Genomic DNA, 72089 nt, shown 5'->3' with positions numbered 1-72089 from the left:
ACCACATAAGCAAAAAGAAAAAAAGCTGGAAGTGGTGCTGTGGCTCAAGTGGTAAGAGCGCTAGTCTTGAAAGAAAAAGAAATGCATGAGGTCTGAGAAAATACAACATCTCATGATTGGGTAGGGGAACATGAGCCAGCAAAGACAGAGAGGGAAATGTAGGAGGAAAACCAGGAGAGTATATTTTCCGGGAAACCAAAGGGTAGTGGCATTTCCAGAAGGAGAGAGTAATATTCAAGCATGCCAAATGCTACAGATGTCAAAACGGAGGACTGAATAAATTCCAGTGGGTTTAGCAACATGGAGATTCTCCATCACAACAGGAAAGTTGACTTCAGAAATTAAAATCCAATTGCAGAGACACTTTTTTTTATCCAATATAGGATACAGCGCTTCTTTTAGAACATTAACTGTAAATCACAGATAAATACTGACCTGTTGCCTGGTTGATTCCACAGAGATACATGACAGGAATATTTTTTTTGGAAAGATTTGTAGCTTTCTGGAAAAATAGTGAAATGTAGGAGCAAGCCAGAGTGTGGTTTAAAAAAAAGGAACCAGAAAGCTGGGAGTTGAAACTTTGGACCTCCTTTAGCTCATTATAACTAACCTTCATTGTCTATCCAAGGTGCAGCACTTACATCTCCTTTGGCTTGCAGATTAGGACATAATTTCTGGAGGTCATAAAGCACTGGTACCATAAATTCTGCCTTTGGAGGCAGAAGGGCCTGGAAGGGCCTTCATTCACTGTACTATCTGGTCTTTCTAATTGAAAATGAGGATGTTTTCGATTTTTTTCTCCCTATTAAAATCATTTGTACTTTTACAATTTCAATAATTATAGTTATTAAGCTAACATCTAATTTTGTCTGATGAATTAAGATAATTAAACATATAATGTTTTTTGTGTTTGAGATCATTTTTGTATGCTTCTCTAAGATGATAATATTTTGTGTTCTGACTAGGCTTTTAACTGTGAATGTGTGAGAGTGTTCCCACTGCTCAGAATGGATGAGGCCATGTTCCCTTGAGGCCATCTCTGTGTGATCATGCACTCTCCATGACACCAACAGCTAGATTTTCAGGAATAAACACAGATGGGGAGATATGATTCCCTCCTGTCATTAGACAATGCTCATTGGTAAAATTATCATTTCTATTTTCTTGTTTCATAAGACATTCCACTATACGGGCCACTGGGTAATGCATGGATTTTCTTCTTTTTTTTTGTGATTGTGCATGGATGTTTGAAGATAATACATTGACATTGGTGAAATTGTCTTTAATGGATAGTCACTTGATTGTTTGTGAATGACTTAGAGGGTTTCAACCTAGGTGTGCTGCATTTTGAGCTCAGTTTGGAACAGTATCAGAGGGGTCTAACTTTATAGTAAAGGAGAATATACTCTAAGGTACAGAAAATGAACTGACGTCTGAAAGAATAGGGACTGTGAGAATTATAATATGGTTACTACTGCTGAATGCATCTCAATGGAAGTAATAAGTGGAAAAGCAATTGTAGTCACCTGTTTTCTATAGTAACTGTGGGATAAAGCATGGTGTTTTAAGCTGACTCTAGATATGATGAAAAGTACCAACTTTACTTTGAAGGGAGTATTGAACTTTTTTAAAAGAAATCTGTTGAAAGCAGTGATGTAAGAAGTTAAAAGTTATAATATATTATGTCATTTTTTGGTTTCTTTTGTATGTTCTTCCCCCCACAATATAACCCTGTTTTTACTGTATTTGATTCTGGTGCCCTGCATCTTGTATATACATTTTTATAATTTAGGGAGGGGAAGGGAAATAACAAAATGCTGAAATTAGGATACAGTTTGACCCATTGTAACAATGAGATGTAGAAGACACTATGTTGAAAACGAACTTTACAGTGTGGAGGGGACAAGAGGGGAGAGGGAGGAGTGGGGGAGGTAAGGAGGGAAGGGATGGTAGGGGAAAAACAAAGGAGGAGATAAACAATGCTGGATAGGAAATGTACTCATTACCTTACTCATGTAACTATAATCTCTCTGTACAGTATTTTTACGATAAAAATATATTTTAAAAAGAAGTTAAAAGTTGATCCATTAAGTCAGATATGGTGGTATGCCTATAGTCCCAGCTACTCAAGAAGTTGAGGTAAAAGAATCTCTTAAGTCCAGGAATTTGAGGGTAGCCTGGGAAATATAGTGAAATCCTGTCTCAGAAATGAAATAAAGTCAAAACAAAACAACCTAATCCACAAAAGAATAGCTATACAGTACAATGTATATACATTTGATACATAAAGGCAAAGATAGTTAGAGCAATGCTGATTACATTTTTGCATATCCTGGGTACTTTTAAGAATCTGTCATAAGCTGAATGTTTTCTCTCAACACTAAGTGAATTCCCACAAAGGCAAGGTACATTGCCCCAAATTGACTGGACCAGATTGGGATGCTGACAGCAGCTGAACAGAAAGTGCTTTTTCAGGTACTGGAGAGTCTATAGAAGGTACTTCCTGTAGTTATCATGTGAACATGTTCCATTTTTCCAATATGAGAGACAGAGGAGTGAAAACAAAGAGGAGATATTTTAAGAAGCAATAGTGAAAAACTTAGATGAATCAAAGACAGAGAAGTCGATGCCATATTATGTTATGAGAAAGCTGAGAATGTCTGTTTCTATAAGGTAAACTTGCTGTATGATTTGACAGTATGGATGATTTACTGTATGATTCAGACTCCATTTTTCCACTAGGCCTGGTTGTACAACTTTGGAGACTTGATTTAGTTCTCTTTTGTCATTACTCTAAAACTTCAACACCTGAAGTTGTACTTCTCAAAATTACCAATCTATCAGCAGTGACAGTGTGGGGCGATGTAGAAGCAGCAGATTCCCAAGACAAAGCTGCTAGCAATAAGCGAATGATTCCCTTCACTTTTTCTAATGATCCCCAAATGTGGTTATTTTCATGTTCAATCTACAAGTACTTATTTTAATATGAGACGACTACCATCCAGAAAACTGATTTAATATGAAAATGCACTGCCATTTATATACTGCATTTGGAGAATTGATTTATGCAACTTGGCACACATCTGTTCTTTACAAACTCAATAGCCAAGAAACAGGATGACCTCACTTTTTCCCAGAAATTAGAGCTGGTCAGTTGCAGCCTCATGAAGATTCGAAGGGGTGTGTGAGCCAAGATCCAGTTGAAACTACTGCACACAATTTCAGGATCGTAATTGTAGTCCTATATATACTAGTTCAAGATATGCCATTATTAACCAGTGTCTCTGCTGTTCCTGATGGTTTGACATTCTGGGTGCACTAGGCCTTTAATCCTGAGGGATCCGACCTCTTGGTGTCCTTACTCTCACTGTTGTTTGCAGCTGTCACCAGATAGGGAGGGCCTGGAGGCACTCTGTAAGCTGCATAGAGGGTGTGGACATCGAAAAAACGAAACGACATGACAAACCACTGTACACCGTGTTTTTCAAGCTCCTTGACATTTTGATTTTGTTATGGAAAGTTTCTTAGATGTATTCCCAAGGAGCATTAGCGTTCACATATGAAGCAGATCACTTTTAATTTTCCTTTCATGTTTTAAGCATAATGATATATTATAATGTCTTTAGTCAGCATTTCATTACAAAAATATCTCCATAGAGGTTATTTATGTATGTGTGTGTGTGTGTGTGTGTGTGTGTGTGTGTGTGTGTGTGTATGTATGTATGTACTAAGGCTTGAACTCAAGCCAGAGTGCTGTCCCTTAGCTTTTTCACTCAAGACTTGTGCTCTGCCACTTGAAGCACATCTCTATTTCCAACATTTTATTCTGGCTATTGGGAGATAAGAGTCTCCTGGACTTTCCTGTCCATGGCTGCCTTTGGACCACCCCCTTCAGATTTCAGCCTCCTGAGCAGCTAGAATTATAAGTGCAACCTCCTGCACAAAGTGTTTCAATTTTTATGGGTACATTTAAAAAGCAATTTCACTCCAGAAGCATTTTAGAAGCTTACTCTAATCTGCAATTCAACTATTTAAACTATATTTTGATTTACTTACTATGAGATCAGTGAGAAAGGCCTGATTGGGGAAGGCCTGATTGGGAAGGCCTTGGGGAAGTTGAACTTCATGCAATTGTGCCCCCAACCCCACCTGAGATCTGGGGCCTGGGCAGCTCTGCAGCCACCCATCTTCATCATGGCAAGGGGCCCAGGTTCCTCTGTGTCCCTTCCCTGTCCAGTCATTGGAGAAGACTACCTCTGGGAGGAAAGCATAGTTGAGATCAACTTTTGGGCAAAACTCTGCTGTTGACATTTCAAACCGCTGGAAAATTGAACACAGCAGTCTTCTTCCATCACTCCCCCTCCCCACCCCCCAAAAGAAAACTCAACACCCTGGAGAGCTTTTGGAGGACAAGACATTGGCTTGGATCCTCTCTGTTGACCTATATAAAAATCCAAATCCTTGCAAGATTAAAATTGAGTACATTAGTTAGTAGTCATTTTATTTAAAATTGTTAGTAGAGAGGCTATGTTTAAAGACTGAATGATTCTCAAAGGCTCATATGTTGAAGACTTGGCCCAATCCTGTAGGGATAATGAAAGTGGTGGAGCCTTTTAGAAGAGAGGCCTAGTAGAAGGAAATCAGGTTATTAGGGGCATGGCCTTGAAGGGGACATTGGGACCCCTGCCCCTTTTCCTCTTCCTTTGTTTCTTGGTTGCCAGGAGGTAAACAGGTAAACAGGTCTCTTCTGCAGTGCCTCAGCCATGATGTTCTGTGCTGCAACAAGCCCAAACAACAGGACCAAGCAACCATGAACTGAAACCCTTGAAGCAATAAATCTTCCCTTTTTTTAAGTTGATTTATTTCCCCTTTAAGTTGATTTATACTTGTTACACTAATGGAAGGGTAACTAACACAGAGGCCAAAGGTAGAGAGATGCCTTTTATAGACAGACTTGTAATTTGAGTATTTCTCCACTTGATATTTCCCAAAGAGCAAGTAAGACTCTTTTCCCAGGAGGGAGCTGTTTAAATGGCATAAGCTGGCCACTCTCTTCTCAATGACTGTCCAGACTGTGGTTGGGAAGCCTGGACAGGGCAGTAACTCTGTGTGTGGTAGGAATCCAGTTACACTTAGAATTTGCATTTCCTAAGCACCTGGCTGTCATTATTACTTCATGAGAAATACCCAAGTGTAAGAGAAAGAAATGAGAAATTATGTTTTAAAGGGACTATTCTTCAGATTTAGGAAGGTAAATGATTCAAAATGCCAACTTTAATTTTTTGATTAGTTCATATGTAAAATGTCCATTTGAATAGAAATAGTGTTTGTTTTCTACCCAAGTAACAATTATAAGAGATGAGTAAAATATTTGTAACATAGTTTAACTATCTTCTTGAGCTCCTAGGATGTTGAAAAAAAGAAAACTCTGTCATACATGGAATTACTGAAAATGAAGAAGGTGTTAGTGTAGACCTCTCCTAACAAGAAAGATGATATGATGTCCAGCCTAAAACATTGATCCCTACGAAAGGACATACACTTCCATTCTGTTGCTCCAGAGAAAAGATTTGAAAAAGATGAGCAGACATAAGGATGTGGATGTCAATTTAAAAGAAAGGATCTTCTGGCAATGGTGTCATTGGTGGACTTTAGGAAGGTGCTCCTCCACTAAGATTTCTATCTTTAGTACATCTTGAGACCCTGTGATACTACTACAAGGCTCTGTTTGGAGGTCTTGGAGTCTTTAAGAAGTGGCACCTATGGGAGGTTTCAGATCTTGTAGCATTCAGATTTTGGTTGAGCAAATTAGGATGTTCAACCTGCATCTTCTCCTCTGTTTGTTCTTGGTCTACTTTTCCTATTCCCTAATGGTAGAAAGGTGAATGAACCTTCAGGATTATGCTGTACACATTAGACATGACACTGGAAACTCTCATGGCATCATAAAGCAAATGAAAGGACCATAAACTCTCATAAACATTAAATTTGGTGATGGACTTCTTATTTTTATTTTATTTTTTGGACTTTTCATAACAAAGTAAATTTCCTGGCTAGCCAGAATGGCCACGGTTCTGTCCTCTAAAAGAATTTTGCTCATTTTCCTTCTAGACCATCTAGGGACAATTGCTCTGTGGGACTGAGGGACCTCAGTATATTTTAGTTATTACTAACATCATTGATAGTTACATTTGATTTTAGGTTTTGTTTGAAGGATTTTTCTTGTAGCACCATTCTTGGAAAATCTTAGATCGTTACCAGTTTCACTTCTGAGAATTATGTTTGCTAAAGACTAACATTATTGAAACATCTTAGTCCTTGACTGGATACAACCCCAAGACTAAGCCAAGTCACACCTGTGGAATTATTTGGAGAGGAAATTATAGGGTTTTCCCTAGGTTCATGTTCTTTTCCTTATGACCTCAGGACTTGGGTGGAATAGGATGGGTTGAAGCTTTGGCATAGGTTTCTGGGAGCTCTTCCCAAGCCTTCTTTGAAGTGCTGTGAAAAGGTTGCATTGTAGATATATGCATATTACCAAGAAAGTCATGATCAGTTTTACTTAGAGAGGGAGAAGTTATATTCTCAGGTGTTGGCTAAAATGTCTATCTCTTCCTGTGGATTCTTATTCCCAGAGGTTATAATGCTTAATTCCACAATCAGTTCATTTGCTTCATTTGCTTGTACACACACACACACACACACACACACACACACACACACACACGGCAATGCATACTTCTTGACAGGTTCCCTAAAATTCCATTTCTAACTTCAATGTTTTCATTAAATGCACTGCTTTGACAGAAAGTGCTAGGAATCCTTGAGACCTAGAGAAGATTGGAGTGGAATGTATTATCTTCTCCTAGATCTATAGAGTAGGAAGAAAGATGAGCCTCTGTTTCATTTATACTGCCAGGAACCAACAACCCCTAACAACCCTGGACTTTAGCAGAAAGATTCAGAGCTTGCAGAAGGGCGCCTATCTAAAGGCTGAAGTCCTGGAGATTTTGTCATGTGTATAGCAGTTGGTGCTGGATGCCAGTGGTCTCATTTGGGACTGCAACTGGAATACACACTTGGTGTCTCCATGTCACTTGGGCTTTCTCACGACATGGTGACCATAAACTAGTCAGATTCTTACTTTTAAGATCAGGATTACAAAGATGAATATCTAGATAAGGCACACACCCTATCACCTTTTGTGATCCAGTTTTAATGCTGTATTCCATGGGTTACAAGAGAGTCACAACCCAACCCAACTAGAAGGAAGAAACTTAGGGGAGAGACATACAAAGCAACAAAGAAATCATCTTAAAAATATGTTAGAAACAATCGCAAGAAAGAAGAAAACATTGATTTCATTGTATTTGATGTTGGTATAATTTGTGGAGAAGAAGGGAAAAAACAAATCGTTTAAATAGGGATACAGGTGGACCCATTGCAACAATGAGATGTACAAGTTGTTATGTTGAAAAACTTTGGCCAGGGCTGGGGGGGGTGGGAGGGAGAGGGAGGGGACTGGGGGGGGAGTGGGGGGTTGGGGGTAGGTGGGAAGGGATGGAAAAGGGAAATAAAGGAGGCAACAATGCTTGATAAGAAATGTATTCATTACGTTGCCCATGTAATAGTAACCCCTCTGTACAGTATTTTCACAATAAAATAAATAAATAAATAAAAGGAAGAAACTTGGAATTTTCCTGTGGGTGAGGAAGTAAATGGCAAGGATTGGGAAGTGTACATGTGTTGGCTATTTTTAGAAAACACACTGTGTAGCTTTTTAATGACACTTGAATGAATTATTAGAAACTCTCTAGGTACCCATTAGTTTCTTTATTTACATCTACTCCAGTCTTCTTTTTTTCTATTCTGACTCTACTTTTTATTGCACCTGTGGAACAGAGGAGACAAATGAAATTCCAGACTCTTCAATATTACGATTTTAAAATAGGAAAAAAAATCTGTCCTTTTTTTTCTTTTGAGAATCAATAAGATATTCTAGAGAAAAGAGGCAAGTATACTTGAAACTGGAATTTCATAACTCCAAAATGCCAAAAGTGGCCATGTAATTTCCCATACTTGGACTCAGTACCCTTCCTGGTTGAGTTGCTGTGCTAAGGTCCCAGGTAGTAGACTGAGTGGGATAACAGGAGCATACTAGAGGGTCTGCTAAATTCACTCGCCAGTTTAATTTCCCAACTTATTATAAAAATGTACTGTCAGACTCAGAGTTTTTATTCACCCATTAAAAGTATACACCCTTTTAGAATTCCCCAAGTGCACTTAGCAATTAGCAAAGACTATGTAAATAGTTAATGAAACTCATCAGACTTACAATAAAGATGGCAATGTTACTAAGTACTTTGTGTGGATCCACTTATTTTTGTTCTCATACCATTTTAATATGAAGAAAGCCTAGGATAAATCTTGAACTTGGTAAACTTGATTCAATTTTATTAGGAAGCCAATAACAAAATTATTGTCCATTATTATTTATTCTTTTATTATTATTTCAATTTCATTATCATAGTGTGTATGGACTTGGGTGGATATTCATGTATATTCCCTCTCTCTTTCTTTCTCTCTCCCTTCACATGGGCCAAGAGTTAAGAAACTTCAGTCTTCATGCTTTCCCAACAGTCCTAAGTAAGCTCTGTTTTAGCTCTACCTGATCAATGTTTCTTATTAATCTCTCTCTCTTTCATTTATTCTTTCTTTCAATCCTATTTCCCTCCCTTCCTTCTTTTTTCCTTTCCTTCAACTTTTTTGTACTAGGGCTTGAACTCAGGGCCAGGGCACTGTCCCTTAGCTTTTTTTGCTCCATTTCCACCACACCTCCAGTTTCATCTTTTTGGTGGTTAGAGATAAGGGTTTCAAGGACTGTCCGGGCTGGATTTGAACCATAATGTTCAGATTCCAGCCTTATGAGTGCCTAGGATTATAAGTGTAAGCCACCAGTGATTTTACCCACATTGGCTGAAAACTGACTTCAGAAACTTTTTATTGTTGATAATCAAAATGAAATACAAACTCTTTTAGGATAATCTGCATGCTTCATTTATCGCTGGGCTTCAAGCAACTAGAACAGTCCTACCATTTATTATGTATACAGTCCTAGCATGCAGTGAGTATTTTTTTTTTTTGTAGAATGTATAGAATTTAATGTGTTAACCTTCCCAGGGGTGGTTGCAATTTTGATCTCAGTGATTGCAAGATGAAAAAGTTGATAGAGTAGACCCTTGTTAAGGTCCTGAAGTTAAAGACATTTCTGGATATCCCTTAGATAGTAGTCAGAGAGTTGCTGACTATTAATCCTATGTGTATGTCAGCTACCCTTTCTCTACTTGTATTGATTATTTAAAGTCCATGCAGATGTAGCAAGAGGAAATAGGTCTCAGAGTTTGGCAGTTGGTGCAGTGGGCCACTGAACACCTTACACTTTCTGGTATGACTTGATGTTTCCTTAAAATAGCTTTTGTTATTGAAGGTGGCCTTGCATTCATTTCTACTTGGTCTCTTCAACATCTTTCTCCTCCTCTGGAGACAGGTTAGCGGCAAAAACTTAAGGACCTGTTTTTTAATGCCATGATAAGGCCTTGGGTATGTAAAATTAACTTGCAAAATAGATAGCTATAGCTAAACTCCACGAAGACATTGGGGAGAGGGAATTCTGCCTGCTTATACCCAAACCAGGGAAGTTGGATTCCTGCCTGTGGCTGAGTACTTCACCAATGATAGCAAGCTCCAAACCTGAGCTGGTGACAGTTCTGACACAAGGACTGGCACAGCCCAGTTCCCTTGGGATGATGGATATTTGTATTTTTATACCTTGCTTCTAGATTATACAACTAAAATGACAGGAAGCATGCAGTGTTACTATTGATATTAATTAAATTATAAAAATGAATTCCATTGTTTCCAGCTAGAATTTACTGTGTTATTTTTATTTGTATTGCCAAATTAATTTTTGGTGATCATTTTCAGATCAGAAAATTTCATAATTTTTCCCCAGAAGTCACCAATCTGATGTGGTTCTCCCTCAAAAATAATTCTGCTGAGCTCATTTCTATCTTATCCTCCTCATCTTGGAGCTCCTCAATGTTCATTAGCATATCAAATTCCAATGAAATACTTAGAATATATTTTTCTTGCTTCATTTACAATGTTAAAACTTATATGACTGAACAACTCCTAAGCACATTTTTCCCTTCTGAGAAACCATAAATACTTGGATGAATAGATGCAGAACACTCTCTGTTAAATGCTGGTTAGAGGAGCTAGTTTACTTTGTTTATTGGTGCTGGGGATTAAACCTAAGTTTTCACATATGTTAAACACATTCTGTCTCTGTACCACAGGTCCTAGTAATCCTAGGGCCTGTTTCTGTCTGTGTGACTAGAAGCATATCTGGAAGAGTGTTTGTCTTCCTACAGCCATGGTTGGTGTTCCTGTCATCACTTATTGAATCTTTACTGTGGATGGACTATTGTCGAGCCATTCATATATATATATATATATATATATATTCATATATATCATATATTCATGGTTATATCCTTATAACATTCAAACTAGGAAAGTATGAAAATAACTATTGCACTATTGCATCAATGAAGGAATGGACATATACAGAGGCCACATAATTTTCCAAAATGCTAAGTGAATGTAAGTCTGTCTGCCTGGCTACTTTTGACCATGGAAAATGCTCTTTTGTTGTAGCCCTAGTCAACCAGTATTCCTTTCTCACTGCTTAATATGAATAACTTTTCTCCTTATCAGCCCTTAATGTACTTTTTTGTTGAGTTCTGCTTACATGGGCAGTAGTGATGTGAGCAAGAAGGTAACAGTGTGATGGATTATGCATAAGTTCCTTAAATAATGGATTACAAACATGGCACTAAAAAGGTTGTGTAAAAGGGTTGAATTTATATCAGCAAAGGGAAGGAAATAACAAATGCTTCTTTCTGTAAATTTGCTGACAGCCAATCTGACAAAATCATTTCTGTATTCTCACAGCTGTCTTCTGCCCTCATGTCTTTACTCCAGCCTCACACGTATTTTCCTCACCTTCTGAGTCATTCTTAAAATTCCTGTTGATGGCTTTGATAAGCTTATTCTTTTGATGCTGTACTTCAACCAAGGTCTGGACCACCAGGTGCCAGAATGGCTTGTATCAGTTTTCTAGTGCCAGTTTAGTGTTATAAGCAAGAAAACAGAAGCCTCACATTGAAAGGTTGAATTGGGAGTCTTTATTGAAAGACCAGCAAATGTAGATGGGCTGTTGTTACAAAGACCTGAAGCCCCTCAAATGCACTTAACACTGCCAGAAAACTGAGCCATGAGGGCTAGAGAGGAAAGAAAAAGCAGAAAACAATACCAATAAACTAGATCAGCTCCAATGGAAAACTGAAGTGGGATGCCATGGTGACTGGAGAGCCAGGACACGGGTCACAGGATGCAGGATGCGAGGGCTGGTGTACTGGTGGTGTCTGAGTAAGGTCACAGGGAGTTTAAGAGTTCAAGACTGGCAGGTCCAGTAACCTATTGTCTAAGTCCCCACCCCTGCCTCTAGGAATTCAGGCATGCTTATCACCTAGGAGGTAGAACTTCCCTGCCTCCACTCTGAAGACAAAATGACACCAGTTAAACCTTATCATCCACCAGGTGGCCAAGATGGAGCCATCTAGAACCAGCATCCATCCCTACTTCAATAGTTAAAAATCCAATAAAAGCAATTATATTTTACAGATCCAGTTTTGGAAAGTGCACTCAGTCTGCTCAAAACAAATTTTTTTTTTTCAGCCAAGTACTGGTAGCTCAATTCTGTAATCTTAGTTACCTAGGAGGCTCAGATCCACAGGATCATGGTTTAAAGCTAGCCTGGGCAGATAAGTCAAGAGCTGGAGGTGTGGCTCTAGTGGTAGAGTACCAGGTAGGCAAATATAAGGCCCTGAGTTCAAAAGAAGAAAAAACAATTTGTTGTGTATTTGGGGAAGTTATAGTACTCTTCCAGAACAAGTGCACACAATTCTGGCAATTTTGTTTTTATTTGGGAAACTGGAGGACAAATTTATGATGTGGGCACAATTTGTGATATGTACAGAAACTTCTTCCTGTCTGTGCTTATTTTGTTTCTTTTCAACAGATGAGCCATAATTGCCCTGGTAGTCATTCTCTCAGGCACTATCAGAAATGGTCTTCAACAACAGTAGAAGTTGGGTCCATGTCCAGCTTGAACAGAGAGACAACTCCTTAAGACAACTGCCATCTCCCATACAGCAGAGAAGTGCTTTATGAGAATGCTATTTGCCTCCATAATATGAAAAAGATGTGTACTCAAGAATCTAAAACTGACAAAACTAAAGATTTTTTTTAGTTATTGAAAGCATTCTCATGTGAAAGTGACTGTTTTAACTTGGTCACAAAGAATACAATGACCGCATGTAGTTACTTTTCTTCCTGGATTTGTGCTAAGGTATAAACATCAACACAGAAAAAAAGGCATCTAATATCATAACAGTATTGCAAAACATTACAAAAACAAAATGATTTGAACAGTATTCTTTAAAATATACTATCATATAAATTATAGTAAAATGTGGGGAAGCTTCAGGGTTCTGTGAAGCACAAATTGGGCCTTTTGTTCCAAGGGCTGCTCTAAACGCCTCAGCTAAGTTGGGAGATACATCCAACTCAGGCAGTATACTGCATATACAGCACTCTCTATTAGCCCCTCACATTTATAGGCCTCTCATATATAGGCTCTCTATCGTTAACTTTCCTAGTGTGGGTAAAACACCGCACAGGCCACATGCTCCTGAATGTGTGTATATCCACTTAGTGGTTCGATTTCCCCTAGAAGACTACAGATAAGAACAGAGATAAGACTTAGTATGGAAAGAAAGGGTCCTGGATGTAGCTCAGTTGTAGATTACTCACCCAACAAAAAAATCAAAACAAAACAAAAGAAAGTAATGTAACCAGAGTCCTTTAGAATCCAGTTCAGCTTATTCTAGTGTTTAACACTGTTAGGCAGAGCATGTTCCAAGAGTGTTTTCTTAGCTACTGGGCTGTGGAGTCTTAAAGCTAACTGAGCCTGATTCTGATCATATTTTGTTGGCTCAGCCAGGGGTAGCTGGAAAACATCTGTACACCGTCATTTTGTGCCATAGAAGCAATGTACACTTGAGGATGATACTCACTTTATTTCTCTAGAAAGACAGAAATGATCAAGTGTTCAGCAAAAACATTGCAATGTGACTTACTTTGATATACGTTTGCAAGGAGAGTAGCTTATGCTGACCAGTACTGTTTCCAGAATGATCCTTCTTTATATGAACAAGTTAAATGAATGAATAAATTAAATTAATTGAGAAAAGGAAATTATTGAAACAGTTGATTATCTAAAATATTCTGAGAATTGGAATAGATTCCAGGAGGCCTGGTTCTCTGTGAGTGTTTTGTGTACATAGTTTACCATGAGTCCTGCATGCCTCTTGCTAGGGTTGGGGAAAAGGTGGGGAGTAATATGTACTATTCTCACTTGTTGTATAAGAAGTGTGCTTGCGAAGAAAACAATATAGTCTGAGCTCAGGATGAATGCGCATCTGCTTGTATTCCTGGAGCTTGGCAGTTTCTTTTTCTTCCGCAAGAAGCTGGAGAACATGAACACATTTGAGCCCAGAACAATCATGTTTTTAAACTAATATTCCCCTATCTTGCCGGTTAGTGGTGTGCTTGCCAATATAAGACAATAGCAGATTGTCTCTGAAAGCTAAGGCTTTGAGAAGGCACTAAAGTATTGCATAACCTTAACCATTTTCACACAAAATGCATGACTATCATTGGAATATAAATTAATAAGCTGTTGCTATAGAATGAAACACAAATAGTTGAAAATGACAATTTAAATTGTACCTCTAGATATAGATGCCATTTCCAAACTTCCAAATATTGTACTACAAATATAATGTCTTTTTAGTTTATTTATTTATTATCTTTGTTATTGGTAGGTATTTTATGTATTATGAAGTAATATGAGCAAGATTATCAGCGATGTAAAGATTTGGAGAGTGAAGTTTTGGGAGAATGAATTTCCCATGAAGCTCCTTTATGCCCTTCCAAATATCATTAAACCTCAATTGCCAAACATTTCATTGTGTTTGCTTTTTATGAACAACTTTCTTGCTTGGTAAGTTTCCAAATATGTGCACTCTCCAAGAGGAGGTCTAATAACAGGCATTCAGTAAAATTCATTCCACTGAAAATATACTCGAGGGTTAAGAATTGAACAAAAACATCAATTATTTTCTCTTTTTTGTGGTAGTACTGGGATTTAACTCAGGGTTTCTTACTAGGCAGGTGCTTCACCACTTGAACCATGCCCTGGCCCTCTTTTGTTTTAGGTTGTTTTCAAGTAGACTGTCATTTTAAAAAAATTTATTGTGAAAATACTGTACAGAGGGGTTAAAATTACATGGGCAAGATAATGAGTACATTTCTTATCAAGCATTGTAGCCTCCTCCTTTGTTTCCCCTTCCCATCCCTTCCCATCCTCCCTCCGTCCCCCCACTCAATCCACCTCCCCCCCACAAAAGTTGTAAAGTTCGTTTTCCACATAATGACTTGCATATCGCATTGTTGCAATGGATCCACCTGTATCCCTATTTAAATGATTTGTTTTTTCCCTTCCCCTCCACAAATTATACCAACCTCAAATACAGTGAAAGCAGGGGTTATACCATGGGGGAGGGACATACAAAGCAACAAAGAAATAATCTTATAAATGTGTTAGAAACAATCACCTGAAAGAAAAAAAAAACATTTGAATACATATCTTAGGGTTCATTTCCCTAACATCAACTTATCTGACCTTTTCTGCTTGACTCAGATATATTCTAGTTATTGCAAATAAGGGAAACCATGGGACCTAAGTTACTTTGGGCCTGGCTTAAACTATGACCCTCCTGCCTATGCCTCCCACATGGCTGAGATAAGAGACATGTCCCACTGCACTCTGTATGTAGCACAATATTGAAAAGATAAATAAGAAAGTTAGAGTCAATTTAGGGCTCTGGGAAAGTCTAAACTTTGCTTTGTTGCTGACTATCAATGTAGCTGAATGAGTCTATTTTCACTTTTGTGAGAAAGGGAGTAGGGACTAGATTCATTCTTGTTTCTTTGTCTTTAAAATCTATCCTAAGTCAGGTGGTAAAAACCATACTAACCACACAAAAATAATTAAAATCGTTTCCTAGGCTCTGTTCTCTGTGTAGAACGACCCGCTCCCTTGGGTGTGAGAAGGATTGTGATGGCCAGTGTCACAGTTGATGAGATGTCATCCCTTCAGTTTGCACACTACAGAAGACTCCATCTTAGTTTCTTAGGGAGAGATTCAATGCTGGTCTTGAAAGAGCAAGTTAGCACTCTGGGCTGCAAACTAAGAAATCATGAACCCAGTTACAACTCATGCAGAGGCAGTTATTTATGTATTTTGATTATCTTTAAGTATTTGTACACAGAGGTTTCAATTCAACATGTCAGTTTAGAATGTATCTTGATCAAAGTCACCTCGTGGGGTTCAAGAGAAGGGAGGCTGATGAATGGAGAGAGGAAGGGAGGGTGAATACAGTCATAATATTCAATGCATATATGTGGAAATGGAGCCACAATGATGCAAAGGCAGTTTTACACAGGTGCAGAACAGGGAACAGGTTCAGTTAGATGGAGTTAAGGTTCTGTTGAGCGTAAGTTGCTTGTGCAGCACAGAATCGCCTATCTATGGGAGATAAGCAGGATTAAGGCAAGAAGTAGGAAGTTTGAGCCTTGTAGTTCTTCAACTGCCAGGAATTGAGCTTACTGACACCTTAGTGTGGCTCATGAGATCCCAGACAGGGATCCCTGCAGCTATCCTGTGACTCCTGACCCTCAGATAAGTGGCCCAGAGAACTCTTTTACTCTCCAGAAGATTCATCTACCCTTGTTATTTCTTACTTTCTGTGATGCATGGACCAAAAGTCCATCAAACTAAGTGCATTATTCCAACTAAACTCCAACCTTTCCATTGTACACTTTCAGCTTTCCTATCAGTGCTCTTTTACTTAGATAGCATCACAGGTTAGTTGGGATGTGTTGTTTTTCTTCTGTGACCTGGGATGGCTTCTCATTCTTGCATTGTTTATGACAACAGTTTTGAGGAATACTGGTCAGGTACTTGTACAGAGCTGCATAATTTGGGGCTCCTATGCTGTTTTTGTCATCATCAGACTGGGGTTATAGGTTTATAAGAAGAACGATAAAGAAACTTCTTGAATGATGGAAATGTTTTTTATTATTATGATGGTGGTTACCTGAGTATGTACATTTGTCAAAATGAAACTATAGCATTAAATGAATATATTTTGTTCTATGCAAATCATACTTTAGTGAAATTAGTGAAAATGGATGTTTTATATCCATATCTATCAATCAATCAACCTGGCTAATTAATATTCAACTTAATCCTTATTGCAAAACTAACTAGAATCTTTAAAATTCTCAACGTAGCTGGGTGCTGGTGCTCACACCTGTAATCCTAGCTACTTAGGAGGCTGAGATCTGAGGATCACAGTTCAAAGCCCGCCGTGTCAGGAAAGTCCGTGAAATTCTTATCTCCATTAAACCATTCAGAAAACCGGAAGTGGTGCTGTGGCTCAAGTGGTAGAGTGCTAGCCTTGAGTTGAAGAGCTCAGAAACAGTGCCCAGAGTCAGAGTTCAAATCCACGACCGACCAAAAAAAAAAAAATCTCACTGTGTGCTGGATTTGGTGGCTTAAGCCTGTAATTGTGGCTACTTGGGAGAAAAGGAATCAGAAGATCATGGGGTTTGAGGCCAGCTCGGGAATAAAAGTTTGTGAGACTCCAATCTGAAACAAGAGCTAGGTGCATGATTTGTATCTGTTATCTTCACTGATATGGAGAACCACAAGTAGGAGGATCGTAGCCCTGGCTGATTGGGCATAAAGCAAGGCACTACCTTGAAAATAATCAATATAAAAAGGGACTAGAGGTTGTTCAAGTGGTAAAAGTAAATATAATTTACTTAAGCCAACATTAAATTATATTAAATTGTGTAGGGAAGACAACACAAGTTATTCAGTCTTTCAACTATGGCTAGCCAAATATTCCAGAAATTGAAGTGGAAATGCCTTCCAGGTTTAGCATGCTGTTATATGTGTGTGAAAATGTAATAGTGTTCTGGAGCTGAAATATGTTTTGTGTTTAATTTAATAAACTGTGCATGCACACTTATTACTGCAGCAGGTATCATAGAGTTTATCTGGAACAGGTAAGTTGTAGAGAGTCAATGGATGGATGGAGGATTCCAGCCCTTTCTAAGGCACTGCAGGGCAACAGCTGCTGGAGAGGGTAGGTTCTTACTCAGAACCATTGCTGAGTACCTGCTTCCTGTCTTGAGAGCTCTCAGTTTCTGAGGGCCTGAGGAGATGGGCTTTGCATAGTAAGTGGAAAAAGTAGGTTGATATTATCTCATGAGGTATACTTCCATCCAGGGATTCCCCTGTAGTCATGTTTTACTTGTTTTTGTGTGCACACCAGTAATAGGGCTTGAACTTGTGGCCTTGTGTTCTTGCTTAGTGTTTTCCACTCAAGGCTAGTGCTCTACCACTTGAGCCACAGTCCCATTTCTTGCCTTTTGCTAGTCAATTGGAGATCTTCATGTCTCAATTGCTTGAGTAGCTAAGATTACAGGTGTGAGCCACCAGCGCCTGGTCATGTAGCCATTAAAAAAATAGTTCAGTTATCAGCTGCAAGAGATCATCTCACTATACAGGCTACCCTGTGTCTCTGAAAGTTTAGATAGCTCCTTAATTATAAGGAACTCATGGGTAAAATGGAATTAATTGATTTTTATCTTGATTTACATTTTTATACTTTAACAAGACTTACTGGCAGGTTATGATTTTTAACTTGTTTTACTTGATTCATGGGTCAGGTTGATACTTATATTGATAAAAGAAAATTTCCTAAGTGCATAAGTTCCATTATGCACTTAGATATTGAGACAGTATTGAATGCTTTCATATTTTTCTGAGTGGGCTTCATATCCAAAGTCTGCAATAATAATGATTTGTAGGGTTTGGAAAGTTTGTAAGTCTAGTTGAAAGTAGTCAAAGTATTACAGTCTTGTTGGCTCATTCTTTATCAGTACCCTATTTGTATCTTGAGATCTGTCTAGACATGGTCCAGGTAACTGTGAGATACTGAAACAAACAGCCAAGCTGGGAAGGTGGCTCAGTGGTAAAGCGCTTGCCTTGCATGCATGAGGCCCTGGGTTCGATTCCTCAGCACCACATAAGCAAAAAGAAAAAAGCCGGAAGTGGCTCTGTGGCTCAAGTGGTAGAGTGCTAGCCTTAAGCTGAAGAGCTGAGGGACAGCGCCCAGGCCCAGAGTTCAGGCCCCACGACTGGACCAAAAAAAAAAAAGAAAGAAAGAAAGAAACAAACAAACAGCCAAGAAACTGAAGTTACTCCCTGGAGGAGGCACATGGACCCGTGGCAGACATGGATGAAAGTCTTGTGTGGTGATTTGGATGCGTCTTAGCTGGCAGGAGCCTCAGGACAGAACTGCCCTGCAGGGAAGTGGAGGGCACTTGTAGCAGTTGCAGGAAATCAGAAAGGAGCCCAAGGGCTATATGTCTGAGGAAGACTGACAGGTAAACCTAGGAATTCAGACAGCAGGCAGCACTAGCGCTGCTCATTGGTTCCTAGGCTCAGAGTTGGATTAGCAATATGCTTAGAGGCATTGGAGCTAAAGAACTGACTCATAGCAAATTCACCAGACAGTGATGGGCAAAAAGGTAAATACTACTGTATTGCTTTCCAGAAAGAACTTAAAATGTAATAGGTGTTTTAATAGTATATTAGATCTTCTGCCATGCTTCTTTTCTGTTGGTAGACAAATCTACATGAAAGCCAAACTAGAATAATTTGCCTCCCAGGGAAGACTTGTTCTGCTTAGCAAGAGTCTAGTGCTGGCTCCATATCTCAGTGTATTCTCTGTCCAGGAATAGATTTCTGCTGTGCCTTGTCTGCACAGGGCAGGAGACACACTGTCGGAATCTGCCCCTCATTAGACTGTTTTGTTGCCTGCATTACTAACCATTCATTTTCTTCTTGGTATAATATTGTTGTTATTTATGGTTTATAATGCTTATGCATTTTGATAGTACTCAGTGTGATATCTCAGCACACGTATGTGCCACAGGTACTGATCAAATCCAGATGACTCTCATTTCTGTCTCCTCATTGCTTCCCTTGTGCCAGTACTGGAGTTTAAACTCAGGACCTGGCTGATCTTCCTTAGCTTTTTTGCTCAAAGCTGTCACTCTACTAGCCACAACCATAGTTCCAATTCTGGCTTCTTGCTGTTTAGTTGGAGATAAGAGTCTTTTTTTTTTTTTGGGTCCGGTCATGGGGCCTGAACTCTGGGTCTGGGCACTGTCCCTCAGCTCTTCAGCTCAAGGCTAGCACTCTACCACTTGAGCCACAGCGCCACTTCTGGCTTTTTTCTTTTTGCTTATGTGGTGCTGAGGAATCGAACCCAGGGCCTCAGGCATGCAAGGCAAGCGCTCTACCACTGAGCCACCTTCCCAGCCCTGCAGATAAGAGTCTTACAGACGTTCCTGTCCATGCTGGCTCCTGAGATTACAGGTATGAGCCACTGGGGCCAAGCTCCTCCTTATTTCTTTATATTTGGAGTCTTCAGGCTCCTCTCTTCTAGTTTTTTGAATGACTGTAGCCCCTATGCTATGGAACCCCAGCATTTACCCCTTCAATTTTACTGTTGACTCAGCCATCTCTTGCCATAGACGAGTGTCTTTTTGGTTCTACGTTCTGGATGTTGCTGACCTGAGAAGCATTAGGATTCTTGATTGCAGTCTAATTTTCTAATTAGAAATTAGCTTTTATTTCTAATCTGCAAAAAATGTTTTTAGTCTTTAGTACGCAGAGATTTCCACTAAGTTTCTGGGGTAGGTAGAAAAGTTTCAAGAGAAAAGCCCTCCTTGTTGAACCTGAGCCCTCCTCATAGTGAATAGTGAAGCCAAGTAACAAGAAAGTCTGTGAGCATAGTATTTAGACTCAGGCAGCAGGAAGACAGTCAGCACCACTGAAAGTAGCAGTGTTTTCATTTGAACATCGCATTTGTCTTTTTACATGGCAAGGTAACCCTAATCTAAGACCAGCTTTGGAACTGCAGATAGCACAGAGCAAACACATTGCTCTTTCCCTTTTTCCTTCCTTCTCTCCAGTTTTCCCTCTTTTCTTCTCTCCCTCCACCCTCCCCACTTTCCTTTCCTCCCTCGGCCTTCCTTCCTTCGTCTTTCATTCCTTTGTTCCTCATTCTTCCTTCCTTTTGTCTTTCCTACATTCCTCCCCCATATTCATTCCTTCTCCCCTCCTTCACCCTTCACATCTTCCTTCCCTCCTTCCTCTCTCCTTCTCTCTCTCCATTTCTGTTTCTCTCTCCCCTCCTCCTTTCTCCCTCCCCTTCTCTTTCTTTTTCCTTTCCTCCCTCTTTCCTCTCCTCCCCCACCAACTGGTTTTCAGACACAGCCAATAAAATAATTTGCTAAGTATTTATTCATGTTTGTATAAAGCCATTTATGTTCTTTATCTGAAATATTACTCTGAAGCTGTCATTTATCTATCATATCCATACTAGTTCTTAAAGACTTGTATCTAGACTGGCCTTCATATGCTTGGATATGTTAGATGCACTCATTGTTGCATTTTCAATTCTGTCTGGATTTGATCCTCATAGTTTTCGCTATTGTTCACCTTCTTTTGGTCTTGGCCTTTGCTCCCCACAGACTGATGCTGGATGGCAGCTTCGTTTCCTTTATTGATTGCCTCATCACAACATTTGCTTCAATTAAAGGAATTGACAAATCTAAAAGGTTCTTAAATATTTCAGAAAAGTGAATGGCAGATAAATTTCCTAAACAGTTAATTGTTGGGACTTCTCCTTCTGGGAAGGTGCAATAGAAACTTTTCCTTATTTCTCTCATGAAGTAAAACTAAAAGCCCTCACATTATATACAAAACAAAAACAAAGCATAGGATGATCTGGAAGAAGGAAGCTGATTGACCGGGGATATGGAGACTGGAAAAGCAGGATGGTGACAAATTTTTTTCTATCATCTATATTCTAGACCTGGAGCTTACAAGATTAGAAGCCTGAAGACACCAGCACCACTGGGCCTAAACAAAATGAGCACAAAAAGTTTTCTGTTGCTGGGTGGTACACATCAACAATCAGCCTGAGTTCCTGACCAAGACCCTGTCTTGAAATATAATTTTGAAACAAGGCTGGGGAATGAAGTTCAGGACTAAAGCACTTGCCTGGAATACATCCTAGGTTCAGTCCTCAATCTGGCTCACCCATATAATCCTAGCTACTCAGGAGGCTGAGATCCAATGATCGTGCTTCAAACCTAGCCTAGGCAGAAAAATCCATGAGACTCTTATGACCAATTAGCTATCAGAAAAGAAAAGTTGGAGTGGATTTGTGGGTCAAAGTGGTAGAGCACTAGCCTTGAGCAAAAGAGTTTCAGGGACAGCACATAGGCCTGGAGTACAAGCCCCACAACCCAACCAAAAAGAATAAAAAGTGGGGGGGGGGGGGAATCTAAGAAAAAGCCTAGCAAGAAAACAATTCTTTGACAAAAAAAAAATAGCACAAATAAGCAAATAAAAAGAAACAAACTGTGGTTCTGTCCCCTACCAGCACAGGCTGGAAGACTAGATACCCATTTTCATGAGGCTGTGAAGATCTCCACCTTTGAAGGTGGTGGTGTCAGAAGAAACAGAGTGAGGGACCTCTGCTCCTGCCAGTCAGGGGCCTACCCATCAGCTAAGGCTGAACTATAGTCCTGGGATGACAATGGATGACATCCCCAGAAACCCATCATGGGCTGAAGAACATAAGGTAAAAATACACTTGACTCACTCAGCCTTCAGAGCACCCTCACTCAGCAGCTGGCACCCTAGAGCAGCAACTGTGTCCTCTTGTGACCACTGAGATGACAGAGAGCTGTGTTTCCCTGCCCACCTGAGAAAAGATCAAAAATCTAAAACTGGAATGACAGTTCCAACTGAATGCACATTACCTCTGTACTGTAATAAAGCTTAAAATTGGAAGTTGACTCCATATAAAGTTGGGATCTGTGCTTTCAGCAAAAGTGACTGGGTGTTAAAGGAGTCCATGGAGTCCCAGGGCCTTCTCCACCATCCAGGATCCCAAGGTCTCATGGCCTGGCACCTGTGGAGGTTTCCCAGGCAGCAGTAAATAGGCCTTTATAATCTTGCCCAGTCTGGGCAGGATTAATGGGTGATCTCATGATCTGGGCCTCTCTCCCATGGGTTTTTACAATGTGAACAGGAAACATGAAATTCTATCCTCTGGTAGCGATGCCACTTGCCCCTGTCACAGCAGTGTCAGATCAAGATAGAAAGGGATGAGTTCCACAGTGCCATGATACCAAAATACCCAAGTTTCAAAAGAAAGCCACTCATTGTAATGAGAACCAGAGAAACTTTAACTTGTTTAAAAGTAGGATTGCTAGGCACTAACAGTGAGATGACAGGAGTGTTAGAATTTTCTTACAAAGATTGTAGAACAGCTGTCATAAAAGTATTTCAACAAATAATTACAAATGCTTGAAACAAACAGGAAAGAGAAAGTTTCGGCAAAGAATTAGATGAGCATAGAAATGAATACAAAGGGAAATTTTAGAACTGTTTTAAAAAACAAGGGTTTCATATAACCTAGCTGTCCCACTTCTAAGTACATAACCAAAGGAAATCATATAAAGACACCTGCACATCTGCATTTGCTGCTACACTATTCACAAGAGCCAAAGCATGGAATCAACCTAAATGCAACATCCATGTGCTCTTCATTTGTACCAGAATTCTAACTAAAATAGTCAGATGCATAATCTCACAGTGCCTAAACATGTGTTTTATTCATCGTTTCACTGATGGTATAAGTGTTCCATCAACTAACCTTACTTTACCTGCAATTACCTGAACTCTTGTCCCTGTATGGTCATTTTCACCCAGTTTTTTATTTTTTTCTTTCATTTTAACACCATGTGACTGTACTAATGTTCAGTCATATCAGCAGTATATCAGAGTTTCTTTTGTCCATATTTTCACAATGTTCATTGTAGTTTTCCCATCTAGCTCAAAGATAGTATTTCTTCAGGAGACAGTGTTCACAAATATATTTGCGATTAGATGGTTGGGCTGCTCTGGAATGATCAGTTCTTCCACTTACAGAATTCAGTTGTGCTTGCTATAGTCATCATGAAATGAAAAAAATATTAGTAGCTATCTATGCATTAATTAAATATAAAGATACTATTCTGTTTCTAATTTAGGCAAGCAGGCAAGTTAGAATTATTATTCCTTTTAGAAGTTATGAAAATAAAAATAAAAATCATCTGGTGCTTCATTAATGAGGTTCTTTTCATGGCTTCTTTTCCTGAATGCTGAAATATTTACTACTCTTGCTGGAGGAGCAATGAATGGCCAAACTGGAGCCTTCACGAGGCATGGATGCTTAGATAATGAAACAAAATGCTTTGGCAAAAAAGAGATTGTTTATGCTTTTCTTTTATTGCTTACTAAAGGCCAACATTCTACTTTACAGCAATCAATATTCTTGAATTGCAAACTTTTTAGTAGCCTGAAGGAAATGGATCCTTGTCAGGCTAAATGTTAACCCTCTCTCTGTTAGAAGTCAGTAAAGCAGTCTTCACTTTACAATATAATTTTTCTCTGCTTTAGAAAGCAAAAAGGGAATCTCTTAGGAGTCCCTGAGGAAAAACAAAACATAGGATGGATGTGTTTGCTGAGTGTCTAAAGGCCCTTCCTATGTTTCTCAGCTCACTGGACTGTGAATGAAAGATCCTCTTATTACACTTCATTCTTAAGGCTTTGGCCTCAGCACCATCTCCTTGGGGTGGCCTTCTCTCACCCCCAGAGCAGAGGCCTTCCTGATTCGTGATTTTCTCTAGTCACAATAGTATTCCATTATGTTACTATCTTTGTGATTCTTGGCTTCTTTGATACTCCATAAACTCCCTGTATGCTGAGATAATTCTGTTTTGATTTCAAGACCAGTGAGAAATCATTAATAAACATATGTACTGAAGGGTTGAGTAGATGTCCATCCACTGTGAAATAGTCTTTTAGCATTTCCTAAACAACATAATCTGGTCTGAGGGTGGCTATAGGAAATTCTTTCTGCCCATAGCCTCACAGAAAGAGCTGCTTAGGAGATTCTGCCTACTCACAACTATTATCAGGTCAAATAGTGATGGATGGGAAGCAACACTCATCCTCCAGACAAGTCATATCTTTGGAGTAAAGAAGAGAAGGGCAGAGTAAATGGACGGCTGGGTAACTTACTTGGCACTGGGCTGAGTTAGCAACTTCATAGCCTGAATTCAAGAGTGTGGCTAGATTTTAACCTGCCCTGGTATGTGCTAGAATCACAGATGGCCAATATACATACTGTCATGGAATGTGCTAAAGCTGAAGGTCCCAGAAGGAAAGTAAGCCTGTTCCAGCCTACCTTGTAGCCTCAAGGCCACACAGAAGACAAACCATAACAGTTTTCAAAATGGCCCAGCTCAGGTATTGCAAACTATGACCCAGGAGTCCAAATCCAACCCATGACCTGTTTTCTATAATCTCTGAGCTAAAAACGTTATTCACCTTTTAAAATAGTTGAAATAAAATGGAAGTACAATAATGTTTCATGACATATAGAATCATATGAAATTTGAATTTCAGTATCTAGAAGTTTTAATGGGGCATATGCAGGTACATTTATTATAGTCTAGAGCTATAGTGTCTAGAGCTAATTTTGCACCATGCATTAAATTTGAGTTGTTGTTCCTCAGAGCTTAAAATTCTAACTGTGTTGAAGTCTAGAGGAAAGAGTTACTGACCAATTCTGTAGATGACCATTATAAAGAAGAAATCACACATTTAAACAGAGGGTAAATTTGCCTTTCCTAGAAAGTTTGCAAAAAAAATATATTTAAGTACCTAATACTCTAAGAAGATTTTATTTTTAAAAATTACTTTCTGCATCAGTTCAGCCTTCAAGACCCAAACTGGATGAGCCCAATTTATTCTAGTCATGTGGATTAGAATTAATGTTCACACTTACCATGTTGGAAGATGTTCCTATGTGGTCAGCACTTTGACAGCCTCTCTCCAAAATACAAAATGCCATCTTTTCCAAATTGTGTATTAAAGATGTATTTGAGAGTAGTACTGAGAAATGAGAAGAGTGATAGAAGCTGAGACAGGAAAGATACACCTGATTCTTTTTGCCCATAGTAACAGTTTGAATGTTATACTGACAAGAACAGAGCACCATTAAGTTGCTTTAAGCAGGAAAGTTATGTAATATGGTCTATATATCTAAATGTTTGTGTCAGAAAGTAGAATAAAGTGGCTGCTGGAAGAAGTGCCAAGGCCAAGGCTAGGATGATGGTAGAGAAGAGATAAACGTTCATATTGAGAATGCATTCTGGAGGAAAATTAAATGGATAGAGAATGATGGTATTTGCTCTAGAATATAGAAGCCTGAGAGAAAGAGATGGCTGATGGAAAAATTTAGAGGCTCTGTTTTAGGCAGAGAATATTTGATGTTTTTATTAGATATCAAAATGATAAAAAGCCTGACCTAAAAACACACCAAAAATTCAACATGACAAACTTTCTCTGGTTGCCATAGAAGTAGGCAATGATGTTAAACACAAACAAAAAAATGACATTTAAAAAAGGATAAAAATGGCCATACAGGGACAAGAGTTCAGGTAATGTCATATAAAGTAAGGTTAGTTGATGGAACACCACACCATCAGTGAAATAGTGAATAAAAAATATACTTAGGCACTGTGATATTATGCATCTGACTATTTTAGTCAGAATTCTGGGTAAAAATGAATAATTGTACCTGAGAATTTGTAACCACAGTCCTATCTTCATGTGGTTTGTGGTTTGCATATATAATGTCTATTTGATCTGGTAAACCAAAACCCACAGACAAATTAATATTTAAATATAGTTCTTGGAGTTCCAGACTCAGAAATACTGGAATACCTTTTGTCAAACTAATTCTCTTGCACATAGCAATTATAAACTCTGGATGAAATATTTTCAAAGCCACACTATTACAAGTTACTAAAGATTGAAAAATGTTGAGAATGGAGGAAGTAAGTTTGTCCCTTAAAAGGATTAAAAAAAAAAAGCACAACAGATGAGAGCTACAATTGTATCGCTTTTCTTTTGAAAATCACCTCAAATTACACATTGTGGGGATGGTTAGAATCAAAGCAGGAAGATATTACCCTTTATTGGGAATTACATGTCAAAATACAGAGTTCATGGCTGTCACAAAGATTTTAAATTAAGGAGAAAAAGACTAAAAGGTGGGAGACAAAATAAAGATCCTACAATCCTATAGATTATGCCTACATATATACTTAGCTGACCCAGAACCCCTACAGAACCTCTACAGGAGCACCCCAGGAGCCTACAAGGAATCATAAGCACCAAGGACAGAAAATCTCAGCAGAATTTTAATTGCTTTCCTCCACAGGGGTTGTAGAGCTTGAAGTTTGACTCTCATCAAATTAGAACAGTCTTACCACTTACCACTCAAGTCCTAGAACATCCATAACTGAAGAAATGTATAATGCTTTGACAATATGGATCAACTCCAAGACCCAAGAAAACCTGAAGACTTGGAGCTCTAGCAAAGTGAGATAGTAGCTTCTGCATATAAAGGCACTAAGTAGGCACATTACAGCAAGAACAAAGTAAGACCGGGTGCCGGTTGCTCATACCTGTAATCTTAGCTACTCAGGAGGCTGAGATCTGAGGATCATGGTTCAAAGCCAATCCCAGGCAGAAAAATCCGTGAGAGTCTTATCTCCAATTAACCACCAGAAAACTGGAAGTGGCACTGTGGCTCCAGTAGTAGAGTGCTTGCCTTGAGCTGAAGAGCTCAGGGACAGGGCCTATGCTCAGAGTTCAAACCCCACAACCGACGAAAAACAAAACAAAACAGCATTTGGAATAGAGCAACAGAATCAAGGACCAAGGATGTCTTTATTATAACCAGAACACAAAATAAAATTGCTATAATGGGAAGCTTGAAAAAACAAAACAAAACCAGAACTTATAGTTCAGGGAAAAGGCAGAGTCACCAGAAACAGATTATAATGCAAATTTTAAATAAAAATAAAAAATTAATATGAATTTAAAGGTAAAATTGGCAGAAGTGAATAAAAAATTGTATTCCAGCAAAGAAGATAAAGCTATCCTAAAAAACAAAAAAGAGTACAAAATAACTTTATGATGGAATGTATTAACCTTAACAGAAAATTAGAGATGGCCAAAGAAAAGCTGGCATGGTGGTGTATGTTTGTAGTCCCACTTCCTACTTCCTCCAATAGGCCCATCTTCTTTTGTCTACCTCATGTCAACAATAACATCATATAATGAATGCATCTATGGATGAATCCATTGATCAATTCATAGACCATGAAATCCAATATTTCCTTGAACCCCACCTCTGAATATTGTATTGGAGACCAAGCTCTCAATGGAGGATTTTTTAAATATTTCATATCCAAATCATAACAAAGGTATGGGAAATTGAAGCTTCTGAAGAGGAGTAAAAAGGAAATGAGAAAGAATTATGGATAGCTGCTGAAACAAAATAGCTTCTGAAATTCCTAAATTCCATGAAACCCTTTAATTTATAGATCCAAAATCTCAATACATACCAAAAAACTAAATACAATGGAAACTAGATTAAGTATATCATACTCAAATATCCAAAAGCCAAAAATGAAAAAAAGAAAAATACTTGAGAGCAGCAAGAAAATAACATGTACAGTGAGCAGTATTTCAGTATTTCAATAGGAGTAACACAAGTCAGAAGATGTTACAATGTCAATTCAAAATACTGAAACAAAAAAATCCTAAATTGTAACCAGTAATTACATATCCATGAAAACTGTCTTTTAGAATTGACGTGTTAAATAAAGACATTACATGGTAAACCACAAGTAAACCATTGTACTCCAACTTGTACTCAAAATGGACCAAAGAAAGTCTTTTAGACTGAAGGATTGGTAACCTGACCTTTAATAAAGGAATAAACACATACAAATGGGGGCTATATGAGCATATATGCTTGTGTGTGTGTGTGTGTGTGTGTGTGTGTGTAGATGGACATGTGTTTCTCTTCAACTATATGCATTTGGGGGAAACTTGTAACATTTCATCAGAAGTAATTAAAAGTTAACTTTAAATTGTGATAAAGATGCATATTGCAATCTCTAAAGCAATTGCTAAAAATAACTTGAAGATGTGATAATAAAGATGTCAGCAACATGTACTAATGCTGACTGGCTTTTGGGCAAAAGCCCTTGATTGTGATGAATGAGTGATGGCCACTCAATATTTTATATTAAAATTGCCTGAGATGGCTGCCAGTAAACTCTTTTTGTGTGAGCTTGTTATTGATCACTGATTGAAACTGTATCTACCTCTAAATGACACAGACTATTTGAGACCTGAAATATACTATTTGCAATGGATTGTGTCAGAAAAACTCGAGTTGAGAAGTAATGGCCCAGAAGAATTACCAAAAGAAAAGGAGGTAAATTCAAACCAGCTGAGCGCTGATCACTCATATCTGTAATCCTAACTGCTTAGGAGGCTGAGATCTGAGGATTATGGTTTAAAGGCAGTTCAGATAGGAAAGTTTATGAGACTCATCTTCAATTAACCAGTATAAAGCTGAAAATAGAGGTGTGGTTCAAGTGAGAGAGGGCTAGCTTTGAGCAAAAAAGCTGAATGAGAGTACAAGGCCCTGAGTATTTTTTAAATTTTTTAAATTTTAATTTTTTGTGAACATACTGTACAGAGGGGTTACAATTACATGGGCAAGATAATGAGTACATTTCTTATCAAGCATTGCAGCCTCCTCCTGAGTTTAAGCCCAGTACTGGTATGAAAGTAAGACAAGAAGGAAGGAAGGAAGGAAAGAAGGAAGGAAGGAAGGAAGGAAGGAAGGAGAGAAAGAAAGAAAGAAAGAAAGGAAGGAAGGAAGGAAGGAAGGAGAGAAAGAAAGAAAGAAAGAAAGAAAGAAAGAAAGAAAGAAAGAAAGAAGAAAGGAAGGAAGGAAGGAAGGAAGAAAGAAAGAAAGAAAGAAAAGAGAGAAGGAAAGGAAGGAAGAAAGGATGTGAACCAATGCAACAATGATACAAGACACTACGTTGGAAATGAACTTTACAACTTGGGGGGAGTCAGAGGGGAAGCGAAAGTGTGAGAAAAACAAGAGAGGGGTAACAATGACCGACAAGAAATGTACTCATTGCCTTACTTATATAATTGTAACCCCTCTGTATACCTTTACAATACAGTTTTAAAAAAAAGAAGGAAGGAAGGAACAAAGGAAAGAAAGACAGGAAGGAAGGAAGGAAAAAAGGAAGGAAGGAAGAAAGGAAGAGAGAAAGAAAAGAAAAAGAAAAGAAAAAGAAAGAAAAGGAAAAAAGAAAGAGAAGAGAGAAGGAAGGAAGGAAGAGAGAAAGAAAGGAAGGTGTCTTCAAGAACAGGGTTCAGGATTCAACTAAAGAGCCCACTGCAAATATAAGCTGGTTGCTATGATTGCTTTGACCTCTGTATAATCTCCCTAAAGAGCAAACCCCACAATTGAATGGCATCTCCACCTGATTAGTACTGGAGGAATCAGAGGATTACCATTAGTCTCCAAGGCTTACAGATGGCTCACATGCAGAAGGCTGGAAATCATTTCAAAGGGCTGCACTATGGTCAGACAATGATTGAAAAATGGTCAAATCAGTCTGCACAATTGACAGAATTCAGGATGACATTTATCAAAGTATCAGAGAAACAAAGTGATTTTGACAAAACAATGTGGCAAGAATTGATTTTGCTCTTTGAACACAATCAATGAATTTGTTGTGTGGTCTAAAATATAGGCTCTAGAGGACTGGAAAATTTTCATGAGCATGAAGAGCACTTGAGGAGTTTGTTAGCCTGAGGCTGAGTGAGGAGGCTGACCGTGAAAGGTTAATTCACAATGGGCCCTGAGAAAGAGAAGGCTTACAGGAGGCCACACAGAATGGGAAGAGTTTGGAACAGCCAAAGAACTGGCCCAGAATACTTGCTTAGCTCTAGGGTTTACAACAAGGTACTTCACCTCTCAGAACCCAAATTTCCTTACATGATTATTTGCAGTTAATCTCTGAGATTTCTTCTATATTCTTCCATGCTGGGAGCCCATGGCTTAATCCTGTAATTCTTTCTACTCTGGAGGCTGAGATCTAATTATTTCAATTCCCTGGGCAGGGAAGTCCATGAGACTCTTATTTCTAAAAACTATTTATTTAAAATCTAGAAATGAAGCTGTGGCTCAAGTGATAGACCAACCTTGAGCTAAAGAAGCACCAGGCCCTGAGTTCAAGCTGGAGGACCCCTACCTCCCATAAATTTGATTCTTGACTGGCAAGGAAGCAGCTTAGACACACTGTTGGAGTTGTAAGGAGGAAGGCCACAGCATCCTCTGCACACACAGCACCACTTCTATTAGGGTAGTTCATCTCAAGGGAATGCTGTAAAAAGATGGAGAAACAGATCAGTTCATTGACAGTATCTGCAATGCTATCAACACAGCAAACCACTAGGAGCATTGCAGAGACAGATGTAGCCAGCTCCTGAGCAAACACAAGGGCTTCAGAAAGAGTTGCCTGTGGTCTTGTGAGCCTGCCCACTGCAGATGCCTGGTGAAAAGTGGAGGGATGGGAAGGGGAAACAAAGGAGGAAGCAAAAATGCTTGATAAGAAATGTACTCATTACCTTGCTCATGTAATTGTAACCCCTCTGTATGGTATTTTCACAATAAAAAAAACTTATTAATAAAAAAAGTGGAAAGATAAAACTAAGGAACAGAAAGACAGGAAGGCTCCTGAGTGCTGAAACACACTGCCTTTTGGAAAGTTCTGTTTTAAAGGCAAAATAGAAGTTACATTCAGTTTTCAGCTGAATAATTAATGGTTTTGCATCCTATCTTCTAGATGGGCTGCTGAAATCAGCATCTGTCACAAATTAACAATTGCTTTTAGTAAAAGGGTGGAAATTGGTGAGAGATTTACAGAGCACTTTTCTCCTAGACTCTCTCACGTTGTCTCCCATCTCTACCTTCTCTTAACATGCTGTAATTGCTAGCTAAGGCTTTTTTCCTGGCGTGACCATATTTTCCTGTCTGATTTTTTTCACCCCTAGGACCAAATGCATGCTGAATGGTCCTATCTGGAAGTTCAATGGGTAGGGAGGTACATGCCAGTAATCCCAATACCTATGAGGCTAAAGCAAGAGCACTGGGTTGAAGACTACACCAAGAGACTCTGTCTAAAAACAATGATTTGAAGTTGAAAATTCTTAACCTTTTTTTCTGATATGCAGGTGTTCTTCAGAGCCCTTAAGACCTCTTCTTCTGAGCTTCTAAATTAATAAAAAGAAGTGGCTATTAGAATTCCGAAGGACTATGTCTAAATAATAGTGGAAATGTAAAGAAGCATATGTTGTCTTTAAACAGATCCAAGTTACAAATAAGTCTTTTTGTTATGTTTATATATTGTGTATAATTACAATCAAAAAGAAAAAGGCTTGTCTATTCCAGCCTCCCTCGCCCACCCTCATTTCCCATGGCCACTGATCTATTCGTTCCAGGTCTCTAATCTTTATCCTTCTCCAGAATGCCATTTAAATAGATTTCTGGGATGTCTTTGCTCTATTTAAGATTCATCTATATCTTGATGTGGCATATATATATATATATATATAATCTTTAAAACTGATGGTCTGCATTTCAGTGAAGAGGTAGACTTGACCCATTTGCCTAACTGAAGGTTATCCTGGTTGAGTTTACCTTTAACTATTAAGGCTATTAATATTCACATGCTGGTGCTTGTGCATATGTGTTTCCACTTAATATGGGTATATACTGTGGACAATGATTGCTGGATTATGTGGCAAGACATCAAACTTCAGAAGAAATTTCCAAGTTGTCCTGCAAGTGGCTGGGCTATTTTGTATTTTCCTGAACAATAAATGACAGCTCCTATTGCTTTACATCCTGACCAACATTTGGTACTGTCACTTTTCCATTTTAATGGGTATGTCTTAGTAGCTCATTCTGTTAACTTACACCTGCCTTATGACACATGATATTGAGGATCTTTCCCTCTGTACTCACCATCTGGGTACCCTCTCTTGTAAGGTATGTGCTGAGAACTTTGCCCAAATTTCATTGATTTGACTCATCATTGATTTCTTTGTGTGTGTGTGTGTGTGTGTGTGTGTGTGTGTGTGTGTGTGTGTGTGTGTGTGTGTTTGTCGGTCCTGGGGCTTGAACTCTGAGCTTGGGTACTGTCTCTGTGCTCAAGGCTAGCGCTCTACCACTTGAGCCACAACACCACTTCCAGTTTTCTAGTGGTTTATTGGAGATAAGAATCTCATGCACTTTTCTGCCTGGGCTGCCATTGAACCATGATCCTCAGATCTCAGCCTTCTGAGTAGCTAGGATTACAGGCATGAGCCACCAGTGCCTGACTTCATTGTTGGTTTCTAAGAACTCTGAGTTTAAGGAGATAAGACTCAGGGAAAGGCTTAACTGAGTACTGGTGGCCCATAGTTGTAATTCTACTTGGGAGGCTGAGATCTGAAGATCAAGATCTCAAGCAAGCCTGAGCATAAAAGTCTGTGAGACTTTTATCTCCAGTTAATCAGTCTGAAGCTGGAAATGGAGCTCTGTGGCTCAAGTGGCAGTGGGCACACCTTGAATGAAAAAGCAAAGCAAGAACCAGATGCCCCAGATTCAAGCCCAGTACTGATACATATACAAAAACACTTAGTGAGGAAAAAATGGTTTTTTTTTTTTTTTTCCTACTACAACCATCTTTGCCTAGAGGGTATTTTCTGTTTGTATGAGGTAGAAACACAGAACTTCAGAGCTAACAGATGAGAATGCTGTGTGCATGGTGAAATACCTGCCTGGTTTATTCTACAACTTCACAGGGAAATGCGGGGGTGGAAATGGAGCCTTATGGATTCCACAAGAGTTCCACAGCACTGTAGCATAGAATCCTTCTGTTCAGGGTTTACTGAGGAGTTTGTCACTGCTCTGGTTAATACCAAATAAAGTCCTGGTTGAATGTACCAGTGGACATTTCCCTCTGATTCTTCCATGGGCAAACTGTCTGGTTTAGGCTTACAAAATAAGCCTGGACCCTTAAAGGAAAAAGAACTTTCTCAACGATTTAGTGAAATGCAAGTGACTGAAAAAATAGCTAATTATTAATACTTCTGCCTATGAATATGAAAATATATTCTATCTGTGATTTTTAGATGACTGAATATCATTGGTGTACAAAAGCTGGCAGGAGACTACAACTTTCTGGAATACCTTTAGAATTATCTAGCTAATAACAAATTCAAATCTAGGTCCAAATGTAGAATTGCATTTACTGTTTTTAAAAACTGGGAGATTTTAGATCTTGTTGAATTCATGTTTACATTTTAGTTGTATGCTTTTCTATGAGTGAAGGTTTGCCATTTGGGGACTTGGGCTTGAACTCAGGGCCTGAATCTTTTCCTTTATCCTTTTTCATTCAAGGCTAATGTTCTCTCACTTGAACCATATGCTCTGCTTAGTCTAGTTTCGAATCGCAATTCTCAAATCTCAGGTTTCTGAGTAGCTAGGAATATAGGTGTGAGACACTGGTGCCAGTCATTTGGGGGTTTGTAAATTGCATTAGTTTTCCTATTTGAATATAACCTTTGCATGTTCTACTACAAAAACAGCTCTGAGTATGCTATTTTCTCTGTTTGCTAAAAGATTGTGAGCTAAGAGGAAATAATGTCTATTTCCATGGATTATATTGTGAAAAGACCTGAAATGCATTCTTACACATGCCCTTTGAGAAAGAGAGCTATTAGTGTCCATTCCAAAGAAGATGGGCCTAGTTTCCCAGGCCATGAGGAGGACATAAGGCAGTGGGTAGTCTCCAAAGGCATGTGGTAAGCAGCCATGATCCATAGTTTTCTTGATTCTCTAAGTGCAGTTCTGATATTATTCCAGAAACAAACAAGAAACAACAGGAAACTGGGAGTGGTTATGTGTGTTTTGCTCATTGTTTCCTGCCATTAGTTTGACCTAAAGCCACCTTCATATTTTAAATTTGGTCCTTTGGTTTCTCATTGCATAGTGACTTGAAATCTAACCCGATACACTATAACTCACTCTTGGTACAAGTAGTTTAATCTCAGCCAATCATAAACTACTGTTTGAATCATATTCAGATAAGACATATTAAAGCTACCATCAATCAAATGGTCACCTTCTAACAGCAACTTTCAGCAACTCACTTTCTTTTTTCTGGGTATAAGTATAACCTGCTCTTAGGGTGAGGAGAACTATCCTGAACTGTTTCCAATTCATATAACTGTCTAATTCTAGAATCACAAAGTCAATTAAAACACAATAAAGTTAGATTTTTTTTGTAATTTTTCTTTTATTGACATATAACAGTACAAGTTGAGCACTCCAAAATACTTTGGTCAATAAAAATTTATTATTCTTAGCTTGGTGATGAATGTTTGTAATCCCAGTAACTTCATAGGGAGAGTTGTGATAAAAGGTCAGCTTAGGCAAAAGATAATTCAATACACTATCTCAAATACAAGTCAGACATAGAGGTGTGCTTATGCGTTCTCAGCTACTTAGAAGATGGAGGTAGGAGGGTTATGGTCTGGGATTGGCTGAGACAAACATAGTACAAGAACCTAACTTAAAAACAAAAGGACGGGAGCTATGGCTCAAGAGGTAGAGTGTGAGTTCAATCCCCAGAAAAATGGCATTTTAAAAAAACCACATAAATTCACTTGACACTATGTTAGATATAAATTTGTGGGAAAGGGGGATAGGGAGGGGTAAGTGGAAGATAATGAAGGATGGGTTAACAATGACAAAACGTAAATGTACTCATAACCTTACTTATGTAACTTATAACCCCCCTGCTCATCTCCACGCATGTAGTATTCAGGTAAGGGGTAGGTTTATTCATCGTTCTGGCTGGCACCAGGCCATGTTGGCCCTCCAGGCACCTGGGAAAAGACTTGGGAAAGAGAGTGTCTGGGCCTGGGCTAGGCCTTATCTAGAGTAGGGGTGGGGAAAGGTGTGGTCTCATCGAATCCAGATGTGACCTCAGTGGATGCAGATGTGACCTCTTCCAGGTGTGCCAGTTGCCTAGGCAATTCAGGTACTGGGTGGAGACTTTGTTGCGAGGAAGGTGGAGTCTGCTCGCCATCCAGGAGGGGACCTTACACTTTTCAATCAAACTAAAATTTAAAAAAAAGTTAAGGAGGTATGTATTTAGAAAGAGTGACATAAGTATTTTCTTTAAGTCATTTAAAAATATACCATCTTTTAGTAATTGTTTGTTGGTATCAATTCAACATGTCAGTTTATGAGTACAATGAATTTTGATCACTGTCTCCCCTACCATTCTTCTTCCCACACCTTTCCCAATGCTGCCAACTTTTCAAGTTGTCTGATTCTATTTTCATTTTTTCATTAATGGATTAAATGTGATTGCTTCAATTAACTACCTTCCCTAATTAAAACTATAAAAAAATTGTTCTTAAAGCAACAAAAGAATAAACTGATTGTACTTATAGCTTCTTCATGAAGAGCTTCCAACTATGTGTATCTGTAGAACAAAGCAGTGTCTTTGAACCCCAGTCACCAACAGTCCTACAAATATGGCCCTGAAGACAACATGGAGCCATATTGAGAATATGTTTTCTTTTAGAAGTTAAAAAATTAGTCAGGTGCTGATCTGTAATGTTAGCTACTCAGGAGGCTGAGATCTAGGAATTGTAGTGTGAAGACTGACCACAGAAAAATGTCAGTTAAGACTCTATCTCAAATTAACTAAAACTGCAAAGTGAAGCATGACTCTAATGGTAGAGCACCAGCCTAAATAGTTGAAAATCTATGATCTTGAAATTGAGTCTTTTTCAGAAATCCCAAATCTAAATGGAAATGATTTTTCTCTATATTAGATGAGTCAAGCTTCATTGTTTTGCAGCAGTATAGATGATAAATTTGAAGCAAAGGCAACTATCATCATCATAGTTATAAGAAATGTGTCTAGGGGCCATTTTCTGCTAACTCTTCAGTAATGCAGTTGTTAGCTTGACAGAGGCATTTGTCATGGGCCTTGCTTGTGCTATGGGGAACAGGCTGTGTGCATTATGCTCAAGCAGAGGCTGTTGACAGCTGTTTGACATTAGAGAGGAAGTTTTCTCTTTCAACTCTAGACAATCAACAGAAAGCCATTACAGGCTTCAGATATATTAATTTACTTTAGAACTACTTTGAGTAATGTTCTTAGTTTGGTTGTTAAAAAAAGCCATTTTTAATATTTTTAGAATTGCATAAATCAAATGAAAATGGTTGCTTGGATCCTCTGGGCAGAGAATGGCAAGGGCATCATCCCAGTTCCTTTCTCTGCAGCATGGGGGAAATCACTGAATGTCAGAGCTCATTTCTGTGATGATTTCCAGCAAGGTGGAATTGTTTCTTCTTGACTCTGTGTGCTCTTTCTTCAGGAGTGACAGAAAGAGGAGAATAGAAGAGAGGATGCCTTCTCAATGCTTTGCAGCAAACATGGTAAGGCCAACCATTGTTTGAAATGGTTTCATTGCTTCTCAGACCAGAAGTTGATGGCTTTATATGCACTTAGCCTGGCCATGGCTGGCGTTCCATGAGTCCATGATTGGCTGCTCCAGTAGCTGCGTGCCATTCTTTTTCTTCCTCCTTTAACACTCAAGCCTAATAGCATCTATGCCAATGTTCCCTCCTTCCCTCCTTTCCTTCCTTCCTTCCTTCCTTCCTTCCTTCCTTCCTTCCTTCCTTCCTTCCTTCCTTCCTTCCTTCCTTCCTGCCTTCCTTCCTGCCTTCCTTCCCTTTCTCTTTGTCTCTCTCTCCCTCTCCTCCCTCCCTCTCTGCCAGTAATAGGTCTTGAACAGAGGGCCTGGGCACTATCTCTTAGCTTAACTGTTTTGCTCTAGGGTGACACTCTACCACTTGAAGCACACCTACAGTTTTTCAGTGGTTAATTGGAGATAAGAGTCTCAAAGCCAGGGATGGCTTTGAACCACAATGCTCAGATCTCAGCCTATTGTGTAGCTAGGACTTCAGGTAGGTTCGCCAGTGTCTAGCTATGCTCCCATTACTTTTTAATCAAAGTGAGGTTGTTGATCACCTAAACTCATTTTGCTGGCCCATGAAGGAGAGTAGCAAAGGAATTATTTGTGTAGAATCAGTATTATCTAAGAGTAGTTGGCATCCATTTATGAGAGCTAGTGTATAAAAACCCCAGCTAGTTTTTCAGGTGACATACCTCTAGCTTCATGTTGTTCACTGCCTCCCATAATTCCCTAGGGCCCTAGCTAGTAACTATGATTATAATTTTCTTAGCTCAAAACATCTAAGACCTGGTTTTACAGTGGATTTCTGCAAGGCCTTCAAAGCAGAGCTCACACCAATACTCCTTCAACTCTTCAATGAAATTGAAAGAGAAAGTTCAATACCAAAGTCATTCTATGAAGCCATCATAACCCACATCCCAAAACCAGGCAGGGTCTCATAAAAAAGTCCCATTTCTTTGATGAACATTGATGCAAAACTTCTCAACAAAATTTTGGTCAATCAACTTCAACAATTCATCCAAAAAATCATACACCACAATCAAACATGATTCATTTCAGGGATGCAAATCTGGTTCAATATATGCAAATCAATTAATATAATTCATCACATCAACAGGAGCAAGGATAAGAGCCACATGGTTATCTCAATAGATGCAGAAAAGCATTTGACAAGATCCAACACCCCTTTATGATGAAGGTTCTAGAAAAATTCGGAATCCATGGAACCTTCTTCAACACAATAAAGTCTGTATATGAGAAACCTACAGCCAGCATTATACTTAATGGTGAAAAACTAAAGCCATTTCCTCTAAACTCAGGAACAAGACAAGGATGTCCACTCTCTCCACTTCTCTTCAATCTAGTATTAGAATGCTTAGCTACAGCAATAAGACAAGATGCAAACATAAAGGGGATCCAAATAGGGAAAGAAGAAATAAAACTCTCCCTCTTTGCAGATGACATGATCTTGTATTTAAAGAATCCCACAACTCCACTCCCATATTACTCAAACTGATTTAAAACTTTGGCAAAGTAGCAGGGTATAAAATTAATCCACAAAAATCAATGGCTTTTCTGTATTCCAACAATGAGAAAAGTGTGACTGAAATTAGGAAAGAAACTGCATTTTAATAGCCCCACAAAAAATAACATACCTAGGAATCAACTTAACCAAAGAAGTGAAGGACCTCTATGATGAAAACTTTAAAAACCTGAAAAAGGAAATCAAAACAGAATTTAGAAAGTGACAAAAACTCCCATGTTCCTGTATTGGAAAGATCAACATCGTGAAAATGGCAATATTTCCCAAGGCTATCTACAAATTCAATGCGATACCTATCAATATTCCAACCTCATTCTTCAAGGAAATAGAAGAGGCAATCCAAACATTCATATGGAACAATAAAAGACCTCAAATATCAAAAACAATCCTTAACAGAACGAACAGTGCTGGAGGAATATCAATACCAAATTTCAATCTCTACTACAAAGCCATAGTAATCAAAACTGCTTGGTACTGGCACAAGAACAGACCTCAGGACCAATGGAATAGAATTGAAAACCCAGAAATGAACCTACAGACCTACAGCCATCTAATCTTTGATAAGGGAGCTAAAAAAATAGAAGGGAAGAAAGACAGCCTCTTCAGTAAATGGTGCTGGCAAAATTGGTTAACTACTTGTAGAAAACTAAAGCTAGATCCTTCTATAATTCCCTGAATCAGAATCAACTCCAAATGGATCAAAGACCTCAGAGTCAAAGCAGACACTCTGAAAACATTACAGGATGGAATAGGAGAAATCCTAGGTCGAAATTCTCTTAATAGAGACCCAGAAACACAACAAATCAAAGAAAGGTTGGACAAATGGTATTGCATGAAATTGCAGAGCTTCTGCATGGCAAAGGACATAGCTAGCCAGATCAATAGAAAGCCCATGGATTGGGAGAAGATCTTCACCAGCCATACAAAGGACAAGGGTCTCATATCTAAAATATACCTGGAACTCAAAAAATTAAATCCCCCAACAACAAATCTTCAAAGAAACAACTGCCCAATAAAAAAGTGGGCTAAAGACTTAAAGAGAAGCTTCTCTGAAGAGGAAAGAAGGATGACCAATAGACACATGAAGAAATGCTCAACCCCTCTAGCCATAAAAGAAATGCAAATCAAAACAACATTGAGATACCACCTCACCCCATTTAGAATTGCTATAATCAAGAACTCTAATAACAACAGATGCTGGAGGGGATGTGGACAGAAGGGAACCTTACTGGGGGCTGGGAAGGTGGCTCAGTGGTAGAGCGCTTGCCTTGCATTCATGAGGCCCTGGGTTCGATTCCCCAGCACCACATGAGCAAAAAGAAAAAAAGCTGGAAGCGGCGCTGTGGCTCAACTGGTAGAGTACTAGCCTTGAGCTGAATAGCTGAGGGACAGCACCCGGGCCCAGAGTTTAGGCCCCATGACCGGGACCCCCCACCCCAAAAAAAGAAGGGAACCTTACTACATTGTTGGTGGGAGTGTAAACTTGTTCAACCACTTTGGAAAGTAGTATGGAGGTTCCTCAAAAGACTTCACATAGAGCTCCCCTATGACCTAGCAATCCCACTTTTAGGCATTTACCCAAATGTTTACAAACAAGACCACACTAAAGCTACCGGCACAACTATGTTTATTGCAGCATTATTTACCATAGCTAAGATATGGAACCAACCCAGATGTCCCTCAGTAGATGAATGGATCAAGAAAATGTGGTATATATACACAATGGAATTCTATGCCTCCATCAGAAAGAATGACATTGCCCCATTTGTTAGGAACTGGAGAGACTTGGAAAAAATTATGTTAAGTGAAGTAAGCCATGCCCAAAGAAACATAGTTCCATGGTTTCCCTTATTTGCAATAGCTAGTATATGTCTGAGTCAAGCAGAAAAGGTCAGATAAGTTGATGTTAGGGAAATGAACCCCAAGATAAGTATTCAAATTTATTTCTTTAATTGTTTCTAACATATTTATAAGATGATTTCTTTGTTGCTTTGTATGTCCCTCCCCCATGGTATAACCCCTGCTTTCACTGTATTTGATGTTGGTATAATTTGTGGAGGGGAAGGGCAAAAACAAATCGTTTAAATAAGGATACAGGCGGACCCATTGTAACAATGCGATGTACAAGTCATTATGTCAAAAAACAAACTTTACAACTTTGGTGTGGGGGGGAGGGTCTAGTGAGGGGGTAAAGGGGGTTATGGGAAGGGATGGCAAGGGGAAACAAAGGAAGAGGCAACAATGCTTGATAAGAAATGTACTCGTTATCTTGCCCATGTAATTGTAACCACTCTGTATGGTATTTTCACAATTAAAAAAATAAACAAAAACATCTAAGACCTTCTATATTTGATAGCAGACATTTGAGCTTGCAACTAGATTATAATCTTGAAGAAAAACTAGGTAGTATTAGCTCTGTTTCTCTCACATTGTTTAAAATGTATTCTGTGTAAAGAGAAGCCAAATAAATATTTCTTACATACTGTCAGACAGTGCTCCTAAAACTTAAATTGCTCTGGATGAAATTTACTTGCTACTTTCATTTGCACTCATAGTTTATTAAAACCATCTCAGTCCTGCTCTTCATCCTTTAGGCATTCATTATTTAGAGAAACTAAACAGCATGAGATGGCTAGATGTCATCTTCCTACTTGAGATTTCTCCTTTAGCATATTGGGAAGGGTCTAAGATGATATTCCACTTTAAATTGATTCATAGCAGATGATCTGTAGGTTTTTTCCCAATGTTAAGATCATATAAATAAGTTAGGGGAAACATATGTTTATTTATAGCTGGGCAAGACCATTGAAAGATAAGAGTCTTTCTTTGTTATTAAGAATGCATCCAATTTTGCATACATTATCTTCATGGTCATAAAAAGCATTTCCATTGGATGAGTTCCTCTAACTGATTCTACTAAAAATCCAATGCATTTCCAAGGTTGTGTTTAACTATTCAAGCTCCATGGAATTTGGTGAAGTTTTACAGCTAACAGGATTAATTGCTATTCTTTGGTTTATGAACACCTTTAAGTGAATGAGCAAGACCACATGGATTTCTTATTTTTCTGGATTTTTAAGAAATACGTCATTTTAGCCCAGAAGCCTCCTCCCCCATGGCTTAACATGCTCTTTCCCTAGGTGACACTAGGCTCATGTAGTAAAGGCAGCAAATGATCAGCCCCTACCCCTTTTCCCTGAGAGAGCACCCTGTTGGGATAGCTATGACCATATAAGGCAAGGAGATCCCACAAATCCCAGAGCTTATAAATGGTCATCGGAGACAATAGCTGGCACTTCTCACTTCCTCTCACCTGGTGAGATGGGGGTCTTGCTGGTCCCCTTACTGGCAATAAACTTTTCCTTTGTTCTTCCTACCTGGATGTTCCTGTGGCTTTCTGGCTGAGTCTAATTTACTCTAACATGTAAAATTAAACAAAGTTAGTTTAGGCATTGATGAGGGTAGGAAGCCTGTGATTGAATGGTAAAAATATGAAATGGGGGCTATTATTATTGTGCATCTTTTCCTGTATTGTTCTTCTCCCACATGGATATCTGGGTTCATGGAGGAAAGAGAAATTCTCATATGACACAGAAAATTATTAAAGATGATTTTTGTGCTTTTATCTTTTTTTAATGAGAGAAATAAATGGGAACTGTTAGGTAGGTAGGAATAAAAAAAGGCATACATGGCATGTGGAATACAATACTCAGCCCAACATGACTTTTCTTGTTTTCATAGTACCGCAGGTTCCTGCTCAAATGCTTCATTTTCCCATAATGCTCTAGGTGTCTGGTCAGCCAGTGAAAAGAGTCTAGCATGCACAATCATCAAGCAATCATTGCAAAGCCCAAGGGAGGAGATATGGGAGAAACCCTGTACTATAAAAACAGCTCTCTGAGAGGACTGCATTGGATTCCACTTTGGACCTCTCTCTATAGAGTGTCTAGTTACTTCCTTTTCATGGATTTCTTTTCACTTTCAAATAAACTTGCTTTGCATGCTTTAAACACTTTCTTGCCTTTTAAATCTTTAATGGGCAGATAAAACAAGCCCCACCCCTAGATGGCATCTTTAAAGTCTGCCTCTGAAATATAAGCAGAAGCTAAAGTACCTGCCTTTCTAGAGGAGCCCTGGCTAGGAGGAGGGTGAGGTGTGTCTGTCAAGTGATTCTGGGAAGAAAGATGAAACAAAATAGATATAAGATCATATAAAGATAACAGGAGGCTTATTTTACTCACAGAGCCCATGCAGAGAGGGATTTCAAGGGCTGACAAGAAGCCAGGAGGTAGCAGGGAACCAAGGGTGAGAGAAGAAAGGACTGAGGGCAGTTGCCCAAAGAAGTTGATAATTTGCCAGTTTAGAGAAACTTCATCAAGGTAGAATGTGTTCCTAAGATTCTGGTGCTGGCTATTAAGTTTTGTCACAGTTGGAATAGATGTTGATACAGGAGCAGACTTTACATCAGCAACTACGATCATTGTTATTCCCACAGGTGTTAAAGTATTTAGCTGATTAGCTACATTCCAGGCTGTGGGGTATGTTGGGTTTGGGGTCATTGCAATGAGAAACTAATTCAGGTTTAGAGCACAAATCACCTCATGGGGAGAAATTATAATTAGGACAGAGGTGATTGGGGTGTCTGGATATGAAACAACTTAGTCAAACCTACAACGGATATTGAAGCAACATAAGGTAATATGTATTCATTATACATGCGTTCATTAAATGTTAATTAGAACAGATGTTAAACTTGTAAGATCACATGGTTATATAGTTAGACCTAAGGTAATGAGAAACAGAGGAATATGACAGGAACACAGAAGTTAGGAATGTGCTTCTATTCTGGGTGGTGCTTGCCACTCTCATATATAAACTTTCATCTGACCGTCACACAATTTCTGCAACTGTTTTTACCAGGTCTACTGATGAGTTTGTCAAAAGTCAGGATAAAGACACTGCAGAGCACACAGCTTTTTCATGAGACGTGCACCAATCAAGACTTGACTGCCTCCAAAACCCTTTTTCTAACAGGAAAAAGAATGAGAAAAGAAAGTAAAAAAAGAAGGGAGAGGGGGAGGAAGAAAGGGAAGAAAGGAAGGAAAAAAGGAAAGAGGGAAGAAATGAGCATGGAAAGGAAGAAGGAAGGAGGGAAGAGAGGAAGGAAGAAAGAAAGAAAGGAGAGAAAGGAAGAGAATGGCTCCAACAGTGTCCAAGATACAAGACAATAATAGTGTACAAATGGCCACAGGTCTGGAAGGAAAGACAGATGAGAGGCAGAGATACAGGAAGCCATCAGGTGCAGCAAGAGATGGTGGTGGTTTTATGGGTCCTGAATTCACAGAGCATTGTGTGGGTTCTCTGGAGATTTCCTTTCTCTAAAGTCAGCTAGTTTGTGCCTAAACTAAAGGGTGTTATTTTGAAGCCAAATAGACTAGGAAAAATGAGTATGGTCAGCTAACAGCAAATACAAGAAATATTCCTTCATGTACTTCCCTTAATATTAAGGGAACAAAAGCCATTTGGGGGGAAACAAAGCAGGATAACTTATAGAAACTGAGGCCTGGGGTAGGCAACTCAGAAATATGGCATCTAAAAACTTAAAAATTCTACCTTTGCTTCAAAGAGAGGCAACTGAATGAATTCTTTCCTAAGGGATGCATTTCTCACCCAAGAATTTACAACTGCCTGACAGGATGCCCCAAAATGCAGATAACAGGGCAGGGTCTCTCCTTGTTTCAAGGATAAGGATCTGTTTTATGGCAGGATGCATTCTTATCTGGAAACTCAGAGAATAACACCAGGGGTAGTTAAAGCAAACATAATGCACCTCACTTTGCATAACTTAAAGCCAGACTACCTGCCTTTACTCTCTTAATACCCAACAGCTTAAGATGCTGTGTGTCTTTCTGGGTGTCTCCTTTGTCTGTGTCTTTGTGTCCCTAAGAGAGCACCCACACTCTGCTAGAGTGTGCCTCTGCCCTTCTGTTTGTCTTCTTTTTTTGTTTGTCTGTTTCCTTGCTTGTTTACTTAATAAAGCTCTGCCAAGTTTTCTTACCATTGTGACTTGTCCAGAAATTCTTATTCTGGGATCAAAGTCAAGGACCCTAAGTGAAGAGTTTCTATATTTAAAGGGGAGCTTCACTAAACCTCACCTCTGTCCAGTGACAATTTCAAATGAATCACTGTGGGAAATAAGAATGGAAAGAGGTTATATTGAAATAGTTAAGTAGATGCTTATGGAGAAAGCTTCTTTGCCATAAATATTTTAATTTTCACTAAATACCTAAGTGTTTTACTTTCTGACCTTGGCTCTCTATGGTTTCAGTATAATCCATCACATTCTGAAAGTAATTATTAAAAAGTGCTCCTTTCTTGAAGGAGGTAAACTCATTAGACCCAGAGCCTGTGTCTCTGTGAGCAGGTGTAGGACTGGCAACTGTTGGGGGTCCTTTATTGGATGGAAACAGGTCCTGGGTGGAGGCCAAGGATGTTCTCTCTCGCCTCCATGGCAGCAGGGCACCAGGCTCCCCAGAGGCCTTGAGGCCTCAATGGTTAACGCATAGTTTGTAAATGCACTTGCTTTCACAAGCAGCCATCAGGATGCATTATTAATACTGTACTGAGAAGAACAAGGGGCTTTTGTGGTTTATGCAGTAAACTGCATTTCCACTTAAGAGTGGACTATAGTAAATACAAATTGATAATACAGGCAATAGTAATCACCAAACCACAGCACAGGCAGCCTTACAAGAGAGGTCTGGGGCCAATTTCCAGCTAATTCAATGGTAAATGTTTGCCTTTAAAAAGTTTCTAGCCTGAGTAGATGGGGGTTCTTACATTCACTTCTCACCTCTGTAATGTTTTGTTTGTACAAAGATCTCTGAATTGCCTGCCATAGTGTAGAAAAACTGATTGGTTCTATAGATATAATTGGCTCATTAACTAAACTATATTTTATTTTTAAGCCATGTAATTAAAACATTATAAATCAAAATAAAAACGTTCCATATTTCCAATAATAGGAAGACACTGGTCTTATTTTGACAATGTTTTCTTGACCATCTTGTCCTGAGGGAACTTGAGAGGATAAAGAATAATATTTTCTTCAACTAAAGAATATGGGTGTCCTACAGAGGCAGTGTGGGCAGGGAGGCCACAGCTCATAAATCCTTGATTTATGAGCCGCCAGGCGGTACAGTATTTTCTAGCTGGCTCCTCATAGCCAAGTCCACAGACTTGTCACTGCATGAGTCATGACCCTTTCAGCTGTAGTTTGGATAAAATGAGTTCTGTGCATGGGCCAAGCAATCTACTTCCCATGCAGTTATCTGTGGGAGATAGCTTGATTGCAACTTACTAAGACAGAACCCATTCTTAAGTTGGGAGCTCCCTTTGGTGTAAATGTATTCTTACCCATCAGCCAATTATCTGTAAGCTCACTTGTAAATATGCCACAACAGTGTTTCCTCCCTGAAGCCCTTGAAAAATACTAAAGGTCAAAGTATTGAAAGCTAAGCACAGAAGGTCCCATGTGGTTTCCCTCAAACAACAGCAGACATTTCTCTCCAACTTATCTCACATTGTAACTATTTTCTCTGAGTACTACAGTATTATGAATACCATTTATAAATTATTGTAAATTATTTTCCTATACTTTTCATAATCTTCTACAATCTAGAGATCACACACACACACACACACACACACACACACACACACACACACATCTACAACTACCATCAGTATAACCAGTTTACAAACAAGGAAGAAATTTGTTGATAGTATTTTTATCTCAAGCAAAATATGGCATATTTTAAAGTTTAGGCATACTTTTCATGGAAAACTAAGAACATTAATCCACTGTTTATTACTTAAGTTACATATTGCCTTTATTTTCTTAAAAATGTTTGTTTAAATGATTAGAGAACAAACTAAGCAATATGTTTGGGGAAATTTCTCCATAAATATTGTAAAATAAAATTTGCAAATAAGTTTAAAAGTGCAATGACTGAGCCAGCTAGCTCCAGAGTTCATCTTGCATCCTGCTCTAAGTCCTTCCAACATACTATTTTTCTATTGCTGTTCTTTTGCTGGCTTTCTCCCTAGGATACTCTATTCTGTGCTAGGTCATAGTCATGGGCAATGTCCATTTATATTTATGTCCAATTACTTTGTTACTGCTTTTCCATTACACAGACCATAGGAAAGTGTTAGGATCCTTACTCATTCCTTTATTCAGAGTATGGAGAGAAACGAGGTATGGTGGTTGCTGATCTCTGAGGATAAGTGTCAACTATTTAGGAGTAAAAAAAATATGCTTTAGGGTTAGGTTGTGGTTTAGCATTCTTCAGTTTTTCATAGAATTTATTTTACTGTAGAATAATTGCATAAAGTTTTCAGATTAGGTCCAGATGTACATCCACAATGCCAAATTGCAGAGAAATGTATAACATATGGTGTGGAATTCTTATGAACATTATGAAACCTCTGGATGTCAAGAACTATAATAGCCTAGATGTTATAAAACAAGGTCATTTATTCATTATAGTTGAGAGGTGGCTGCTGAGTAAGAACAACACGACTCACGTGGTATTCAGGTAAGGGACAGGTATATTCATCGCTCTGGCTGGCACCAGGCCAGGTTGGCACTCCAAGCAGCTGGGAAAGAGCGGGCCTGGCCCAGGGCTAGGTCTTATCTAGGGGTGGGGAAAGGTGTGGCCACATTGAATCCAAATGTGACCTCAGTGGATGCAGATGTGACCTCTTCCAGGTGTGCCAGTTGTCTAGGCAATGCAGGAACTGGGCGGAGACTTGGTTGCTAGGAGGATGGAGTCTGCTCACATCTAGGAGCAGACCTTACATTCCAGTCTTTTAATAATCATGAAACAGGGTGCAAACTCTCTGGCTACTTCCTGATGACACAGGGCGTTGACATTAGGTGTAAAAGTCTGGAATGTGGTCTCCTCCCAGAGAAAGCAGTGAGCCGCAGCTGTCCCTTGGTAGGCGTGAGTCCTTAGATGAAGTCTGGAGAAAGTTTCATGAGGCATTAAGGGGCTGGAAAAATATACTAGAGAGCAAAAAAAATGGCAAGAGGAAGGGCTTAGAGCTGAAAATTAAAAATTGGATGACTTGGCTAGAATGGCTAGTTCTTATATCCTGCATTCCAGGCTGTCCTGGAGTTGACAGAAATGTCCCTAGCTACTTCTGACATCTGGATAGGTAGGGGAGAACAACAGGTAACAAAGGCAAGAGTGTAAATTCCTGTCCAGTTAAAAGGTATTAAAAGGTAGACAGATTGGACAGTAGATAGGCAGGCTTCTTACTTCTATTGACCTCCTGGCTCTGGTTAATTTTGAAAGGGCAGACACAAAGTGGCTAATGTGACATCATCTCCTCTTACTTCTCTCCATGGTCCCTTGTTCCCCAGACTGGCTGAGTCTAGGTGCTCGTTGCTGGGATAGCTCGTCCCCGTTGGTATTATGGAGGTTTGAACTCAAGGCCTGGGCACTGTCTGCCCAAGGCTAGCACTCTACTACTTTGAGTTATAGTACCATGTCCAATGTTTGCTGGTAAATTAGAGATAAAAGTCTTAAGCCATGCTTCCAGCCTGGCTCTTTGCTGGTTTGTTAGGAGATGGAGTCTCAGACACTTTTCTTCCCAGGCTAGCTTTAAACTGCAGTCTTTGCAAAAAAAAACCCTTTAGTATTTCCAATTAAAACAACAAATAAGCAACAAAGAGATAAAATAGAATAAGTAGAGCTTACATTGGCCAACAAATATTCTGCAATGACAAAACTCGTTAGCCATGATAAGAATTTTAGCACAGATATACCCAATATTTTAGAACCACATAGTCAGTACTAGAATACACAACATCATACAAAAGGGCAAAGCTCAAAACCTAAAAATTTTAACAACATTTAGACATTTTTGCCAACAAAGCATATCAGATGGTAGGGACTCAGTTTCTAGGGCCTGTGAAGAGGCAGCAACTTGTTAGCAAGGCACATTAGAATAAGTAAGTGGAGGAGTAGTAAGCTTGGTGGAAGGTAAAGGGTCAGATGAAACTCAACCCTTAACCCATCATGTGGTCAAGATGGTGAACTCAGGATGGCAAATTTCTGAAAAAAATGCAAAGAAAGCCTGAACAAATAGAAACTCTTAATAATTTTCAAACCTAGATTGGCTAGCCTTTAGGAGGGAACCTAGAGGGGGGTCCCTGGGACCCAGCCTGTGTCACACTCTTCAGGGCACAAGCCAAAATGTTGTAGAAAAGAGAAAGAGAGAGATATAGAAAGTTGGACAAGATTAACAGAGAGAGAACAAAGAGAGCCTGAAAGTAAACAGACTTCTGACCATTTACCATTACAGTGTCAAAAATCTGAGAACGGCATAAAAAATTGGCACTCTGGCTTTCTAGGGATTGCAGGAAGCATTTCAGAGGGGTTTCAAGTCACGGGAGTGACACACAGCACTCCATTAAAGGCATAGGAGAGAAAAATTTAGGGAGTGAAGGAGGGCTTATCGGATGGAATGAGTGTCCCGACTTACCACCGAGACCTCTAGGGAGGAGTGGCCAAGCAACCAGAGTCAAGCATCCTTGGCTCCAGAGTTGACCATCCTTTCAGTTAAAGGCCTAGCAGGTTCTCTGGCATGGTATCCTGTCTGGAGAGAGACTGAGCGACAGAGAATCCTTAGAGAGTAGATCACTCACCAAAATGTAGAAGCATGGAGGTGGATGCAGAGGCCAGCAATGGTATTGATGCACTGTGTCTGCAGCAGACTAGTTTGCAAAAAGGCCATCAACTGGGGATATTCCTCAGAGCAAAAAAAAGAAAAAAAAGAAAAAGAAAAGGAAAAAAAAGAAAACAAAAACAGAGAGGAATCCCACCTATCTTGACTTTAAGCCCTTCTCAAGTTCATGGCACAATTTTATGACACTTAGATGAAAAAGAATGAAATACTGGTGGAGTTGAGGGTAAGAACATTTAGTGTATAAGATTTTAACCTATGAAATGTTTGTTTTGTCCCTAGCCAAGAGCCATGAAACCAGAGTTACCATTGTTACTCTGGAAAGGGGACCACATTCTGCCTTTCATTGGCTGAGCTACAGTTCCTCACTCAGCTAGTTCCTTTGTGGCTGGAGTGAGGATTATTAGACTCTATCATGTTATTCTGGAGCATAGTTAACTTCCTTCTTGAGATTTGCTGCCATGTACTTCCAGCTTTAGAGTTTGAGCTCATAGTGAGGTGCTGTGGACAAAATGTGTGTCCCTAAATATTCATATCTTTAAGCTGTTCCTGCTTTATGCGATAGTATCTGGAGGTCAGACCTTTGAGAGGCGACTAGAAGGATTAACAGTTAGAATGAATGTGGCTATGAGAGTGGCGCCCCATGATGGAATTAGTGCCTTTGCAAGCAGAAACAGGAGACAGTTTACTCTTTATTTCCCCTTGAATACAAAAGGATGGAATCACACAACATGATCAGGAAGAAATGTCTGCTGCAAGACAGAAAGGGAGCCCTAACAATGACCTGGCCATGCTTGAGGACTGATCTCGGTTGAGACAAGAAGTTGTTGTTTAAACTGCCTCATTTATGGTATTTTGTTATAGCAAACTGAGATTACTAAATCAGAATGAGAAAGAAAGGGCAGATGGAATTAGATAAAGGATACTCTCTTAACTTCAAGATTTGGCCCAGTGTGGCAGCAGAAGCTGGGACCAGAAGTGGTAGCCATAATTCAAGTCTTTCATTGGTTGACCTATAGAATGAGAAATGATCTGCGAGATAGATGTTGTTCTGATCTCTGGGTAACAGCTGATGATAACATGTTTCCTATCAGACTCCCAGTCAGACTACTGTACTCAGGTTCTGTACCCATGACTGAATTTGACAATTAAGCTTGTTCTCAATTGTCTACATGACAGTCTATGACAATATCTAGAGCCTACAAGAAAAGAGATAGAATAGATAGAATGCCTTGGGTCAGAAAACCTTGTTACCAAATCGTATCAATTCTTTGAAAGAGAAACATGACTTTGCTTTTTAATTGTTTTGTGGAAAAGAAAGCCTGAAATAATTTTTCTGGAGGGTGAACATTTCTGTATGGTTTGAAACATTATCCTTTCTCTGTGATTTGTTTTTAAAGTTGGGATTAGAGGAAAGCTTCTCAAGAGATCATGAATGGAGGTACTCTGAATCATGTTTTACTTGAAAAAGGTGTACTTTCTTTTTTAAAAAATCCTATACTTAATTGGAAATTTAATTTCTAATCCCTGTTGGGGATTTGGCCAGGTGTCAGTCTAGAAATGAATATCATATGCATAAATTCTCTTGCTACTTCCAACTTTTCTGGCTTTTCTGTATTTATTTGAGGTCAGCATCTGATGTTTCTCATGTTTCTATGATTCTTTGTATTTCCAGGAAAAAATAGCATGTGCTTTGTTCTCTCATCAGTCAATTTTTTCTTTCTAAATATTATGGGTGCCAGATCAATTGCCCGCTTCCAATTTTCTTGTTTTATGTGATCAAAACTTAAGGACCAGGGCTGGGAAGGTGGCTCAGTGGTAGAGCGCTTGCCTTGCATGCCTGAGACCCTGGGTTTGATTCCTCAGCACCACATAAGCAGAAAAAGCCAGAAGTGGCGCTGTGGCTCAAGTGTTAGAGTGCTAGCCTTGAGCTGAAGAGCTGAGGGACAGTGCCCAGGCCCAGAGTTCAGGCCCCACGACCGGACCAAAAAAAAAACAAAAAACAAAAAAACTTAAGGACCAAATGCAAACAATAAAATCCCATCATTTTTCAAGTTTTTCTGGTAGTCGCTAAAACTACTAATCAAGTACTCATGAAAAGAATAAAGTCTAAGGAAAACACTCTGCAAATCCCCCACCTTCCTGTTTATGATGCTAAATGTTGAACAAGTAAATGTTTCATGAAGCTAATGCCTGAGAAGTTATGCCAGTAAGACCAAGAGATTGCATACAAAAATAACATATTATACACAAGGATTTAACCATGTACTAGAGAGGCTTATTATTATTGAATTACTTCCTTTTCTCCATCTGTGGCCTTTCTGAGGGAAACCCACAACACAAGCTGACTAAAGAATCACTCTCTTTTTTAATTCATTCAGCATCTTAAGCCTTCACACCTTTATTTTGTACTAAATTTAAGTAAAGCATCTGGATTGTGATTCAAGTTTCCATTCTGATGCTTCAGGGATGCTTGGTGAGAGAAGACTATATTTCCAATATATGTAGACCCTCTGTCTGTCACTGGTTTTTGTTGGTATTTTCACGGAGATTTGGTTTTGGCTTCATCTGGGATGTACAAATTTTTTTTTTTTTGGGTCCGGTCGTGGGGCCTGAACTCTGGGCCTGGGCGCTGTCCCTCAGCTCTTCAGCTCAAGGCTAGCGCTCTACCACTTGAGACACAGCGCTACTTCCGGCTTTTTTCTTTTTGCTTATGTGGTGCTGAGGAATCGAACCCAGGGCTTCAGGCATGCAAGGCAAGCGCTCTACCACTGAACCACCTTCCCAGCCCCGTACAAATTCAATATAGAACTGTTCTAGAAACTGTTCAGGCTTCTGCCAAGACCTATTGGGAGAGTCTACCTGTCTTAGTCATCTTTTCTTGGAGTAAATATGATGAATCATAGTGTGTGGCTGAGAAATGCATCCATGTTGAAAAATGTTTCTCAAAGAAATATTAACAATGCACATTTTCTTCCATAGATTTACTCTATCTTACTGATTATAGTTAATTTTGACTAGCTGTAGTTATCAGAGAAATTTGAAAAAGAATTAATGGGAGAAATTTTACTTGGTTTACTTCTAAACATTCACAGACGAGTGCTGTCATTCTGAGTTCTGTAGAAGGTTATTCTCATAAAAAGTAGAAGCAACTTAGAGCCTCACAATATATTTAAAAAATAGCAGTACAATAGGATTTTGTATTTTCCACATTTAGAATATTTCACTTGAAGAAGTCCCAAACCCCAAGAATATAATGTATCCCCAAGGTAACAGTGTTGCTTGGCTGGGGAAGCCAGGAAATGTGTCCTGAGGCTAGTGTGTCACACTCTTCTCCAGTGCAAACTTAGTATGTAAACAGCCCCCATTGTGAAACAGCAAGCCTAGTGGTGATTGTAACATGTGACTTTAAGGTTTCTATGAACTGAAGCTTTCTGATAGCTTAGAATTAAATGACATCCCTAATGAAAACTGGCTGGGCCACAAGAAAAGGTGATCATCCTTAGGGCACATCAAGTTGCTCCAGTAGGTAGAAATGGAAGAAATCATGTAAGGCAGTCAGCTAAGCAAAAGTTATGCTTCCATTCTTAGTGATATCACACATTTCAGCTACAGTTTATGAAGAGTCATAGCCTTCGTTACTTGGTGAAAATAATGACAGAATTGGCTATTGAGGTACAAATTTTTATGATTTAATTTTCTTTTCTGCCAATAGACTAAACTAAAATTATATTACTTCTAAGTTTAAAACAGTAAGTGGAATTATAACAGTACTTGGGGACATTTTTATGTCTAATAGATATCTGGAAGTCATCCATGCACTTGTACCAGGGTAGTGTTCCTTTTGTAAAGTGAATCACAAAAATTTTCTCATCATCAACTTTCTGAAAGAGCTTATAGGGAACTAAATAACTTTATTATTTTTTCCTACTTATTTAATTGAATTCACTAATGAAGATATTTGGGGTAATTTTTTTCCCTTGGTTAGAAGATTTTCAAGTATTGTTCTGCTAGTGGTAAGACTGAACTCAGAGCTCTACAACTGAGCTATATCCCAAGGCCTGAGGATTTTCCTAATTATTGAATTAATTTCCTTAGCAAACTTTCCTTTATTTATTGTGTAATCACATGTGTATCTTCAGGTAGGTAGTGGGAGGATACATAACTCAAGGAAAAAGGGTGAAAAAGTATAGCAATAGAGCTCACTGGACTCTGATGGAAGTGACACTGATGGACAACTCATGGGGGTGGAGATGGTAGGAGGGACTGGGAGAGAATGAGGAAACAGAAGGCACTGTATGAAAGTAAATGTACTCAGTACGTGACCTATGTGATTGTAACTGTTCTGTGCATCACCTCTATAATAACAATAAAGTAAATTTATTATAAAAATAAACTTTCCCTTTAAATAAAAATGTTTTGTTTTAGAAATTTGCATCTTTCCGTGATCTTATGTAATTTCTCAAAACGTTTGACTTATCAACAAATAGTTATTTGCATGAGTTATACTTTAATGTTTTTAGGATCCATAGTGATTTTTTTCTTATCTTTCACAATGATAATTTTTGTCTTTTCTTCCTCTCACCTGCAATAGATCAGTCTATGTTAAGAGCTAGATACAAAAAAAAAGAGCTAGGTACTGGTTTCAGTAATTTTCTCTTTTTTTTGTATTGTACTTCTCTGAATTTTTTAAAAATAATTAATAAAAGAAAATTGTAGAAAGAAATATATCAGTGGAGGCAGAATCTCACATTTTTACTGGAAAAAATGAACAAACCTTACTTTTTCTTCCCTTTGTCCTTTAAAAACAATAAAATTAAAATTGTGTTAACCATTTGACTCTGAATATCGTATACCAATTATTGCACACATGTGTAGGAAGGCAACCAAGAAATGTTGCTACACTGGTCAAGAAAGTACATCTAGTTTTTTGTTTCATTTCTTTTCTTTCTCTTTTTGTTTTATTTCCTTTCCCTACATTTGTTTTATTTTTTTTAAATAGTATCTTAAATTGTATACAATTGTATATAATTGTGCAATTGTGTACAATTGCACAAACATTTAATCTAAGTACTGTTTCTTCTGCATGTTCCACATTTTGATTTTTTGCATTTTTATGACTTGAGGCACACACTCAAACACTTTTCAATCTATAGCACTCTGATATGTGTCTTACAACATCAGCCTCAGGGTCTCCCTGCATCTTGCTGTCAATGTGGTGAACCAATGTGATAAAATCTGTGTGTGGGAGCAGGGGAGAGATGACAGGAGTGGACTCTCTGATGATTAAACTGTGTCTAAGCTACAGACATGACATGGGTATGGGAGCAAGAACATGTAGGGTGGTATCGATATCTTAGAAAAGTGAAGGAGAAATGGATTCTGGTATTTGCTGATTATTGGTATGTTGGAGAAACATTTCTTCTATGTATAGAACTGCTTACAATATCTGGTATTTGTAGATTTACTAAAGGAAAGACATTAATATGGAAAAGCAGGTGCATTTGAAATTAAGATATAATCAGGATTGTGATAAAGCCATTCTATTATTCAGGATTTTGCAATTAAAAATTTGGCAAAATTTTGCTAAATTGATTTTACTGGCAATATCGATTTTCATTTTGTAATTGATTCCTAGGAGACAGAAGAACTTAAATATCTCTAGGACACAGGAGCAGGGGAAGGGAGGTTGTTAGACAATTTAAACATTGTTAAGTGCTATGAAGCACTGTTAGATATGGTGTTCAGGTTCAATTCATTACTGTAAAAACTCTTCAATGTGTGTGGATGTGTGTGTGCACACATGTGTGTAGGTGTGCACATGTGCATATGTATGAATGAGCAAAATAGAATGGAAATAGCTGGTCAAATCTTTTTTTTTAATATTTTTTAATTGTAAAGATACAGAGGGATTACAGTTACATAAGCAAGGTAATGAGTCCATTTCCTATTGAGCATTGTTACACCATCCTTAATATTTCCCCTACCATCCCTTTCCTTCCCACCTCTCCAACTCCTCCCATCCTCACCACCCCGCTTCCCCTCCCCCCCCGCTCCGCAAAATTGTAAAGTTCGTTTTCAACATACGGTCTTGTACATCTCATTGTTACAATGGGTCATCCTGTATCCTTATTTCAGCAATTTGTTAATTCCCTTCCCCTCCCCAAATTAGAAAAACGTATATACAAGATCCAGGGCACCAGAATCAAATAAAGTGACAACAGGGGTTGTACCATGGGGAAAGAACGTACAAAAGAAACAACAAAAAAAAAATCACATAGTACATTATAAGTACATTAAGAAGAACAGCAAGAAAGATAAAAACTCTGTGTCCCTCTCTTGGGGTTCATTTCACTTGGCATCAGGTTATATAGTCATATGTACATAGCCTTTGACCTCTTCTGCTTGTCCTAGCCATATACTAGTGATTGCAGGTAAGGGAAACTATGGGGCCTATGTTTCTTTGAGGCTTACTTCACTTAATATAATTTTTTCTAATCTTTCCATTTCCTAACAAATGGGACAATGACATTCTTTCTGATGGAGGCATAGAATTCCATTATCTATCTATCTATCTATCTATCTATCTATCTATCTATCTATCTATCTATCTATCTATCTATCTATCTAATTTTCTAGTTTGCTTTTTATATCCTTTCCATCTAATTGATTGGCTTTGATGGTTTAAATTCTTTATTGGAGCTTTGTTTTAGATCTTGTAGGGACTTCTTTACTTCCTTAATTTGGCTTTCAATGTTCATTCTCAAATCCCTTAGTTGATTGGTTATGGTTTCATTGGACTCCCTTTCCTTCTGATGGGCTTCATTCAGCATTCCCTTTGTGGCCTCCCTGGACTCCTTCTGCTGTCTGTTTCTGGATTCCATGAATGTGTCCATTAATCTTTGTCTAGTCTCATCCCTCTCACGCAATTCCTGTATTAATCTTTGATTAGCTTCCTCATGCTCACAAATTTCCTGTATTTATATTTGTCTATTCTCAGCCTGCTCACACAATTTCTGTATTAATCTTTGATTAGCTTCCTCACGTTCACGAAATCTCTGTATTATCCTTTGATTAACCTCATCATGCTCATGAAGTTCCTGTATTAATCTTTGATTAGCCTTATCTTGCTGCCTATCACACTGACACAGAGTCCTTGGTAGGCTTTCAATTTTTTCATTCAGCATGTTTACCAGTAGTGTTTGTAGAGCATTTTGGGAACTCTCCTCTGGATCATTCATTGACTTCTCTGTCACCTGAGTATCATGAGTGGGAGTTGAGGTACCTGGACTTGCCATTTTTCTTGTGTTTCTCTCCTTAAGCAAGATGCCTGGATTTTTCCTCTCTGGCCAAACTCTCTGTGCTATGATGGTTCACTTGGTGTGACTCTCTAGCCTAGGATTTTTCATTGGAACACTAAAACTGCTTTCTATATGAGAGCTTGTTCAGCCTCCAGCTTCTCCCCCGCCATCTTCCTCCGGTCTCCTCCCTCAGTGGTATTCTTATATACTATTCAGAAATTGAAAAACTGTATGTGTATATGTGTGTGTGTGTGTAAAATATGTTGGAAAATACAAAACTACATAAGATATGAACACTGAATATTGTAAATATTATTGACGTGAGATGTGTTTCCTCTGTATGGTTTTGAGGACAGCCTTGATCTGATTCCAAATTCTAGCCAAATGCAGTCAAAATAAATGTAAGTAAGCCCCTTTTTTTGGTAGAAATAGTCAAGTTAATAGTAAAATTCATGGGGAAAAACAGATACCAAATAACCAGAGCAACACTGTAAAAGAACAAGGTGGAGAATTTACACTCCCTAATTTCAAGGAATAATAATTAAAAATAAAACTTAAGAGGTAAGAAGTTCAATGAAACTGAATGGAAGGTCTAGAGATAACTCTATAAATATTTCCATGGCTTTCTGACAAAGTAGTAAGCTAATTAATTGAAAAAATAGTATTATTGTGGAATAATTGGTTATTTGTGGGAAGGGGGAAAGAACTCTAATTTATATTTTAAACAAACAGAAAAATTCCTCAAAATGTAATATAGACCTCCATGTAATATAAAATTGCAGAAGAATAAAATAGGGGGAAAAGCACTGTATATTAAATAATGATTTCTTAACTATAACACTAAAAGCATAACTCATCAAAAAAAAGAAGATTGGTAAATTGGGCTCCATCGAAATTAACTTCTGCTCAAAAGGTATTTATAAATTCCACCTTGGATAAAGAATTCTGCATGTTATTATTGCTGCACAAAAATGATTTTGCAACTAAACAACTTAAAATAGTAAAACAAGTATCAGGAATTCAGATGAGCAATGTATTAGTGAATAGCTTGGTTAAAAGCATGCAGACCTATTCTCTCTCATTCTCTCTCTTTTTCTCCCTCTCCCTCCTTGCTCCCCTCTTCCTAGGCCAGGAGAACATTTGGTAAAGTGGATTCGTGGGTTATAGAAGGATTTGTGAAGAAAAAAAAAATCCTCTCAAGTAAGAATACCCAGATTTAAAGGACCAGGTGAAACTCATCCTTTTTTTAAAGAGTTGCTCAAGAAATATACTTCTACTTCATAGTGACCCAAATTTAGTAAGCTAGCAAGACTTTATATCTCTGGATCCAAGTGATAGTAAAAAACATACTGCATTATTGAGAATAATTAAATGTACCAAGTATGCAGAACAAATGGCAGCATTCATTGGCAAGTTTCTTGATGCCACGCCCTAGCCCACTTTTTACTATAAAAACCTCTACATTGGAGCAGTCAATGTGCCTCTGCTCAGGTGTGCCTGTACTTGTTCTTGATACATACTGATACATACGACCTTTCCTTCCTTGGCTTTACTTTGTGTTGTGTATCAAGCATCTTTTCTTGGTGTTTATCTTTGTTGTGTCCTACTTATTTCTTTAGGTTGAAACATGATCCCTAAAATTGAGGATACAACAACCCAGGGAAGGAAATCCTAAACCACTCTTATCTCTGTCACACTCTGGGGAGAACCCATAAGTGCTGTCTCCTTTGCACAGTGCCATCCTCCTCCTCCTTGTAGTTAGTCTGAAGTTGTGATTAGAACGTCTTTCTAGGATGTAGAAAGACAAGTTATAACCCAATAATGACTCATGTGAAGTGGAAACATGTATCTTTAGCCTTGTCTCTTCAGAAAAGCCTCTATGTAAGGCTTCATACATATATAGTGCTCTCATACATATACTGAAAAATATGGAATGACAGCCTTGTACATGCACAGATCCCTTTTAAAAACTGATTGACTCATAAGCCCTCATTTCTCTAAGACCATTTCCCTATCAATGCTACGAACTCCTTCCACATTCCCTTAGCCTTATTAAACTGGACACCTTCAGCACCCCAAGTGTTCCTGAGCTGCCTGGTTCAAGCCCACCATTTCTCTTAATTGTGCATTATTGCTTTCTCAATTTTCTCTATTAAACTTCTTGCTTGGCTAATTTAACTTTCATGTGTCTCCATGTCTCCATAAACTCTCTGTTTCAGACTCCAAAAACCAGGTACAGACCTGCTTCCTTCAGAATGCCTCCCTTGAGCCTTGCAGTTCCGGTAACAGCTCCCCTTTTCAATTTTACAATGGTGTGAAAGCAGCACAAACTATCCTTCAAATTTTGAGTTCTGATGTTTTCCCCAGGCTAAGTAGAGGAGTTCTGTCCTACTGGACAGAAGTAGCAAGTCACAGCTCCCAGTCATAGTCAGCCATGAGATCATGCAAGGCACTAGGTTGCTGAGTCAAGATGGTTAGTAGGTTAAGGGTATTCAATGTGTTTTGGACTAACAATATTGTCCACTGATGGTAGGTCTATCATGATTTTCTAGATAGTATAAGTTGAGATGCATCTATTTTTTTCTTAGGACCCCTTCTGTCTTAACAGATGATTTGACATATAACTGGCAGACATATACATACCAAGGCCTGGGAACACAGTCAGAGAGAGAAAAAGAGAGAGACCTTGGAATAATATCTTTATTGAGGTTCCCATGTGTTAGTTAGAAAATGTCTCTTGGAGTTGTTATGGGTAATTTTAAAGCAAAAAGAGAAGAGTTAGAGGAACCATACAGTGACTGACAAGTGGCCTCTCCAGCATTTCTGAACAGTCCATGTGTAGTATAGGGTCAATGGGTGGGTGAGTCCTACAGGTTGCATCTAGCTGCCCAGGCAGAAGGTGGTCACCAGGATAGAGTTGCACAAAGCAAGTGTTTGGAAAAGCCAGGCTGGGGGCCATGGTGTCAGCAGAAGCCTTGAAACTGTGTCCAGGGTCACTGAGCCTGTCTGATATAAATGCATATTGAGGCCAATAATAAGAATAAACTGAATTCATTTTTTTGCATTGTTGATTTTTTTCTACAGTCTCACTGATCAACCACGAGCAGCCTCCTGGCGCCCCCTTCCTCCCCTCTGCCGCCCCTGCCCTCAGTGCTGGCGACAGCAAACCTGGCCAGGAAGCGACGGCTAGGGCAGCCTCACATCTGCGGTGCCTGTCGGTGGGGACAAAGTCATCACAAGGAAGGTTTTGCGAATAGTAAAATGGTTCAGTGTAAGGAACGGTTTCATCAACAGGAATGACACCCAAGGGAGATGTATTTGTACACCAGACTGCCATAAAGAAGAATAACTCCAGGAGGTATCTTGGCAGTGTAGGAGATGGAGACTGTGGAGTTTGATGTTGTTGAAGGAGAAAAGGGTGCGGAGGCAGCAAATATTACAGGTCCTGGTGGAGTTCCAGTTCAAGGCAGTACATATGCAGCAGACAGTAACCATTATAGACGCTATCCACGTAATAGGGTCCTCCACGCAATTACCAGCAGAATTACCAGAACAGTGAGAGTGGGGAAAAGAATGAGGGATCGGAGAGTGCTCCCGAAGGCCAGGTCCAACAGCGCCGGCCATACCGCAGACAAAGGTTCCCCCCTATGGGCATCGACCACTGTATTCCAAACCTTCTGGGCAGGGAGAAATGATGGAGGGTGATGACAACCAGGGTGCAAGAGAACAAGGTAGACCAGTGAGACAGAGTACGTGTCGGGGTTATAGACCACGATTCCGCAGAGGTAATCCTCGCCAGAGACAGCCTAGACAGAATGGTAATGAAGAGGGTAAGGAAAATCAAGGAGATGAGACCCAAGTCAGCAGCCACGTCAATGTCCGTACTGCGCTTTCAATTACAGTCGCAGCTGCCCAGAGAACCCTAAACCACAAGATGGCAAAGAGACAAAAGCAGCCGATCCACCAGGGTGGGCTGAGGAAATGCCGGCTTACCATCTTTACCATCATCCAGTTTAGTCATCCAACAGGAAGAAATGATATGAACTTCCAGCAATAAGAAATGAACAAAAGATTGGAGCTGAAGATCTTAAGTACTTGCTTTCCCCCGGCCCCCCCCCCCCCCCCATTGTCCAGATAACTAGAACTATCTGCATTATTTATGCAGCATGGGATATTTATTATTTTTATCTAAAGATGTCTCTTTTTTATAATGGCAAACTTTTTTTTAAAGCCTGGTTTTTCTCAATACACCTTTAAAGGTTTTTAAATTGTTTCATATCTGGTCATGAGGTTTTTAAGAACTTCATTTTTAATTTGTAATACAATTTAATTTTTTTCAAAACTGTAAACAAGCAGAACCCTGCTACATTGTTGGTGGGAATGTAAACTTGTTCAACCACTTTGGAAAGCACTATGGAAGTTCCTCAAAGACTCCACATAGAGTTCCCCTATGATGCAGCAATCCCACATCTGGGCATTTACCCATAACTAAGATATGGAACCAACCCAGATGCCCTTCACTAGATGAATGGATCAAGAAAATATGATACATATATATATATATATATGTGTGTGTGTGTGTGTGTGTGTTATACACACACACACACACACACACACACACACACTGGAATTCTGTGCCTCCACCAGGAAGAATGACATTGCTCCATTTGTTAGGAAATGGAAAGACTTGGAAAAAATTATATGAAGTGAAGTAAGCCAGGCCCAAAGAAGCATAAGTCTCATGGTTTCCCTTATTTGCAATAACTAGTATATGTCTGGGACAAGCAGAAAAGGTCAAAAGCTATGTATATATAACCATATAAGATGATGTTAAGTGAAATGAACCCCAAGACAGGGACATAAATGATTTTTTTCTTTCTTGCTATTGTTTTTAATGTACTTATAATGTACTGTATGATTTTTTGTTTCTTTTGTATGTTCTTCCCCCATGGTTTAACCCCTGTTTTCACCTTATTTGATTCCGGTGCACTGCATCTTGTATATACACTTCTCTAATTTGGGGAGGGGAAGGGAAAAAACAAAATGCTTAAATAGGGGTACAGCTTGACCCATTGTAACAATGAGATGTTCAAGATATTATGTTGAGAACGAACTTTACAACTTGTGTGGGTGAGGGAAGGAGGAATTTGGGAGGAGGGAGGGAAGGGATGGTAGGGGGAAAACAAAGGAGATAGTAACAATGCTTGATAGGAAATGTACTCACTACCTTACTCAAATAACAGTACAGTATTTTTACAATAAATAATGTATTAAAAATTCAACAAACTGCAGCACCTGTTAATAAAGGTCTTTAAAAGAAGAGGAGATCAAAATCAATAAGATCATGGATGCCACAAGAAAAATTACAGCAAACATCCAAGACAGCCAAATGATCATAAAGAACTACGTCCAGAATCTATACTCACTAAAGAAAGAAAAGCTAGCAAAAATAGGTGAGGGCTGGGAAGGTGGCTCAGTGGTAGAGTGCTTGCCTTGCATGCCTGAGGCCCTGGGTTCGATTCCTCAGCACCACATAAGCAAAAAGAAAAAAGCCGGAAGTGGCGCTATGGCTCAAGTGGTAGAGCGCTAGCCTTGAGCTGAAGAGCCGAGGGACAGCACCCAGGCCCAGAGTTCAGGCCCCATGACCGGACCCCCCCCCCAAAAAATAGATGAATTTCTAGAGAAATACAAATTAACCAAACTGAACCAAGAAGTTAAAAATCAACCAAATAAGCCAATAACATGCAATAAGATAGAGGAAGCAATGAGAAATCTTCCAATAAGGAAAAGCCCAGACTCAGACAGATTGACCATGGAATTCTATACGACTTTTAAAGAGGAACTAATACCCATACTCCTCAAACCCTTCCATGAAACTGAAGCAGAGGGAGCAATCCCAAACTCATTCAATGAAGACAATATCATACTCGTCCCCAAACCAGGCAAAGGTCCAACAAAAAAAGAGAACTACAGACCAATCTCTCTGATATACACAGATACAAAGCTCCTCAATAAAATATTAGCCAACAGAATCTAGAAACAAATGAAAAATACCATACATTGTAACCAAGTAGGCTTCATCCCACAGGTGCAAGGCCAGTTTAACATAAGTAAATCAATAAATGTAATTCACCACATTAATAGAGCCAAGGTCAGGAACCACATGATTATCTCTATTGATGGAGAAAAGGCTTTTGACAAAGTGCAACATTCATTCATGTTTAAAGCTCGAGAAAATAGGAATAGAAGGAACATTCTTTAAAACAATAAAAGCCGGACCAAGATGGCGATGGGGCAGTAGGGAAACGCCACAGCTCTCTCCAACCAAAAAGAGAGTTCGAGTTCCAATGCTTAATCTCCCCAAGAGACTGACAACAACAAAAAGACGAACACTCAGAGAAAAACCAGAGGTGGAAAATAACAAAAAAAGAAAGAGAGGAAAAGAAGAATTTCAGAACAGAGAAGAGCGAAGACCCCTCCCCCAACGTTTACTGGCCGCGCGGCAGTGCGCCAAGCCGCCGGCCAGCCGGCCCGGCGGGGGCTGCCGGAGCCACAGAGACACAGGGGGCTGCTTGCAGATCACCAGGTACCAGATTGCAGAACAGCGGATCTCCAGGAACAGAGAAACCTACCAGCCGGGAGTCTCCACGAGGATCCCACCCCCACCCCTCACTCTCCACCGGAGCGGAGAGGCTCCATCCCGCCAAAGCCGCCCGGCACCAGCAGCGCGACAAAGGGACCTGTCGGCAGACCACTCGCCCAATCGCAATCGCAACGACCCGGCGGGGGCCGCCCAACCCAGCCTGCAACCACCCCAACTGAACTTGGATTGCAACAACAACTGATGACCTACACCACACAGAAACAGCCAGCTCCAGGGTGAGTACCCCACAGGGGACAGTGTATCCCTCAAGGGAGATCAGAGCTGGAGGGAATCCCCAGACCCTGACCTAGACTCCCTACCCCAACACCCGGACCACAAGACCCACTAAAACTGGGAACTGTTCGAGAGCTCCACCAGCCGGTGGAGCACACTCTGCTGGCCAGGCCAGAGCAAGAGCGCCCCTGGAAGGGAGCTTAAATGCCCAAGCCAGGAACAGCGCCCCTGGGTCAAGACTACCAACAGTAGAAGAAATTTGAACTGTGTCCTCCAGGCTGCATAACCTAGGTGGTATACACATCAGCACAGGCCTAACGAGCGCGCTTCAGGAGGGGGCCGGAACCAGGCCCGGGGATCCGGCGCCCGAACAACACAACCAGCTCCTCCCAACTGAAGTAAAAAGCTGAGCATACGCCTCAACAGAGGGGAGAAAACCAGGAAACAACACTCCCCGGGAAGCACGCCTGTGACAACAAAAGACCTGGAGGCTCAGGACAAGAGAAGCCCAAACCCCACCAAAACTCCACCCATATACCCTAGGCTGGGAATTGGGCAACACAGGCTGCCAGCACCTGATAGTAAGCAGGAGCTCAGGCTGATAAGGCGGCTCAGCAATAGAGTGATAGTCTTGGATGTATGAGGCCCTGGATCTGATTCCTCAGCATCACAAAAGCAAAAAGGGTCAGAAGTGGTGCTGTGGCTCAAATGGTAGGGTGCCAGCCTTGAGCTGAAGAGCTGAGGGACAGCACCCAAACCTAGAGTTCAAGCCCACAACCAGCCCAAAACAAACAAACAAAAACACATCAGGAGCCCATAGCAGACTCCAGTATTTGGGAGAGTGCATCCAGAGCATCTGATCTTCCCAAGAGCACCCGTAGGAGCAAACACAAGCAGTCTAGGCTGCTCAACCCTTCCAAAGGCGGGAATTGCCAGCAATCTACAGCAGAGAGCTGAGAATCCTAAGTAAGTCAGAATAGCAGCTGGAAATAGGCTCCCAACAGAACCCAGATCAGGCACAGACTCTCTCTACCAATACAGAATCAGCAACCAAGCAAAGACAGACACACCAAAACAAAATTGAAGAGCAGTCTCCTGAACCCCCATGCGAAAATCACAGAGAAAAATCACAAGGCTTACCACCACCCAGGACAGCAAGCTCACCTCAAAAGCCAGCAGCCACGCAGGGGAGAGCCCCAGTGGGAGCAAAGCAGGAATGGAAGACAAAAGCTACATCCAAGGGTTGCTGGAGGCAATGACTCAAGAAATAAAGCGAGAAATGGATCAGAAATTGAAAGAGCACAAGGATGAACTATCAAAAGAGATACAGAATATCAAACAAAAGTTGGATGCAAAAATAGAAGCTGCACAAACCTCAGTAAGAAGTGAGATAAACGCCAAATTAGAGGTAATGCATACTGATCTCACCTCATTGAGAGGTGAGATCAGTACTCTGAGAACCAACATTGAATCCATAAAGGGATCCATTTCCTCCATGCAAACCACAATAGAAGCCACGGTCAACAGAGTGAATGAAATGGAAGGTAGAGTGTCAGATACAGAAGACAGAATACACCAACTGGACCAAAAAGTGACAGATATGGAAAAATCACTCAAATTAAACCAAAGGGAAATTCAAGAGCGAGCAGATAATGCTAAAAAATTTAACCTTCGCATACTCGGAGTGGACGAAGGTGAGGAATTCCAGAGCAAGGGAATGCAACACCTATTTAACAAGATAATCAATGAAAATTTTCTCCACCTCAAAAACGACCATCTTAACTACATCACAAAAGCTTATCGAACACCCAACAAGCAAGATCCCAGGAGAAACACTTCTAGACACATTATAGTAAAAATGATGGATCTGAATAATAAGGAAACAATCCTGCATGCAGCAAAAATGAAGAAGGAGCTATACTACAACGGGAAAAAAATTAGAATCACTGCAGATCTCTCCACACAAACAATGAATGCAAGAAAAGCCTGGGAAAGCACCATACGAGCCCTGAGAGCCAATAACTGCCAATCCAGACTGATATACCCGGGAAAGCTAGCATTCACATTCGATGGAGAACTGAAAACTTTTAATAGCAAAGAAAAACTAAATGAATACATAAACATTAAGCCAGCATTACAAAGAATTCTAAGAGGGGGGACACAACCTGAAGAAAGCAACCAGGAACTGGGACCTGCCCCAAATAGGCATTACTCAAAGTCTAACTGAGCAAGCACAGGAGGAAAGGAAAGAAGAAAAACTTAGGAAAACGGAATGGCAGGGACAACAATGCATCTCTCTATACTTTCTCTTAATATAAATGGGCTGAATTCACCAATTAAAAGAAAACGAACTGAGGACTGGATCAGAAAACAAGACCCATCCATTTGTTGCCTTCAGGAGACCCACCTCTCAGCCAAACATACAAACAAACTCAGAGTGAAGGGGTGGAAAAGGATCTACCAATCAAATGCCCCCAGTAAGAAAGCAGGTATAGCTATCCTGATATCTGACAAAATAAACTTTTTATTAAAATCAGTACAGAAAGACAAGGACGGACACTACATATTAATAAAGGGAACAATCCAAGAGGAGGATATAACCATCATCAACTTATATGCCCCAAATATTGGTGCACCCAGATATGTTAAACAAATGCTCTCAAACTTACAGAATAAAATAGATACCAATACGATAATACTAGGAGACTTTAACACGCCACTCTCACCAAAGGACAGGTCTACCAACCAGAGGATTGGCAAAGCAGCTACCGAATTAAGTGAGGCCATACTTCAAGCGGAATTAACTGACATCTACCGAGTATTTCACCCTAAAACAACACAGTACACATTCTTCTCAGCAGCTCATGGAACTTTCTCCAAAATAGACCATATCATAGTTCATGCAAGGAACTTAAGCATATACAAAGGGATTGACATAATCCCCTGTATCCTATCTGATCACAGTGGAATCAAGCTAGCTCTCAATAACAAAGCATACCACAGAAATTTCTCTAATACATGGAAATTGAACAGCACACTCCTTAACAATGCTTTGGTAACAGAAGAGATCAGAGAAGAAATAAAGCATTTCCTACAACTCAATGAAAATGAAAACACCTCGCAAAGAAACTTGTGGGACACAGCAAAAGCAGTCCTGAGGGGTAAATTTATTGCCCTCAGTGCCCACATCAAGAGAATGGAGACAGACCAAGTAAATAATCTCATGTTGCAACTAAAACAGCTAGAAAAACAAGAAAAAATGGGACCTAAAGCTACTAGATGGAGCCAGATAACCAAATTAAGAGCAGAGATTAACCAATTAGAAAATCAGAAAACCATAACCAAAATAAACCAAACAAAAAGCTGGTTCTTTGAAAAAATAAACAAAATTGATGGCCCGTTGGCAAGATTAATTAAAAAAAGAAGAGAGGAAACCCATATTAATAGGATTAGGGATGCCACGGGAAACATCACAACACTTACCCAAGATATCCAAACAATTCTAACAGACTACTTTCAAAAGCTATACTCTCTAAAGGAAGAGAATCTGGCAGAAATGGATGCATTCTTAGAGAAATACAAGTTACCCAAACTGAGCAAAGAAGAAGTTAACCAATTAAATAAGCCAATATCCTATAATGAGATACAGGAAGCTATCAAAAGTCTTCCAACAAAAAAAAGCCCAGGACCAGATGGATTCACAGCAGAATTCTATAAGACCTTTAAACAAGAACTAATACCCATACTCCTCAAGCTCTTCAGAGAAACAGAGAAGGAGGGAGCTATCCGAAACTCATTCTACGAAGCCAATATCACACTCATCCCCAAACCAGGCAAAGACCCAACCAAAAAGGAGAATTACAGGCCAATTTCCTTGATGAACACAGATGCAAAGATCCTTAACAAGATTCTAGCTAACAGAATCCAGAAACACATAAAAAAAAATACACTATGATCAGGTAGGCTTCATCCCAGAGACACAGGGATGGTTTAACATACGTAAGTCAATAAATGTAATCCAACATATCAACAGAGCCAAGGTCAAGAATCACATGATTATCGCCACAGATGCAGAAAAGGCCTTTGATAAAATTCAACATTCATTCATGCTAAAAGCTCTGGAGAAAATAGGAATAGAAGGAACATTTCTAAAAACAATAAAAGCCATTTATGACAGACCAATAGCCAATATTATACTTAATGGGGAAAAGCTACAACCAATCCTCCTAAAATCAGGAACAAGGCAAGGATGCCCACTGTCTCCACTCCTCTTCAACATAGTCCTAGAACCCTTAGCCAGGGCAATAAGGCAAGAAAAAGACATTAAAGGGATCCGCATAGGGAAAGAAGAAGTGAAACTATCCCTTTTTGCAGACGACATGATACCATACCTCCACGATACCAAAAACTCCATCCCCAAACTTTTAGAAATCATAAGTCACTTCGGCAAAATAGCAGGATACAAAATAAACCCACAAAAATCAGTTGCCTTCCTATACACTGATAACGTACAGGAAGAGAGGGAAATAAAGGGAGCAACCCCATTCACAATAACCTCCCAAAAAATAAAATATTTAGGAATTAACCTAACCAAAGATGTAAAAGAACTATTTAATGAGAACTATAAAATGTTAAAGAAAGAAATTGCAGAAGACACTAGGAAATGGAAAGACCTCCCATGCTCCTGGATAGGCCGACAATATAGTAAAGATGGTGATACTTCCAAAACTAATATACAAATTCAATGCAATTCCTATTAAAATCCCAATGACGTACATCACTGAAATACAGAAAACAGTCCAAAATTTTATATGGAACAACAAAAGACATAGAATAGCCAAAACAATTCTAGGGGATAAAGACAATATGGGAGGGCTATCCATGCCAAACTTCAAACTCTACTACAGAGCTATAATAACAAAGACAGCATGGTACTGGCACAAAAACAGACCTGAAGACCAATGGAACAGAATAGAAGATCCAGAAATAAATCCACAGGCCTACAGCCAGCTGATATTCGACAAAGGAGCCAAAGACATACAATGGAAGAAACACAGCCTCTTCAACCGCTGGTGCTGGGAAAACTGGGCAGCCACATGCAGAAAACTAAAAGTGGACCCCAGCTTATCACCATGCACCAACATCAACTCAAAATGGATTAAAGACCTTAACATTAAACCTGAATCTCTGAAACTACTGCAGGACAGAGTAGGAGAGACACTTGAACTAATAGGCACAGGAAGGAACTTCCTGAACAGAGTCCCAGGGTCACAACAAGTTGGAGAGAGACTCGACAAATGGGACTACCTTAAAATAAAAAGCTTCTGCACAGCTAAATCTATCGCAACTAAGCTAGAAAGACAACCAACTAATTGGGAAAAAATATTTACCAGCAATATATCAGACAAGGGGTTAACATCCTGTATATACAGGGAACTCAAGAAACTAATCCCTCCCAAACCTAACAAACCAATTACTAAATGGGCAAGGGAACTAAAGAGGGACTTCTCAAATGAAGAAATAAAAATGGCAAAGAAACACACGAGGAAATGTTCATCATCCCTGGTGGTGAAGGAAATGCAAATAAAGACAACCCTGAGATACCACCTTACCCTAGTCAGAATGTCCCACATCCACAAATCAGCCAACGACAAATGCTGGAGGGGATGTGGAGAAAGAGGAACCCTATTACACTGCTGGTGGGAATGTACACTTATACAACCACTTTGGAAAGCAGTCTGGAGGGTCCTTAGAAAGCTAAAGATTGACCTCCCTTACGACCCAGTCATACCACTTCTAGGCATCTACCCTGGACAACAGGAACCAATATACAAGGACACGTGCACCTCCATGTTTATTGCAGCACTGTTCGCAATAGCTAGGATATGGAAACAACCTAGATGCCCCAACACAGATGAATGGATCCAAAAATTGTGGTATCTATACACAATGGAATATTATGCAGCCATTAGAAATGACAACCTAATGGCATTTGCAGGGAAATGGATGGAGCTAGAAGGAATCATGTTGAGCGAGGTAAGCCAAGAACGAAGAGACAAACGGTACATGGTCTCCCTGATAAGTGGATGCTAAATCCGAAAAGTTAGGTGATACGACAAAACTAACAGGACTTAAGAAACAAAGAACTCCTGCTCATCTGGTTGAACCACTACTAAATATCCCCATGCTGCTGATCACAAATATGGTATATAACATGTGAACACTGTTATATATTACAGACTGTGATAGACAATTTGCTCCAGGAAAGTTAAAATGAACTTGTGACTTTGAAATTATGTAATCACTTAATCACAATAAAAAAAAAAAAGAACCTCGGGGAAGGGAGGGAGGGAGGGGATGGTAGGGGGAAAACAATGGAGGGGGTAACAATGTTCAAGAGGAAGTGTACTCATTACCTCACTCATGTAACTGTAACCCTCTGTATAGTATCTTTACAATAAAAAAAAACAAACAATAAAAGCCATATGTGTCATAATAAATGGGAAAAAATAAAACCCTTAAAATCAGGAATAAGGCAAGGATGCCCACTCTCTCCACTCCTTTTCAATATAGTTCTGGAATCCTTAGCCAGTGCAATAAGGCAAGAAAAGGACATTAAAGGGATCCATATAGGGAAAGAAGAAATTAAGCTATTCCTATTTGCACATGACATGATCTTATACTTAAAAGACTACCAAAAACACTACTCCCCAAATCCTATAACTAATAAACCACTTCAGCAAAGTAGCAGGATATAAAATTAACCCACAAAAAATCAGTTATCTTTCTGTACACCAACAATGTACAAGCAGAAATGGAAATCAGGAAAACATCCCCATTTTCAATAGCCTCAAGAAGAATAAAATATCTACGAATTAGCCTAACCAAAGATGTAAAGGATGTATTTAGTGAAAACTATAAAATCAAAAGAAAGAAATCAAAGAGGACACCAGGAAATGATAAGACTGTCTATGTTCATGGTTAGGTATAACCAATATTGTGAAAATGGCCATACTGCCAAAAGTGATATATCTCATCAAAATCCCAATGATTTTCTTTACTGAAAAAGAGAAAACAATCCAAAAATTCATATGGAACAACAAAAGACCTCAAATAGCCAAAGCAACTCTAGGCAAAAGAAACAATGCAGCAGGCATCACAATACCAGATTTCAAGCTTTACCATAGAGCCATAATAGCTCTGTATTGACACAAAAATAGACCCAAATATTAAAGGAATAAATTAGAAACTCCAGAAATAATCCACATACTTATAATCAGCTTATATTTGACAAAGGAGCCAAAGACATACAGTGGAAAAATCATAGCCTCTTCAATGATAGGTGCTGGGAAAACTGGGCAACTACATACAGAAAACTAAACGTGGACCCCAGCCTGTTACCATGCACTAACATCAACTCAAAATGGATTAAAGACCTCAACATCAAACCTGAAACTCTGAAACTACTGCAGGACAAAATAGGAGCAACACTAGAACTTATAGGCAAAATCAAGAACTTCCTGAACAGAGTCCCAGGGGCACACAGATTAGAGAGAGACTTGATAAATGGGACTACCTTAAAATAAAAAGTTTCTGCACCGCTAAAGCCATGGCTACCAAACTAGAAAGACAGCCAAAAACTGACAAAAGTTATTTACCAGCAATATGTCAGACAAAGGCCTAATATCCATTAAGGAAAAACTAATCCCTTCTAAGTCTAACAAACCAATTACTAAATGGGCAAGGGTGCTAGAGAGAGACTTCTCAGAAACAGAGGTCAAAGTGGCAGAAACAAATGAGGAAATGTTCATCATTCCTTGCTATCTATGAAATGAAAATCAAAACAACCCTGAGATACCACCTTACCCCAGTCAGAATGGCCCACATCCTGAATTCAGCCACCAACGAATGCTGGTGGGAATGTGGAGAAAGAGGAACCCTACTGCACTGCTGGTGGGGATGTACATTAATACAACCACTCTGGAAAGCAGTCTGGAGGTTCCTCAGAAAACCAAACATAGACATACCCTATGACCCAGCCATACCACTCCTAGGCATCTACCCTGAACAACAGGAACCAGGATATAACAAGGACACCTGCATTTCCATGTTCACTGATGCACTGTTCATAATAGAAAAGATATGGAAACAACCCAGATGCCCCACTACAGAGAGTGGATCTAAAAATTGTGGTACCTATATACAATGGAATATTATACAGCCATTAGAAAGGATAAAATAATGGCATTCACAGGGAAATTGGCTAAACTAGAACAAGTCATATTGAGCAAGATAAGCCAAGATCAGAGGGATAAATGGAACATGATCTCCCTGATATGCAGATATTAGATTCAAAGAGAAATGAGATATGACAAAGTAAACAGGACTCAAGATACCCATGCACCCTGAAACCAAAAGAGGACAGCCTTGGGAGAAAAACACCAAATTGTAATACCCAAGCACCTCTTCATATGTGCATAAAATAATATACAGACTGAAAAGAACCCCAAAGACAAGGAAACAAAGGGCCTCTTCTTAATTTGTCTTATGGTTTTTAGATGACTCTCTATTCTTTACCTTATATATAGTGTATACCCATGCACATCTGAGGGAAGCTGGGAGGAGGGCACACAATCAGTGGAAAGTGGGTAAAAATACACAGCAGAGGGGCCCATCAGCTGCACTGGACATTGATGAAAGTGAATTAAGCAGCTC

General features: G+C 39.3%; 1 pseudogene; it reads left to right on the top strand.

Annotated features, from left to right (window-relative positions):
• The first annotated feature begins 49172 nt into the window (after positions 1–49172).
• LOC122110976 lies at positions 49173–60514 on the top strand (annotated as a pseudogene).
• Positions 60515–72089: the final 11575 nt, after the last annotated feature.

The sequence above is a fragment of the Dipodomys spectabilis genome, unplaced genomic scaffold (genome assembly GCF_019054845.1).
Source record: "Dipodomys spectabilis isolate Male_0828 unplaced genomic scaffold, ASM1905484v1 ptg000083l, whole genome shotgun sequence".
Taxonomy (NCBI): Eukaryota; Metazoa; Chordata; class Mammalia; order Rodentia; family Heteromyidae; genus Dipodomys; species Dipodomys spectabilis.
Note: the sequence above shows the minus strand (reverse complement) of the source record. Positions and strands in the feature narration are given on the sequence as shown.